At 54.1% G+C, this 51,332-nt stretch overlaps 8 protein-coding genes across 9 annotated transcripts; 4 read left to right on the forward strand and 4 right to left on the reverse strand.

Annotated features, from left to right (window-relative positions):
- Positions 1 to 14,053: 14,053 nt before the first annotated feature.
- ACRALDRAFT_1066573 (glycoside hydrolase family 61 protein) lies at positions 14,054 to 14,865 on the forward strand (the record flags this gene model as incomplete). The annotated part of the gene is made up of 2 exons (XM_071017363.1): positions 14,054 to 14,119; positions 14,191 to 14,865. The coding sequence occupies 2 exons, from the start codon at positions 14,054 to 14,056 to the stop codon at positions 14,863 to 14,865; spliced, it is 741 nt and encodes a 246-aa protein (XP_070880065.1).
- Positions 14,866 to 15,051: 186 nt separating this feature from the next.
- On the reverse strand, positions 15,052 to 15,512 carry ACRALDRAFT_2094118 (uncharacterized protein; the record flags this gene model as incomplete). Its single annotated transcript, XM_071022653.1, has 3 exons — positions 15,052 to 15,120; positions 15,193 to 15,281; positions 15,377 to 15,512. The coding sequence occupies 3 exons, from the start codon at positions 15,510 to 15,512 to the stop codon at positions 15,052 to 15,054; spliced, it is 294 nt and encodes a 97-aa protein (XP_070880066.1).
- A 1,644-nt stretch (positions 15,513 to 17,156) lies between these two features.
- On the reverse strand, positions 17,157 to 19,623 carry ACRALDRAFT_1027448 (uncharacterized protein; the record flags this gene model as incomplete). Its single annotated transcript, XM_071014816.1, has 3 exons — positions 17,157 to 18,753; positions 18,941 to 19,093; positions 19,454 to 19,623. 3 exons carry the CDS (start codon positions 19,621 to 19,623, stop codon positions 17,157 to 17,159), a joined length of 1,920 nt encoding a protein of 639 aa, XP_070880067.1.
- Positions 19,624 to 24,995: 5,372 nt separating this feature from the next.
- ACRALDRAFT_1026859 (uncharacterized protein) lies at positions 24,996 to 26,301 on the forward strand (the record flags this gene model as incomplete). Its single annotated transcript, XM_071014804.1, has 2 exons — positions 24,996 to 25,140; positions 25,217 to 26,301. The coding sequence occupies 2 exons, from the start codon at positions 24,996 to 24,998 to the stop codon at positions 26,299 to 26,301; spliced, it is 1,230 nt and encodes a 409-aa protein (XP_070880068.1).
- A 1,176-nt stretch (positions 26,302 to 27,477) lies between these two features.
- On the reverse strand, positions 27,478 to 29,502 carry ACRALDRAFT_1053444 (uncharacterized protein; the record flags this gene model as incomplete). The annotated part of the gene is made up of 3 exons (XM_071015777.1): positions 27,478 to 28,050; positions 28,114 to 29,059; positions 29,135 to 29,502. 3 exons carry the CDS (start codon positions 29,500 to 29,502, stop codon positions 27,478 to 27,480), a joined length of 1,887 nt encoding a protein of 628 aa, XP_070880069.1.
- Positions 29,503 to 30,758: 1,256 nt separating this feature from the next.
- On the forward strand, positions 30,759 to 36,493 carry ACRALDRAFT_1090679 (uncharacterized protein). The gene is made up of 5 exons (XM_071019533.1): positions 30,759 to 31,266; positions 31,655 to 32,066; positions 32,136 to 32,660; positions 32,683 to 35,866; positions 35,951 to 36,493. The coding sequence occupies exons 1-5, from the start codon at positions 31,163 to 31,165 to the stop codon at positions 36,259 to 36,261; spliced, it is 4,536 nt and encodes a 1,511-aa protein (XP_070880070.1). The 5' UTR covers positions 30,759 to 31,162; the 3' UTR covers positions 36,262 to 36,493.
- A 339-nt stretch (positions 36,494 to 36,832) lies between these two features.
- ACRALDRAFT_1045806 (uncharacterized protein) lies at positions 36,833 to 40,210 on the forward strand (the record flags this gene model as incomplete). Its single annotated transcript, XM_071015411.1, has 2 exons — positions 36,833 to 38,749; positions 38,966 to 40,210. The coding sequence occupies exons 1-2, from the start codon at positions 37,061 to 37,063 to the stop codon at positions 40,208 to 40,210; spliced, it is 2,934 nt and encodes a 977-aa protein (XP_070880071.1). The 5' UTR covers positions 36,833 to 37,060.
- Positions 40,211 to 40,366: 156 nt separating this feature from the next.
- On the reverse strand, positions 40,367 to 50,076 carry ACRALDRAFT_1090678 (uncharacterized protein; the record flags this gene model as incomplete). 2 transcript variants are annotated; one of them, XM_071019531.1, is made up of 22 exons in its annotated part: positions 40,367 to 41,247; positions 41,283 to 41,495; positions 41,570 to 41,899; positions 41,966 to 42,225; positions 42,317 to 42,527; positions 42,603 to 44,313; positions 44,358 to 44,474; positions 44,518 to 44,556; positions 44,612 to 45,095; positions 45,132 to 45,842; positions 45,910 to 46,057; positions 46,098 to 46,206; positions 46,306 to 46,463; positions 46,514 to 46,628; positions 46,665 to 46,696; positions 46,768 to 46,784; positions 46,830 to 47,483; positions 47,548 to 47,807; positions 47,869 to 48,122; positions 48,187 to 49,849; positions 49,912 to 50,007; positions 50,059 to 50,076. In XM_071019531.1, 22 exons carry the CDS (start codon positions 50,074 to 50,076, stop codon positions 40,367 to 40,369), a joined length of 8,481 nt encoding a protein of 2,826 aa, XP_070880072.1. The 2 variants fall into 2 exon arrangements, with proteins under 2 accessions (XP_070880072.1, XP_070880073.1); XM_071019532.1 differs by lacking the exons at positions 45,910 to 46,057; positions 46,098 to 46,206; positions 46,306 to 46,463; ... (7 more) ...; positions 49,912 to 50,007; positions 50,059 to 50,076 and having other exon boundaries at positions 41,233 to 41,441; positions 41,570 to 41,884; positions 41,966 to 42,181; ... (2 more) ...; positions 44,654 to 45,047; positions 45,132 to 45,679.
- Positions 50,077 to 51,332: the final 1,256 nt, after the last annotated feature.

The raw sequence follows: 51,332 nt of genomic DNA on the forward strand, positions 1-51,332 counted from the left end.
AGCGTTAACCGCGTGGTCGATCTCCAGGGTGTAGGCCATAGTGCTTAAAAACGGAAAAGTAAGCGAGGTGCAGGTATAAGGGAGTAGGTAATATATAATAGAAGTGGATAGGGGATAAAATGAATATAGGAAAGAGATAAAGGAATTATAACTCGGAACGGTCTTTACGATCAGTGGAAGTTACTGGTATACTGCTATTACCCGGGCTTATAACTATAATAAGAAGCTATGATTAACCGAACCGAGCTATAGAGATACGATAGATTGCCTTGATTCTATACCTTAGGCTCGTAGGAGGCTAAGCTATATATAGGCTATGCCTCGGCTAAATACAACTAATAGGAATCCCCTTCTAGTAGCCTGTTTCATCCATAAGCCACACCAGCTCTAGTGGCTAATAGCCCAGGAGCTCGGAGTCCCAAATCCGCGCTGCGTAGCCGTACCAGTACAACTGTATTTACATAACCCATTTAGTCATATAACAGATAGGAACCTTTATACGGAGGTCCCTGATTTGCCTGTCCAGATCTAATCGAGCTTGCTCTATATTATAAGGCTAATCCGCGGAGTAGCTAGGCTTACGTTTACTAATAGTTTCTGGTTACTGTTACTTATACTATATCGGCGCTTTGTCTATATCCATTTCTTTATTAATAGTCTCCGCTATAAGTAGAGTCGGGACCCGGTAGCCTGGATTAGGGTTTAACTTCTATAGGGGTTATTTAATAACCTAATTAGGGAAACGGACGGCTTTAGGAGTAGCTTTAACGACTCTCCCGCTCCTAGTCGTGTAAAGAGATTATAAGGGGGGCTGCTTTTTCCGAGTATCCTTCGACGCGGTATAGATATCCGCCTACTAATAATTAGATATAATAGATATAAAATTAACGCTAAAGCTCGCTACGGGAGCTTTAGCCTTCGCTTTTTCCTCCTTTAGCCTAGTATAATATTCTAATATTACTCTTATAACGTCTTTTATCTTAATAGGGAGGCTTCCGGAATTAGTGCTAATATAATAGGCTTTAGCTAGGTCTTTATACTTCCCTTAAAGGCGCGTGCTAAGCTAGTAGAGGACGGACCGCCGGTACGGCTAGTCTTACTACTTAAGGTATATATCCTAGGGGCAGGGCTACTACTTATTATTCTAGTCTAAGGCGAGGTAGTCGGGATACCTAAACCTGACTAGGTGCTGGGTTTTATTTAGCTATAGTACCGTATACTGCTTATGGCGGTAACGCTCCTGTTTATAATAAAAGTAACGTAGGGGTAGTTTATTAATAGGGTGGTATTATAACGGGCCGCCGGAATAAGGGTAGGAATTCCTATTCCCGTACTATAGTAGCCCTCGCCTATACTATATATCGTCCTTATATATACCGACGTTAGTCTGATTAAGGGTAATATAATAAGCTACCGGAGCGGCGTCCTGCCTCTCCGAAATAGACTGCTTTAGGGCGGCGTAGAATAGGGTCTTTAGGTAGGGGTTAGTAGCCAGGATCGCGTTAACCTTATCGGCTCCTACTCGGCGCGAGAGGGCCATCACTTAGGGGACCGCGTTCCTAATAATACCCGCACCGTTATAGACTATAAAGATAGCGCACTTCTCTAAAAGTTCCGTTAACTTATCTATATCGCTCCTTATCTATACGGCCGGTTTAGGCACTATAATAGGCCTCCGTAAAATAGTCGGCGCGTATATTATCGGGTTAGCCTAATTAGGCCGAGGCGTAACGGCTAGTATCGGTTTAGTAGTTAGCGTAGGGGTAGGAATATCTATAATACTCGCTACTTCGTTAATAGGCCGCCTATCGGCTACCTAGATATCTTCTACCCACTCTTTTAATATATCCGATAAATCGTAATACCTATATAGTCGGTCCTTTAGGTTAACGAACTTACACTTTATCCGGTTAGCGAGCTATATATTAATATCTTTATATAAGATAGCGAGGAAGATATCGTAAAGCTTATAGTCTTTAATAAAGGTGCCGCCGACCTCGTCTACTCTCGACTTCTAAACCATAACGCTCGTTAATAGCTACTTAACCTATTAGACGGTCTTAACCTTTTCGTGCTTATAAGTAAGTCGTAATTAGCGTACTTAGTCGGATAGGTCGAGCTGCTAATCGGGATCCAGGTAAGAGTATTTGTTAATAAGCCGCTGCTTTAAGTGCTTTTATCGGCCGCCGGATACTTCGACTAGTCGGATTATCTTATTAACCGCCGGACGGATGCTAGGCTCCGTGAATAGGCTAACGTAGGAGATCTTATCGGCCTCGCTAAGGCGGTTAAGCTTAGCATAGTCTTCGTAGTCCCTAAGGAAGTTGGACAGGGCCTTTCTACTAAAGCGAGGGGCTCCCGCGGTAAAGGGGTTTAGGGGCGCGCGAGATATAATAGTAGCTCGAGTCTTCTTATCGTTATACAGGCTAATATACTAATAAATAGCCGCGAGCGTCTTTATAGTGAGGCTCGCCTTAAAGTTCTTTAGGACGTTGTTAGGGGGCGCGACCTTTATACTAGGAGCGTGGGCCTATTAGGGAGCGCTTAGTCCGGGGGAAACAGGGGGAATAGGGGGAGCTAGCCCGTTAATAGGGGTCGGGTTACCCTAACTAGGCGAAGGGGAAGCCGATACGGCTTTATAGCCGGACGCCGGGGCGCCCTGACTATAAGAGATAGTCGTTAACGGGCCGATACCGGGGTTTATATCCCCTTACCTAAGCAAGGCGGTTAGAAGAGGAGGGTTAGCCGTAGGAGCGGCGTTACCCTAATTAGGCGTAACCGTGGTCGCTAGGGTCAGGATAGCCGTATACATGCTATTATCGTTAGGCTTAGAGTCGCTATAGACTATAACTATAAGGGGGGGGTCGCGATAGTCGGTCCACTATAAGGCCGTTATATTATTAAAAGGGGGGGGTTAATCTATTATAGTTACTGGTTTAGGCAGATTAAGGGAATCAGGGTCTTTAAGAAAGAAAGGGTTAAGAAATAAGAAATAGTCGTGTATTAAGTCTATAAGTCTAAGGATAATTCCACTTAGCGATAGGGGGTAGGAGGAGCCCTTTTTTTAGGGGCCCTAAAGGATATAATATAAGCACTCTCCGCTAAGGCTTAGGAGGGAACCTATTATAGTTAGACTAATAGAGATACCTATAAGGAATAGGATAAGGTATCGTTAGCTATTATAGGAGATTAGTTTAAGTTATATCCGGGATCCACTAATAGGTTTACTTAACCGCCGGGTCTATAAAGGCGCGGTATCTCGGGGCTCCTTAATAGGTTCTTCTAACCGTTAGGGCCTTATATAACTAGATTTTCTTAAAATTCTCGGGGTTAGGGACTTACCGCCGTTTATATAGGCCTTTATTACCTTAATTATAGTAAGGTTAACCCTACGCCGTTATCGTTTCGTACTTAGTGGGTTATAGTAAAAGATTTTTTTATATATAGGCTTTATAGCCCCTAATAGTTTATATCCGTAGCTTTTCTTATTCCGGTAAGGGAGCGCGCCCTCCGTGTCTATATCTATACTATATCCGGAATCTATTTTATAGTTAATCCATTCTTTATTCTATTCGTCGTACCTTTTTCTTAGCTATCTCTTACTTTTCTATCCACCTCTACCTTATCGGCGGTAGGGGCCTATCTCTCCGTCTATAGCTCTTATCTTATTTTTAGTAAGGAGGATCCGTCCCCGTTTTCTAGTTATTAGGTTTTATTAAGGCTACTTAGGGGGGCAGGTTTCCTAGGCTATTATCGTAATCTCCGTTCTAATTTTAAATATTAATACTTTATTTTTAATCTCGGCCTCTTAGCCGTATACTTCCCTTTTTATTTCCGTAATTAATATGTAATTCGTTTAGGTAGGCCGGAACTCCCCTTAAATGCTTTTAGTTACCCTAATTAAAGGATCAGGACTCCCTAGGCACCAAATAGATCCGCCTCCGAGCACTAATTAAAGAAAGGCGAAGCCGTTACTATATAGAACGGCTTAGGTAGTGTGATCTCGGATAAGTCTTTGATAACAGGAGTGCTTAAGACCACGAAGTGCATATAACTAAAATAACATATATAATAAGGAGACCTTTAGAAAAGGTTCCTAGGAGTGCGCGCTACTCTGATTAGGGCAACGTAGCTTAAACGAAGTGAATATAATAAACGTGGCAAAACTTAGGGTTAAAAGGATAATGATTGTGTAGGATAATAAGCATCCTCTGTGTCTAGGTGGCGTCGCCACGTATATATAATATATAAGACAAATAAAAAAGATGCGCGCGTCCTATAACGTCACGTGATATCCTAACGACATAGCACTAGGTCTCCGATCCACCCCTTTATATTAGGGCCGTTAGTATATAATTAGACGTGGAATAAGGTATACTTATAAGACGGGCTTAATTAAACCCGCCGGGTCGCGTTTTAGTAGCGTCTAGAATATCCTATAAGACTTTAGTAGCGGCCTTACCCGTTATTAGTAACTAGATAACTATTAGTAAGGAATAGACTATAGAGCGGTTTATAATAGAGGGAGTATAAGCCTATATTAAGGCATAAACGATTACTATTAACTTAGTAGTAATAATATTTCGCCGATTTCTCTAAGAAGGTAAGTAAGTAAGGAGTTAAATATAGGCTAATAACAGGACACGTACTAATACTATATCGGCACGACTTATATAAGATAGTGCCCCCCTCCTTTAAATCTAAGTCGGCTAGGTAGCCGGCGTACCGTAAGTATAAAGCATAAAGGCCCTCGCCTTCGCCTATATTAATAAGTCTAGTGGTAGGCGGCACGTTAGCGTTAGCGGCCGGGGTATTAGCGGCGGCGGACTTCTTCTAACGTTTACTAGGAGTCCTAGCTGCACTATTACTACTAATAGCGGCGCGCTTCTTATTACTCTTAGGAGCTATAATAGTCGGATAATACTAAGATAGCGGTTAGCTCGTATTCTAACTACGCGTTAAACGATAAGGGGGGAACTTATAATAGTGCGAGATAGAGATAGCTATAATAAGAGAATAAGACTAGGATTAAAATAAGATCGGGGTTAGTAATAAGACACGTAGCAGGATAGGCAGAGGAATAAATTATATAAAGCTATCGTTAACTAGTCTTAACTCTATCGCGGGGTAGCGCGGGATTACTTATAAAGCTAATAATCTAATCTAATAAAGTTAATTAGAATAGGGTAAAAAGAGGAAAATAATAAGAATAGGATTATAGGAAAAACAGAATAGGATATCTATAAGGTTAGGTAGGACTAATCTTCTATCCTATTTATATAGAAGGAATAATAAAGGTAACCCTATAAAGGGAAGGAACGATTACCCTGATATTATAATAAAGGTAGTCGTAGGCTAGCCTCGCTAAAGGGACTTAGGATATAATTAGGATAATAAAGCGATCCGCGAAGGACTATATCGTAACTAGAATAGGACCACTATAAAGAACGGATTATTATAAAGAACGATATTCCGGAAAAGGTAATTAGGAGACGCGATAGATAGGCTAGGATCACGGAGGGACTATTAGTTAATCGGAGGACGGAGGAGAATAAAGGAGGATAACGGGATAGTATTAGGCTTCCGGGACGGAAGCCACGGAGAGGGGGCGCCCTGTTAGGTGTCGGATTACCGGTTCCCCCGGTGCCGAGTAGCCACGAGTCACGATACAGGTCTAGGCTAGCGGATAAGTCACGGAAGATATCGGAGCGTCCGGTTAGGAGCCTAACTAGTAGGTGGTCACGTTGCGGGCCGACTTAGGGCACGAGTCGGGTTATTATACGAGTTATAGGACGGCAGTTATTATAGCTAATAGGATCCCGAGCTGGTCCGGACCTGGATAGCGTATATAAAAGAGATAGATAGCCGCCCTTAGAATAAGGAGGCCAGCAATTAATCTAACTCTTTAGCACCCCCCTACTTGACTTACGTGCGATCATATCCTGGCCACTAAGTACTTTTGTCTTAATTATCTCTTTACTCTTCGCGATCACCCACTTAATATATACCGTGACTAGTATCTAGAATTTCGTTAGAGCTATACGTAATAGATCGATTATCGTTAATAGGGGATTTAAGGATAATAAGCGATTATTACGATTAGCCGCAGAGCAAGCTAATTATATAATCAATAATAAGACTAGGCTAGAGATATGATACTAAATAGCTAAGATAATAGAGTAAGCGTAGTAATCTATTAATAGAAAGAGAGGTTATTATATTATAAAGAAAAAGATAGAAAAGAGTAATATATCGATATACTATAATCTAGTAACCACGGCAGAAAGAAACAGATAAGATAGAGCTCTACCCCGCACTATACTCTTTTAGGTAGGTAGTATTAAACCCTAACTAATTAGGAGTGTTAAAATATCGTTAGTCCGAATCCAGATCTACCTAATCGCGCCTGCCTCGCCTTTTATCACTACTATCGCCGCCTTTAATAACGCCGTCTTCTTTAATAAAACCACGTCTCTTTAAAAACCTCCTTTTTGCCCCGGTTCGTAACGTGTTAAATATCGCCGCTAGATTAGGATTTTCGGTAAAGAACTCGCTGACTATAACCAGGCCATTATCACCACCCAATTCAACGTTAAATTCGTTCTAGTAGTCGATAATAGCCTTCTCCTAAATAGGCGTATTCTGGCGCGTTAATAACGTAATCAATCCGGCTATTAGAGGGTTAACCGGTAAGTTAGCCTCCGGCTCCTTTTTACGGTATTAACGCCGCGGGGCGTTATCCAGAAGATCGTTACGAGGGACCGGCGAGCCTGATCCACTAGTATCTGGATCCTATTACTGCCTCCGGCTACGCTTAGTACTAGAGACTGACGATGGCGTTAGCGACGATACCGATTATTAACGCCTGCGTTTATTATCTAGTTCTTAAACGTCTATAATAGTCTAACCCGTCGGAATAGTATTAGGCCAAATATGGATTAAGAGACTCTTAATAAAGAAAGGCGAAGCCGTCACTATGCAGAACGGCTCCGCTAGGGCCAAAACAAACAACCAACCAATATAGCCGAAGGGAGGGTCAGGCTCGTCACGGGTCCGTATCTAGAGCTAAACGGGTCCCGAGGAGACGGTCGCCGGGCCTCTAGAAGGGTCGGCAGTGGTCCGATCAGGGGAACGAATAGCTAGATAGGCAGGCGGGCCTACGGTCGGCTCTTCTGGATCGTCTAGATATCCGAAAAGGGAAGGATAATGTAAATTGTGATTGTGTTGGGTGATAGGTGACGATCGTGAAAGATCGGACGAAAAGCTAGCTAGATATAGTGGGTCTATTCCGAAGAATAGCCGCATATAAGACCAGATCTCTGGGACCGAGTAGTCACGTGATATCCAACGTCCTGACCCGGAACACGGGTCTGCCCCTCTATATTAACCTAACGCACGCCGCCACGCCTACGTATACGCTTACTAAAGTCGCCGTATTTATATTCGAAAGTAGCCTACTACTCGTTACTAGCATCGATTATACCCGTTTTATTGTTATAGTTATTAACGCCGGACTTATTAATAAGCGTTAACGCCGCTTATAGCTCTTTTTCCTTACTATTAAGCTTAGACATTATTACCTTAAGGGTTAGATTAGCTACCGGAAATACCTCTTATATATTAGGTAGGATTATAGTTAGGACTAGTTACTTTACTAACCTCTTATTACTGGTTACGAATAGGGCATTATCACGACGCGTAGTAAGCAATCGCTTAAAGAGTTCACGTTCAGCCAGGTCGTTCTAGCGTACGCGCGACTATTTAGTAGATAAGGAAGTATCGGCCCGAGACGCCTAGGACTGCGATAAGGTGTATTTCGGGGTATTTTCGTCGTTTTCCGATAAACCATTATCGGTAGAAGCGTTAGGATCGACGGTATTCCTCTGTTATATGCCCTATACGGCGGGCGACGGTCGCGGCGGTAGTACGATATCTTAGGTAGGCTCCTAGTCGATATCGTGTACGGATTACGACTCTATATTATCGAATTCCGGGTTAGGTATATCACCGAGGGACCCTTCTATAACCTCTTCCATACTAAAAGAACCTAGGCCCCTTATATCGATGTTTGTGGAAGTCATCACGATGCTCTTTACTAGTAAAAAGTAGTGGTTTTTGTATAATAAATACATTACCCCGTATCACGGATCGGGACGATATTCCACCGATAATATTTATGTATTCATATATAAGAAGGGTATATCGTGAAAAAAGACTGGCGTTAAATTAGCGTCTTGGCTACGATGTACCTTGTATAAAGTTGTTGAAATTCTTTAATAAGTTGTTGAAATTGTCGAACGGGGCCTAATTCTCGTTATATCGGCAGTGGAAGCAGGTTGCTTATCTGCCGTCTGCCAGTGAGCACCGGTCCGGACCCTATCCCTGTTCGGTCCGTACATACCACCTAACCCGATTAGGAAGGTTAGGCGACTATATATATAAGCATAATCTTAGCTTCCGAATATCCACGTACCGATACATCGCGATAAAAAAGACAGTCAATCTTTAGCGTTAAGTTTTGATTAAGATAAGGAATTCTAAAAGTGCCTTAAATTTGCTTATATTCTAACTATTTTCCGAAACATAAGTCTTAAACAGAACTATTACTATTACTGCTATGGTCTATAATAATAAAACTATTAAGATTACGACTATCCGCCTTCCAGCGCCTATTACTAGGCCCAAAACTCGCTCCTAGGCGCCTATTAGTTTAACGGCGGTGCCTCTATAAGAGGCGGTAACTGCTATACATAGAATAGATACGACTAAGTCGGCGGAGGTAACTATTAAGGCGCTGCCCACTATATTTAGCTAGGGGGCACCCTATATAATACCTATGACTACCTACCACGCAGGGCCGCTATTATATCGGCCCTAAACTCGTTTAGTAACGCCCTTATAGTCTCTGCAGTAATTATAGCAGCAGTTTACGCCTAATTAATCCTCCTACGCGGCTACCTCGGAAGATCCTGCTTATACTACGATAATATCCGGCCGCTATAAGCCCTAGGGTTATAAGCCCTAGCCTGACTTAGAGCGTTTAAAGTAGATAGCGGTTACTATAGCGCGCCTCGAATAGCAGGCAGTTCCCTTAATCGATTCCGGGTTAATAGGATAGGCAGAGGATTAAGGATTCGAGTCCTTTTACGTATTTCTTAGATTTCGGGCTAAATAGGTAGGAAAACGATTAGAATATAAGATTAGAGGCGGGAAAAGGGAACGTATAAGACTCTGATTAACCTATTAGTACGGGTCGATATAGGTAGTCCGCTTAAGTACGGCGTTTACCCGTAAGCAGCCTAATATCTTATAACTATAAGGGAGTCTAAATTACGCCCGGAAGGTCTTTATATAAGGAGGCAGAGGCTTACGGCCTCTAAACGCCTCGTACACGGGTAAATACCGCTACTATACCAGCTCTAACGCCTTAAATATAACCTTAAAAACGAGATTAGAAATAACGGGTCGACTTATATATAAATATACGTGTTTAGTACCCGCTATTACCAGGCTAATCCTTAGCCGCTTACTCTTCTTCGCTACTATACGTTAAATCTATATCGATAGTTCGTTAAGATTAGATAAGCGATTTCGTAGATACTTTTTTAGCTTAGCGTGGGCGGACTCTATTCGGCTTATCGCTTTAAGGCCATAATTACGTAGGTTTTTAATAGCGTATTCATAAAACTAATCTCGCTATAGTAGGTAGGTTCGCTTAAGATAACCGATTAGAGCTAAAATAATAAATAGTCGTTAGTATAAAGCAGGATCTAGGCTCGGGAACAGGATAGCTATAACTCACTAGGCTATTCTAGGCCGTACTCCCGCTTTAGAGAGCCCTATCGTAAATTAAATAGATCCTTAGTTAGCGCGTATACGTAAGACTTCTAGGAAGCCAGGAACCTATTAGGAGTCGACTCGTCGGACTCCGTTAATACTAAAGCACGTGGATTTAGCTATGCCTAAGCATTATCCTGGTCCTTAGCCTATAAGGCGACCGAGGCGTTAACTTCCGGGTCCGTAGTATTAGCCCTAATATATCGGGAGGCGACGGCGTTATTACTATCCTCGTTACGCGCGTGGTTATTATATATAACCGAGTTATTATTATATAATTCCTATATAGCTAATATTCGGTTAGTGAAATTTTTTTACTACACTAACTAAAAGCGGAAAGGTTAAATATTTTAGACTAATAAAAGGCTAAGAAAAAAAATTAAGCGAATATATAAATTATATCCGCCTAATTATAATTTCGTATATAGGTACGTATATATATATAAAAATAAAGACACGTAAATAGCTAAACCACTAAAACACTAAAGGAAAAAAGATTATAAACTTACCTGCCGATATAAGGCTACTACCTTTAAGGGGGCCGTTTTATTTCTTCCGTATATTTATAGTAACGTTTTTTATTACGTGCTAGATATAAAGCTACTATAGAATAGAGGGGAAAATAAAGCTTAACGTATTTTTAAGGGCCTTTTTAAAGTCGGTGATAATAGTATATAGAAGCTCGATATCTTCGATTAAAGCTACCTATTCTATCCTCTTATAAAGCTATTCGTATACTATATAGTTTTCCCTTAATACTAGGGCAAAGTAATAGTTATACGAGCTATAATCAGCGGCTATACCCGTGACTTTAAATAGCGGTATATTAAACCGATTTACCTAAGTTAAGGTTAGTTATTTACTAATAATCTAAGGCTAGTTTATACTCTTATACTAACAGAATAGGTATAATCTATTATTAATAGTTCTGGATTCCGTTACCACTACTCGATATAGTCTTAATAGGTCTAAAAGATTATATCGATACGTCCCGTCTTATCGTTATAATAACGAAAAACATAGCAGGCGCCTAACTCCCCTGCCTCTAATTTCTTAAGGAAATACTGCGTTAAAGATAGGGGACCGTACTTCTTACGCTATAGCCGGCGTTAATAGTTCCGGATATCCTATTCGCTAATTATAAGACCGCCAGACAGATCCTCCCTAAGCTTTTACTGCGTTTACTTAGTAATTTCTAAGGCGGTTAGCTTTCCTATCCTAGATAATTATTCGATTATATCCACGATCCGCGATATACCGGCCGCCCTTTAAGAGTCTAGCCTCGCCACTACTAAGGCCGCTATGACTTCACGAGTAAGAGGCGGATAGATATAATAGTCCCTATCGCCGATATAGAACTGCTAGATCGACCTAATTAGTACTATTTCGGCAGTCTAAGGGCACTCGATTTTAGCTGTTTTAGTCTTTCTAAGCAGGGCTCTAGATAGTCTCGGCTAGCCGCTACGGTTATAGGCGAGTATTACACGGAAGACTTTACCGGTTACGCGGGTTCTAGATCGGGACCTAATAACGCTAAATCCATACTAACAGTAATACGCCTTAATAGCGACGAGTAGGTCTTCGTGGGAGGCCGCTATTAGAGTTATTAATAGAGGTGGATAATTAAAGGACATTATATGCTTTCGTGGACTCGGAGACTAATATAAAAAAGGGTAAAATAGCAGCGAATTTATAGTCTAAGGCATAAACTATTAGGTTATAGAGATAGAGGTTTATCTAACCTTCCTACTTTTTTATCGCGATATATCGGTACGTGGATATTCGGAAGCTAAGATTATACTTACATATACAGTCGCCTAACCTTCCTAATCGGGTTAGGTGGTATATACAGACCGAACAGGGATAGGGTCCGGACCGGTGCTCTCTGCCAGTCTGTCGTGGACACTCCGTTCATCCACTAGGGACAAGCCGGCCGTTCTGAAAACCTGATTCCCCATTTTTAGCCAACGAGAGACGAAGGGTAAGATTACTCAGGGTCATGAGCAACGAGACGTGTGACACCAGTCCAATTCGCCGGGTTGGGCCCACAAGGCCAATGTAAGCGCCCGTCTATCTTGGGTATTCCTTTTTATTTCCTTTTCTTCTTTCTGTTTCTTCTCCCCTTTCTTCTTCCATGCCGTGTCTGACACTTCACCGCCGTTACTATTCTCGCTCTTAGACGAGGGGATAGCCGCTCTGAGACCAACTGTCTAAGACATTTTCATTGTCCCGCGGGAGCTAACCGCGCAGATCCTACGCAGTCTTTATTTTATTCTTACTTCTTTCTCTATTAAAGAAAGAAGAAAAAATCTTCCTGTTCCTAAAATAGCCCCAATGGTCAAGGCCTCGGTCAAATGGGCGAGGGAATTACAGGAATCCATCCTGCGTTATTTCATCCTTCCCCGCTACGTCCGTGGATAAGAGGACGAGCCATCAAATTGTGTTCTTGTGAGACCGAGTCATTCTGACACTTGATCCCACACAGCAGATAAGGATTAAGGGACGCAAAGATAACGTTAGCATCACATTAGCGACCTCTTAGGCCGAGTCCGACGTAATGCAGCGAGTGATGTGTGGGATCGACGACAGCGGGTCAAGATGTCTCCTCCGGGAGTGAATGCCTAGGGATAACTAACATCGAGTAGTGGCAGTTGAGGTATTAAAAGCCCCTACTCGTATAATCAGATGCGAAACTGATGCATGAAAGGCGTCGATGAGGCCTGGGACTGACGAGTGCATCTGCTCACTTACAAGTCATACCAACTCTCATGATGAGACTGACAAGCCAAGCCCAGCGTTGAGTTCTCATCTTCCCAGTGCCCCTTATTCGGTTCGCTGTTCTCCGCTCATGTTACTCCATTTACTCTCATCTCCTCCCGACGCTCACATTACACTCTCATCTCATACCGACATCTTACTGTCCTCCTCTCAAAACCTCCATGTCCGCTCAACTCAGTCACATCAAGTCTTACAATACAACCACATGACGACTATGTACTATGCCACACGTCGGGCTGACCACATGCCGTTACAACAGTCGCCCAAGGTACCTGGTGAGCAGCATGCTGCCCTCGATGCGACTCCAGCCATTCATCACCACATACCTGCACCACCATCACACACTCGTTACACCTACTTGTGCTCTCACTCCCTCCCACGTGTCAAGATATCACCATGGTCCATGGATGGCTAGGCCTAGCGATGCCACAGTCATCCTGTCAGTTCGTTCAGTTCCTGTCAAGGTAAGCACAACATCTCCCCGTGATATTCTGTTCGAGGCACGGTGGGGGCAAGGACACCAACTTCGGAATTCGCTGCCCTTTATTCCGCCTGCAATACCACATCGCCATACTTGTTCCGTTCTCAATGTGGAAGTGATCGCCTCTCTCGCCTGACGACTGTAACCCGATGATCCCCCGGGTTCCTGGCATCGGGGACCAGCCACTCGGGGAAATCGATCGCTCACTGCCGCGTTGGATCGTCAAGTTGTCACTCGTCGGCTTTCCCCACAGCCTTGTAAGTATAATCTATCGTCAAACCGGTCCCGGGAGTGGCCATGTGCCCGACGAGATGCCGAACATGTCATGAGGACTGACAGGTATAGATGTGCACATCCGTGCAACATCTCACTCGCTTGTGTGATGCATCCATCATCCTCACTTTGTCCATAACCCTCAACCTACTGGACGACTGGACGTTCCGGTCTCGGCTTTCATGGATTGGACAGACCATAGTTGGGCATGCAAGTCTCCTCAAGAGGGTCCTTGATTCTGGAAGCCAATGACGACAGAAGCAATGACCACAGAACAGGAAGCTCCTCATCAGATAATATAGGAGCACGGTATATAATATCCCGCAATATCTGGGAGCCAAATTTAGATCGACTCCGCCGGCACTGACCTGCCTCTTCATTCGCTGCAAGTCAGCATGCCCCGTGGGGTTGCCGTTTCCAAGGATGCCTTCGCAGTAAAGGGGGGCATTCGTAGTCAAAAAGGGGGGAAGGTTCCATTCGGTACTGTATGGGGGCACAATATCGACGGAAGATCTGCATCAGTGTCCCGAAACTGAGGCCTACGTGACATTCTTCTGGGCTTGTCATGGCGACCCCAGCACCATCGTTGTGTCTGTCGTGACTACTTAAGGGCCGTGCCTCGACCTGGTGCTCTTCTGTTCCTATTCTATCCCCCCTATTCGACCCTCCATCCTCATCTCCACGATGAAGTACGCCGCCGCTTCCGCCCTCGGCCTTGCCGCCCTGGCCCATGGCCATGCCATCTTTCAGGTACCTAACGGCCCTCAGAAAATCCCGTGCCAGTTCAGATCCAACCGTCGGTCCGCCGCTAACACCCTCAGGTCATCTCCGTAAACGGCGACGAAGCCCCCCTCCTCTCGGGCCTCCGCGCCCCCGGGATCAACAACCCCGTCGAGGACGTCACCTCGCCCGCCCTCACCTGCGGCCTCGTCACGCACCAGTCAACCGACGTCATCGAGGTCGAGGCCGGCGACTCCATCGGCGCCTGGTACCAGCACGTCATCGGCGGCGCCCAGTTCCCCGGCGACCCGGACAACCCCATCGCCGCCTCGCACAAGGGGCCCATCACCGCCTGGCTCGCCCGCGTCGACGACGCCGCCACCGCCCCGACCCAGGGCCAGGAGTGGTTCAAGGTCGCCGAGGACAACTTTGACACCTCCACCGGCACCTGGGCCGTCGACACCCTCATCGCCCAGGACGGCTGGTTCTACTTTGACCTCCCCGCCTGCATCGCCCCCGGCGACTACCTCCTCCGCGTCGAGCTGCTCGCCCTCCACTCCGCCTACGCCCGCGGCGGCGCCCAGTTCTACACCTCGTGCGCCAACATCCGCGTCACCAGCGGCGGCGACTTTGAGCCCAGCCAGACCTACGCCATCCCGGGCGTCTACGACGCTTCCGACCCGTCGATTCAGATTATGATCTATGGGTCGTCGGGCAAGCCTGACAACAACCTCCAGCCGTACCAGGCTCCGGGTCCTCGGCCCATCACTTGTTAGGGGGTGTAGGTACGGGGGACTAGTCACAGCATTGATGACAGCATTAGCTTGGGCTTCAACTTGTCTATATTCAGTAGTCCATAGCGTTATGAGTATTGAGTAATGACATGTTCAGAGACGTCAGGCGGTCGGAGTGAACGTGCAAAGTTGTAACGACGGAATAACCAGTGTAAAACTAATTTGCCTCTAGAAGCGTGGCTGCGAAGCTTGAGTGCATAGGTGCAGACTATACCCGGTATTCGGGTTGGTGTAGTTCTGTGAAGCCGGTCAGCCCAGTCCATTCCCTTGCGTGGGATTTGCAACGTAGCGAGATGATGTGCGACTCACCAGAGACTGGCAGCATCCTTCAACGTTCAGAGGAGGGCCATTGTTGCAGTCCCAGTTTGGCTCGCCCCCGATGAGATGAGCGCCGACACCTGCCCATCACTGTCAGTAACCAGGGCCATGAAGGGAGAAAGGATATAGCGGAAGGGATTGAGAAGACGAAATAAGAAAGGAAAAGAAAACATACACCAAACGCCCACTTGTCCGACGATTTGATGGCAGCAGGATGGGTTGAATCCCGTCGCGTTGACAGAAGGGCAGTAGAAATAGGCCGTGGCGAGTGCCGGAAAGGCAGACGCGGCAAGGAAGCTGATGACTTTCATGGCGATAATCGAGAGTTGACTCGTGTGTGTTCTGTTAGTTGAGTCTTCAGGAGTGTGGTTCTGCCGAGGAGAATCAAGACGTCGTGCGACTTGTGTGCTTTGTTCTTTATACCTTCGGGTGCGTTCGTTTTAAGCCTTTCAAGTCCCACGTTAATAGCGAGGAGACGAGGGACTCATATAGGGTCTGGATTGTCGTCATAACCGTCATTCTCGGCCCAAAGTCCGTGCTGGGAGGATCTATACGTGTAAGTCGGCCTTGGGCCACACACGTAGATGGTAGCGATCTTCCCTGCATTTCCTAGTACGGCGCCGAGCGTACCGGTCGGGAATCCCAACGCCGGACTTGGATGTAAGACGGCGTGTGAGGTGGGGTGATACAAAGACCAAAAGGCCAGTGAAGTTGCGGAGAGTGGACGAGTCGGGGGAATAGGGCATGCAAGTCTGACGGCCGCCAGCCCAAGCGTCCCCCATGATACTGCGCCGGCCAAGACAGCGATCGTCGCTGGGCGGCCCAATACGAAGAAATTACGAGGAGGATGGCTCGGGTATCAAAGGTTTGGTATTTCGTTGCTATTTTAAGGAATCTAAAGTGCCGGATCACGCACTTTGCTGGAATTCAGGTCAAGTAAGTGGGATATCCCTTTGTCCTACCGTGTCATTCCATCTTAAACAGACGTAGTCATTACTCAGGGAGACTCGGAATCTCGTCCTTACGTGTGCCATTTGACCATTAGCCATCCCTTCGATTCTGTCTGGCTTGCTAAGCCACTGGATCACCCGAGAGGTCTATTATGGCTTCTCGGGCGCGCCGGTACGCGGCCAAGGGACCTTGTCGAATCGCTTCTCGGTAGACGGAGGATGGCATGTATAAGGAGGGAGAAAATGGGGAACGCCCGGCAGTCCAATGCTCGTATTGCCACTCGGAGACAGAAACTATTTCGGGCAACGCGGTCAAGGCCCGGGGCACCGGCTTGTCACCGGCCTAACACCTCGTCGCATACCGTTGGCATCCAGTGCCGAACCAAGCTCGTCCAGGTCATGCCCGAGGCTCGTCATGTCCTTGTAGACATTCCCTGGGCAATAGCAAAGAAACTGGTTAAACTGTTGTATTCTCGCGTCAGGCATGGCAGACCATACTATTACAGCCGTACACCTGGTGCACGTGCCAGAACCGCAACTCCCAACGCCATACCGAACAGCCCGGCATACTTTGTACTCAACACGTCGTTGCACCGCACCCCCGACCGCCGCCAGACCAGGTCCTTCCATCTGTTCAATAGAACACGATGCGCACGGCAACCAAACAGAAAGACGAGAGTAGAAGACGAAGAGGAAAGAAAAGAAAAGAAAGCAACAAGCATGAAACAAGAATGCCCACGTCGCCACAGATCTTCGACGCCTCATCTCCTTGCCCTCCCAACGCCTCCCAAACAGGGATGGAACCCATGTCCTCATTGATTACAACCAAACCGATCAATGTCAACCACGTCTACTGTAACAAAGCTCCCCAGTAGCGCTTTTGGTACGCAGGTCCTTGTAGCCGACGATACCGCGACAAAAGCTCCCGAATCCAGATGCCGAATCGTAGGAAGATGATAGTACAAGCCGAGAGAAAAGAAGCGAAAGGGGGAGGTACCCTCCTCTCTAGACCCCGCCACCCATAAAGGCAGCGAGGTCATCCAGCTCGAGCAGCTGTCGCTCAAAAGCCACGCAGAGCTCCAACGCCGTCATGTCCTGCGGCGCCGGAGCCGCTGGCTGATTGGCACCCTGGTCGTGTCCGTTGCTCACAGCCGGCGCGGGGCCGTGCGCCGACTCGGGAGAGCGCTTCACCTCGTCGGCCTTGACCGGCGGCGGGCTCGTCGTAGCAGACGGCGTGCCGATACCACCGGATCCGCCGTTGATCGTCGTCACGCCGGGTCGACGGGGTACCGGGACCGGCGGCTCGCTACCCCGTCCGCTCTCGCTGGTGGACCGGTGCTTGTGCATCCCCGTCCCATGGTCGTAGTCCATGGAGTCGGGCTGGTTCGAGTCGGCATTGGACGCGACGTCGTCCTTGACCGACGACGCGTGCACACTGTCGGCTCTCCCCTGGGCCGCATGCGCCGCGCTGTCGCTGTCCAGGACACGGTGCATCACCGTGAGGTGGCGCAGCCACGACGCGATGAGGGGCCACGTGTCGACGCCGTCCTGCATGAAACGGAGCCCGTCGCGGACGAGGTTGCTCGCCGTCTCACAGGCATTCGGCGGCGTGAGGCCCTTCAGGGACAGGTAGGCGACCGTAGCGCCGGCCGTGAAGGCCGAGAAGAGCATCGCGATGGGGTAGCAGGGGATGGTATCCTTGTCGAATCCGGCCTCGAGGGCCGAAAGCAGCGCAATGGTGGCGTGGCACGAGGTGAAAAGACGGTCGACAATCTCGTGGCACTGCGGCGTGAGGCGCCACGTCTCGACGTTGAAGTTGTGCACGTTGACGTACTGCAGCAGGCGGCGCCGGTGGACAAAGATGGACGAGCAATGCAGCATGCAGTGGAGCATGGCGTACGTGAAGCCGGAGCCCATGGTGATGTGCAGGTTGATCTGGCCGGGCTTCTCGACGTACTGCATGGGCAGCGATTGCCGCAACTCGTCAACGGCGGCCACGAGCTGCGCGCAGGTGGACTCGCTGAACGGCTCGGGGGACATGAGCATCTGGAGGACGTCGCGCCAGATGCGCGTGGCCAGCACGATGTGGCCAAACTCACCCACCGCGTCCGCCTGGGCGCCATGCGGCATGTGCGGCGGGTCGGTCATGTTCAGCGTCTTGACGTACACGGCATTCCCAAAGGCAAAGTTCATGTCGGAACAGGGCAAGGAGACGCCCAGCGTATCGGCGACGGAGAGAGCCGGCTGACGACCGGGATGGCTGGTCAGGAGGCAATCGAGGATGTAGAGCAGCCAAAGGACGCGACGGAACGACTCGTCCTCCAGGAACCGCTCGGTATTGCCGTGTTCGCCAACGTGGTGGCTGTGGAGGACCCGGTACATCTGGAGCATCCGGCTGGCCTGGCCGAGGTAGATGTACGCACGAACGGCATTGCGAGAGCCCCACTCATGGATGATGATGAGGCAGATGGCCTGAAGGTCGGCGAGGGAAGGGGCATCCAGGTTGTGGTTGATGATGCTCATGGCCTTGCTGGCGAAGTGCTCGGCGGCCCCCGTGGCGCCTGATTGACCACCGTAACGGCGGATGAGCGCTGGCGAACTCCTGCATCCGATTCGAGGTTAGTTTGGGATTCGGAATAAGCAGATGTGGGTCGGCGAAAAGGGTACCCGTCGGAAGGGTACCTAAGTTGCCGAACCGAGCCGAGTCGGACGGGCAGGAAGACGGAGGGAATTTTTTTTTCTTTTTCTTTTTTTTTTTTTTTTTAAAAAAAAAAAAAGGCATTGCTTACCTTGCCGCACATGTCAGGAGCGCATACACGAGCGCTGGCTCAAGCGAAGAGTTTTTGAGTTGTGTGATGAAAGTGGGCTTGTGTAAAGCCACCGAAGCCGGGTACGTCTTGGAGACGACGCGCTCGCACTCTTGAAGAAGATCGGGGGTAATTCTGTCACGATGGAGGGTTAGCGGGGGTTGGCGGTGGCTAGCGGTGGGTTCGCTCGTGGCACGGGGACGGAGGCTTCGGAGGTCTAGGGCCGCGACCACCAATAGGGCTTGGGCATGTGGGGCGAGGAGCGAAGATGGGGGAACGTGGCCAGGAAGGGCTCGAAAATATTGCGCGTGGAGGCGGCGCCTCGGTCGGGGCCAAGTCTTTTGGCCGGGAATCCGCACGCAGGGATGAGCAAGTGAAGTAGGAGGGTGGGAAAGTCGGCGAGGTGTAGTACGGCCAGCGCCGCACATGGAAGAGCAACAAAAGAAACGAGATGAAGAGGGAAAATAATAGACAAAGACGAAAAACAAAACTCACTTGTCGCTGGCGACAGGTACGCCGTGACGGGAAACGGAAGCCGCACTGGTGGCGCGAGGATCACTCGAAGTGCCTGACGCAGGGAGGCTCTCTCTCGCAGGACGATGCGCAGCATGTCGGGCGGGCGCGGAGCCGGCCATGGACTCGGACGGCAGGTAGCATTCGTGCATGCCTTTGGCGCAATTCTTGCAAGGCGCGCGACCGTTTTCGTACACGCACTTGGTCTTGCCCTTGCGGCAGCGCACACAGGCACCCCCAGCCCTGAGGGCGGTGGATCGGACAACGCCCGACATGATCAAGGGTCGAGGGCGCGTGCGTTTCTTGGGTAACAAGGTGATGATGTTTGTGGGCGTTGGTGACAAGTCGTCAAAGCGACCCAAGTCGAATCCAGGGTCGCGGGGAAGTGAAACCAAAAAGGCGATGTGTTTGCGTAAATGGAGGGGGAATCAAAGCGGAGGGCAGGAAAAGGGAGAAGAAGTAAGTGAAACGGGAGGGGAGGGAGAAAAGTAGTAGAGAAGACGGGCGTGCTGCGGGGTCGTGGATGCCGGAGCGAACTGGGGAGCGGAGGTGATGAATGGTGGTCGGCCCCGTTCCGTTGGTCAGTTTCGAGGGAAATTAGAGGGAAAAAGAATTTCGTGGGCGGGTGGCGGCGAATAGTCGAGTGGCTGAACGAGGGCACGTCTTGTGCTGGGTCCGATTATTTCGTTGGCTGCGGTCGCAAGAGATACGGTCGGTCGGTCGTCAGGCGACAAAAAGCAGACAATGAAAACGCGACCGGTTGAAGAGGAGACGAAGATGTGGTGCTGGCGTCACCCTCTCACCAACTCTGTCGAACGCACGATTGAAGGCGACGACGATGAGACGCAAACGCGGATGGAAACGCAGACGACCCGGAAGATGGAGGTCCGGGGGATGGAAGCCGTCCACAGATGCCGGAAGGGATTCGGAAAATGGGAACCAGACTTCAAAAGGCGGGTGACGATGTACGCCGATTGATACAAAGTAGGCTCGGTGGCCTTTCGGTCGGATGATGTGGGGATTCGACGATATGACGATGATGATGAGTTTGAAGGTGCCGGTCGGAAGCCGATGGGGAAAAGGAAAAAGAGAAATTGAGAAAGGAGAAGGAGAAGGGGGAAGGACGGAGGGTAGGGTTCGGAGGGGACGGGCAAAGGTAAAAGAAAGGAAAAAAGTTTTGTGGGGAGGGCGGCGGAGTCCTGGGGGGTTCAACGCAGGACGGCGAGGGCCCGAAGGCCTGAGGGGCAACACGGTCGGGCGGACCTTCTGGGCATGTTAAAAAGGGGGAAGGCGAAGGGGAGAAGGGGGGGGGAAAGAGTGTGGCGGGTGGGGACCCTGGTCCAACATTAGGGGGGGAAAGGGCTTCCTGGGCCCTTCCTTCCTCGGAGCAACGAGATGGACACACAACTGGGGATTTGAAAAGGCCGCCTGGACGGGGGTGCAGGGCACGGGCAGGTCGGGTGACGGTGCCGGGAGCTGGAGCTCCAGGACGGGGTCTACCATTCCCCAAAAGTGGACTTTGTGCCGTAACGGAGCTGGCACATGGCGTTTTGCTGTACCGTATATTACGTCAATTGCTACTAATGGTATGAATCGGGACGGTACTAGTACGAATACGATAATTACCTACCGTACCACAGGCTGGAAATAGAAACGAAAAGGAAAAAGGTGGCGCCCCCATCCGTTCCGTCACGACGACCCGAACAGGACCCGTCGCTGTCGGTCATGATTCTATTCTCGGCCGCCTTGTTGTGAAGCGCGTCCGATTGCTTGTCAATATAAGTTTTGCTCTCCCAGCGCTTTATGTATTGCCAGTTTCCTGCCTGGGTTCTTTTTTCGATTTTCTCCCCTCACGTCCTCCCTTGCCTTCTTTCGGATCGCACACTGTTTCATCCCAGCCACGCACTGTCTCCACCTGTTCTCCCTGCGGCGTACCGGGAAAAAAACAAAAAACAAAAAAAAACTTCAAGAACTCAAAGAGCGACCAGACAGGCACAGGGGATGATGTAGGCAGAGGCAAGATGAGAATATTGCCGAGAATTTTGATTCCTTTTGTTTTCTCAATAATCTTGTGTTTCTTTGCGCGTTTGTAACTGATGCGCCTGTCCAAATCCTGCCAAACGAAATCCATCGTCATTTGTGGCAGCCTCCTAGTTTAGCCTCTCCGTCGGCCGGACGTCGGCGGAAGTATCCTCGTTCGGCTCGGAGTCGTAGGGGTGTCGATCATCGACTGTCAATCGCATCGTAGAGAAATGAAAACACGACAAAGGATAAAGGGCGACGAAGAAAAAGGACCACAGACTCACTCCAGACTATGTGTCGATAGCGAAGCAGTAATACATCCTGCGATTCAAACTCGGTCCTGATGCTGGCTGAGGATAATCACGGGAAGCATTTCGTAGGTACAAAGTAATTACTGTTTGACAAGGTGCCGCTCTACTTCGCGCGTCCCGGTACTCGTGACCGCACGAGTGGAGGACAAATTCGGCGCCTTTGTACCTCCTGAATACTGTCAAATACAAACCAAACGCGTCTCTCGGCTCGTTTGTATCCACCGAGATGGATTGGAATAGTTCTATGCCCGGTAGAGGTAGGTACCTACGCAGGTACTCCTTCAGACGAGGAATTGGGTACCAAAGATACGATACACCCGTGCCGAGGACGAGAGGGCGAAGCACAAAGGAAGCTCCCGTCGCCATAGCTACTTCCAATTGAATGAGCAACGGCAATGGCGGCCACATCACGACGTCATCTGCGTTATCGCACGTTTCACATCCTCGCCATCTGATGATCGACGCTATCCCGAGACTTGCAGGGCAATCCCGATGCGTAGAGGCTACCTGAGACGTTGGCATTCGCGGGATCTACGAGCAATCCCATCGCCAGTCCGTCACCGACCACTGTACCGACCGTACCGTACCGTACCTTACCGTGGCATCCGTACTGTACCCCAGACTGCCAAGCGTGACCAGCTCAAACCGTAATCGTGACGGTTTCCCGTCCAGGCCGTCTGTTACGGTATGTACACTAATACAAGTAAATATCTCTCGTGCCTCAAAGTCCCTGGCCTTCTTTACTCGTTCATTCTCTTTCTCTCCTTTTTCGTCCCTCCCACCCACTCGACTACAATAAGCATATGGCCTCAATTGATCATTCCTGAAATGCGGTACCGCGCTGTACGTCTCAGTGTATCGACACTTGACCGAGAATGCCCAAGTGTCAGACGGTCTGTTGCCCGGTGCTTCCGGCTTGTTCGTGGCACGATCGGCGCCGTCTTGCCCGGCTCATCTTCCTCCCAATCACTTCGCGGTGCCCAGTTAAATTGGCTTCGCCGATTGCGGCACCCACCCGGACAATTGGCCGTCCGTTGCCCAGGTAGCTCCACTGCCTTTGTCGACGGTTTCACGTAATGATTTGGTGGTGGGTGTGTGCCGCCGAGATGATGTCTTGCTCGTCCCGTTCGCTTCGCGCCAAGGGAGTCGCTCTCGCGCGCCCCGCGGGAACAACAAGCCAAGCAACAAAACTCGGGGTGGCAAATGAACCGACGCCTTAAGCTCGTTTCGGCCTGTTGCGCATCTTGGGCGCATCCATTTTATTACGCACCCCTGGGCCTTCTGGCCAATCAACCTCGCGGCCTTTCCCGGGTCGTCTCAGCCCAGCCCAGCGCCGTCGGCACAACTGGCACTGCAGCGTGGCCTCCCGGGATGCAAATTCCCCAATACTTTCGTCTCCGGCATGCTTGTGTGCTCTCGGCGCCGTGTCACCCAGAGGTGGTACTGAAAGGACCGACTGGTATGGGCGTGAGGAAGGAGGAATTAATACAAGACATTTGTCGACTAGAAGCCACGAGTACGAAGTAACTTGGCATCTGGTCGGCTGGTCCATCTCACAAGCCACCAGTGTCGCCTCGAGCTTCGCAAAGGAATACATACGACGTACGATCGTGGGCGATATCTTTACGCGACAAGAAAAGATTGACCAACCAACGTGCAACTAACGAGTATTTGGCGTGGTCCTCGTCGCTACCGAACCACGCCACACGACCGACCTGACCTCGGCATCGTTGACCCGGAGGTCAGTCCACGTAATCGGATGTGTGACGACTCGCGCTACCGGGTCAGCGTCTTTCAATTGCGCCTGCTCCGTACTAATCATTAACCCAGCGGCAGTGCACAAGTTCACGATTTTTAATCCCCATTGTCGTCTTCTCTGACATGACCCTGATTTTATCGACGCGCGACATCCCCATCAGCGATGAACGCGTTGCTTGTCACGGGAAGATGTCGCGCGACGCGGCCCATGGGACTTTTTGCGCCTGTCGCATGCGCGTCGCGATCGGGTTGTCCTTGGTCGAGGCGAAACCACCGTCAAGAGAATGGGTCGCGGGGATCACATCTTTGATGCCATCTGGCTGGCCATCCTCGATTCATCAAAATGGCCGTGGCATCCTTTTTATGGCGCTCGATTTTTTTCTTTTTTTTTGATTTTTTTTGATTTTTTTTTTCCCCCTTTAAACCCGGGCAACCAGATGTTTCGACTCTTTCCAGGTGCCACCAACTGCCACGCCGTCAATCAAGCACGCGATCCAACGAACGGCAAACGGCGGTCATATCAATTGACTACGATGGTTGAAGCTCTCGCAGCAGTCGCTCAATAGCTTTATATCTGCACCAGACCAACCGTGTGTTCCTCGGACCGTTTTGTATAAAAACACCGATGTGGAACTCCTCTGCTACCTCTCTAACATCCTCGTCCTCGTTTAACACGTGACCCCTGGACGACTCCGGCCTACTCCTTTTGCGTCCGTGATGGCTACGAAGTATTGTGCTGGTTATTACGAGAGAGAACGTACTCTGTCAGGTTGGCTGTTGGGCGGTTGGCTGGCAGCTCACAGGACCCAGTCGGAGTATTCCCACCCCTTACATCTCCAAATCGCCAACCATCAACACCGTCTCGTCCCACGACCCCAATCGATAAGGAGTCTAGACGGCCACGCAAAGGATAAAGAATTGAATTTGTGATTTAGCTCAAGGTAATTCAGTCAAGCCTATTACCTTTTGGGCGGCAATATCATGCCACGAGCCGCATAATAGGCGCGCGATTACGACCTAAAATCAAGAAATAATCAGGACAATAAATAGAAGCATAAGAACAACAAGGGCAACAATGCAATAACAACACAGTAATACCATTATATATATGCCCATGGCTCTGAATTACATCATATTCAACGTCCTCGACACCGTCCACGTTCCTTGCGCGCAGGCCGTCATTGGCCATGTGGGCTCCAGTGGACCACCCGCTCCTGTTTCCATGATCCATCCAGGGGATATGGCAACAAACATTTGCCGCAGGTCACAGCCGCGGGGCACGACACCGGATAACACGTGGGCAATGTGCATCCTTCATATAATGTCAAGCCCTAGGGCATGAGAGAAGTAGGCATATAAGCTCCTCCTGATCCTCGCTTCTCAAGAGATGCACTGCAGCGGTCATAGCCATCTCCCGTGAAAAGTCGAACCTCATGCTGTCCAAGGTCCTCCCTGCTCTGGCCATCCCGGCTGTCGCCCTCGCCCTCGAGGGCGCCAATGGCCCGGGCCAAGCATTGACGTTCCGCTGTGACGGCACCTTCCAGATCTCCATCCTCGATGATCTTCACTACGGAGAAGGTAAGCTCCCGCGCCAGTGGCATTCCACCCTATCCATGCGGTCCTTCGCACGCTGACACACGACATATCCATCTAGCGCCGGACTCGGTCGGACCCATTCAAGACGCCCTCACGACCAAGACGGTGGCCAAGCTCCTGGACTACGAGCCCGAGACCGACTTTGTGGTCATCAACGGCGACATCATCTCGCGCGACAACGTCTTCTCCCACAACACGACCGAGTACATCGACCAAGCCGTCCAGCCCCTCGCCGACCGCGGCCTGACCTGGGCCACCCTCCACGGCAACCACGATCCGGGCTACAACCGGTCCGTCGAGGACATGTTCGCCCGCGAGAAGCGCTTCCCCAACTCGCGCACCCGCTCCATGGTGCCCGACCCGCAGCGCCTCGGCGTGACAAACTACTACCTCCCCGTCTTCGCCGCCGACTGCCCCACGGGCTGCGGCTGCACCCCGGAGCTCCTCCTCTGGTTCTTCGACTCCCGGAGCGGCTTCGAGTACCAACGGCTCGACGACCAGGGGCAGCGCATCGACCGGCCCAACTGGGTCGACCCCGACGTCGTGGACTGGTTCGTGGCCGAGAACGACCGCATCACCGCAAAGTTCAACAGGACCATCCCCTCCCTCGCCTTCGTCCACATCCCCTTCGACGCCTTCCGCGCCATCCAGGTCGGCCCCGGCCTCGACCCCAACCGCAACCCCGGCCTCAACCACATGGACGTGACCGCCCAGGCCCAGCACTACTGCCCCGACGGCGTCCGGAACGGCACCTGCTCCTACGGCGGCCAGGACGTTCCCTTTATGCGCGCCGTCACGTCCACCCCCGGCATGCTGGGCCTCTTCACCGCTCACATCCACGGAGCCTCGTGGTGCTACAAGTGGACCGCCGACTCGCTCCCCGGCTACCCGGTTCAGCCCGAGGGTGACGGCTTGAACATCTGCTTCGGCCAGCGCACGGGCTACGGCGGCGCAGGCGACTTTGAGCGCGGCGCGAGGCAGCTGCTCCTTCGCCAGGATAAGGTGGCCCGGGGCGAGCTCGACACGTGGATCCGCCTTGAGTCCGGCGAGGCTGTCGGCGCCGTCTCTTTGAATGAGACGTTCGGTCAGGACGTTTACCCTGCGTCGCCCAACCGGGAGACGTTTTGCGAGGAGTGTGAGTGATGAGGTGTTCTTTTCGACCAGCTCCCACCGACCGATATGTACTAACGAGTCACATAGGCCTCGAATGGGAGTCCTAGAAGCAGCGACCGCGAGATCATCAGACCAGATTCATTGAACTGGTGGCCAACTACCCCAGCCGTATCCTGCAGGAGTATCGTCTCCTTGTTATTCATTTTCGAAATCGAGTTCTCCGTCCCGGTGTTCCCGATCGCCTGGCAGCAAACCCGACTCGTTGTAGATGGGGTTCTCCAAATCAAAGATGAGACCAGGGAGGCTGCTCGGGTCTGTAGTGTCGATGGCGAGTCGCGACGCGCCATGCCCATGCCCGCGATATCATCCGTGGTAGCATGGAGGTTGAGACCTGGTGCCAGCCGCGGCCCTACAGGTGCAGTTTCATACTTTTTTCTCCGTCCTTCGAGAGTAACCAGAATCCGCTCCCTTGGAAACGGCATATTTCTTTGGCCCGGGTATGGGCACTACGCCGAGAGCCTCTGGGTTCAGATGCGGCGTCAACCTTAGATACTGTAAAATACCATGATCCTCGTCGTTCTGGCGCAATGAGTCCGGGGTGCTTTTTCCAAGGAAGAGTGGTTCTTGTGTGGCAGCCAAGAACCTGGAACCGGCTCCATTTCAGTGCTGTCACTGTAGTCTCCAATATAACTTCTCGCGTCGTGCTGAGAGAGATTGAGGTCCATTAGGGGACGTCGGCTGGCGTCTCCTCCCGGTCTCTCCCTGTCCACGCCCGTGTCAACACCAATGCGCCATATAAAATGTTTGTTTGGTTAATTTGAACGGAAAAGATAGGGGATATGGGAAGGAAGATGCAGATGACGGGAATCGGTCTCAACCAGGCGTAAACCTCTTTCTGCTCATTCACCCCTGTTGGCAGGGAAAACAAATCAGTGGCTTCCACCCCTCACATTGCTCCAGTGGGACGCGAGACGAATCGGATAGACGGAGGTGTCATATTTGGCCGTACCAATGGTTCGCCTGCCGTCTTGAAGAGATGCAGTAAAGACTGTAGACATCCAAGAATATCCCTAGTCGAAGAGAAAAAGAAGATAGTCGCAACGCCGTCGCTCAATATCATGTCCAACATCGCGTACCCAAACGCATGCTCCCCCGTCGTAAAAACTGCAAGGCCAGGGAGTTCTCCTGCAGTAGTGTCCCCTGAAGTTACTTGCTTTCCTCCCCTGCCGCTCCGGCCCCGACAGCCCGCGAGATGTCAGCAAGCATGCGCTTCAGCTCGTCCACCTCAGCGCGCAGCTGGCGCACCTCCTGCACGGCGGGCTCGACCTCGACATCCGACTTGGCCGCCTCGCACAGCTTGGCCCACCCCTCGGCTTCGAGGTCGACCTGCGTCTCGGCGGCGGCGGCCACGCGCTCCCACTCGTGGTCGACGACGTCGTCGTCGTCGTCGCCCGACCCGCCGCGCGCACGGCTCCGCTGGATAATGTGAGCCACCCTCGACTCGTAGGCCGCGGCCACCACCATGACGGGGGCATAGCAGCACGACATGACGACGTCGTTCAGTTGCTCGAAGCGGCCCCGCGGCATCCACCAGCCGAACAGGGCGATGATGATCATCTCGACCAGGTTGAAGGGCGGGATGTAGACGTTCTCGTCCGGGGCGCGCACGAACTGGAGCGTCTTGTGGGCCAGCAGGGCCAGGAACTCGGCGTCGGCATTTTCGTAGATGGCTTCGTAGGCCGAGTTGTACAGTGCGATGAGCACGTTAAGCAGGATGACCTAGGACGTGTGAGTTTTTTTTCTCCTTTTTACCTTTTCCCCCTAATTCCTGTGATCACTTACCATGACAATAAAGGTAAAGAAGTAGTAGAGAAGAGTGCCAAACGGGGGCGAGAACCTCTCAAACGCATCGAACTCGGGGCTCTGCATGACGGCGTTGGCCATGGCCTTGATGATGACTCCATACTCGTCCGCGGCCATGTCGTCGACGACATCCAAGCCGATAAAGGCCTGCAGAAAGCCGATAATGACCACGGCCAGCAGGGCGAAGAAGATGAGGGATTCCTTCATCATGACCTTGAGCACGACTAGCATGGCGCCGAAGAAGCGAAAGGTGTCGAGGTACAGCAGAAGCCGGGACCAGAACAGCGGGGCGCTGAAGGCGATGAAATTATAACTCAGGGTGCTGTAAAAGTCTCGGCGGTGCATGGGGTCCTCGTGGCCGTGGTCCAGGGGATGCGCCAGCCCGACCATGCGCAGCACAAAGGAAACGGTGATGAGGGAGTAGAGGACGCCGTTGAATGCGTTCCAGAAGCCCAGGATGTGGTAACCGGCCTTGTAGAACTTGGTAATCTCATCACAGACGAAACCGAGGGTAAAGACGTAGAGCAGCACCTCGGCGACGTCGAGCTGGCCGGACGGGTTGGGGGTGTTGACGACGATGGTGAAGAGGACGAGGAAGGCGATGGAGACCAGGAGCTGGGTGGCGTTCTGGTAGCGGGGGACACGGATCCGGTCGGGATCTAGGTGGGTGAAGAAGCCGACTTTGTCCCGGTTGGCGTAGTCGACAAAGGTGGTGGGATCGTCCTCGTCCTGCACGAGCCATCCGCGCCATAGGTGGTGAACGCATTTTTGGTAGCCGGAGGAGGTGATGACGTCGATGGCGTGGAGGTCGACGGCCCTCTCGATAACGTTGGCGGGAGAGGTGGGTTGGCCATCGACGATGATGGAGTAGCGTCGAAGCAAGATGTTGTGGAGGAGGAAGGACGTGTCGTCCTCGGTCTCGATTCTGTCGGCTCTTTGTTAGTCAGAGGCCTCGAGGTGATGGGTCTAAAGAAATAGGGCAAAGAGAGGAGGATCGCACAGCTTCTTTGCAATGACCTCGCAGGCAATGGCTCTTCCGCGGTGCAAATCGGCATCCCACAACTCGACGGTGGACTGGTGATTGAACCAAGCCTTGCATACGAGGAGACAGAAGACGACGCATGCGCGATGCTCCGACCCCCCAGCCTCTCTGGCGGCCTGCACGACCTTGATGGTGATGACGTTGCTGTGCGGCTTGGTGATCTCGGATTCTTCCAGGTCGCAGGGAACGGCCGACTCGACGAGGTGGCGCAGCTTCAGAGCAATCTTGGTCACCTCGGCCGGAGGGACGATGGGCGAGAGGTGACGGTCGCCTTGGGAATGGGTAGGAAGAACTAGAAACGACGACGGCGAAGACAACGACGACATGTTAGTTGTTTCGGTTACCAGGAGCTTCTTTTCGATCATGCAAAGCGATTGAAAGGCACGGGGGCTTTACGGCGCTGGCGGTCTCCATGCAACCAAGCCGGTTGCGCACGATGGGGACGATCCCAGCCCACGAGGCGGGATATCCAGTTGGACCTGGGCATGGCTACAGTTTTGTTACGGCTGGAATTGGCCCCTTTGCTTTGGCTGAGATGGTAAACGGTCGAGCGAGGATGGGAGGATAGGGTCAGGGCATTGGGGAAAGGAGGTAGGGCGGTAATTATAGGGAGGGAGGCGGGGGGCTGGAAAAGAAAGGACGTTCCGTTCACTATGACCCTTGGAGAGCTGAGGCTGCCGAGCTGCTGAAATTGAGCTAGGAAGCTTCAGGGGGTGCATAACCTAATTACGGTACTCCATAGGTCACGGTGTGTCTGTACTCTCACTATTATCCAATCACAAGACGGAACATGTCCATTTGGGAGCTGGACAATCATGACGTAAATGGTCTGATTATAGGTTTTGCATTTGACGGATAACGAGGAGGAGCATAGGGGATGTACCTGCCTTACTTGTAGGTACATGAGTACCTGCAGTGTAGGCGGTCAATGGTTGCTTGAGTGAGGCGAGACCTGTTTGTTTTCGGTCTCGACGAATCGATAAATCAACGTGTTTATTAACACGGTGCGGGTATAAACAAGCCAGCAGGAAACAAGAAACAACCGGATGCGTACGAAGTATATCAAAGAGGACGTCCAAGTTGACGATGATATCAAAGCTCAAGATATGTCTTTTTGCGTATCAATACTAGTGAATATCGTGACTATGCTCTTCTTCGCAGCTTCCTCCTTATGTATCTCTCGAGGATCCCAGTATCATCAACAGAACCCCACAGGTCATCTGATAACACACGTGATATATTTCCCCAGGTTGACGATAACAAACAACAACCCCAGTCTTATATCCGAATTAGGGTTAGCGCTTGATCTCTCATCGTGACTTGCTTCCCACACATTTGCTTAGTATTCGGTACTTCGGCTGTGCACGACTGAATGTATCGTGGCCACGGAGTACTCACCCAGATCCTGACACAGTGTACTCACCCAGTCGTACTGTTTCGAAAGTTGGGAAGGAGAAGCGACAGTGGGTCCTTCCGAGCCAAACAGCACCAGTCAATTTTTCCCAACCTAACCCTTTTGAATTTTTCCCCTTCTCGAAAAGCTTCCCTTTTTTCTCTTTTTGACGACTTCACCACCACGTCACTTTGTCGCCGTCACACCCACAAAATTCTCGTCAGCCTACAAGAAAAACAAAAAAAAGCCTCCCATCAAACGAAGACACGTCTACGCAATTCCAGCCAGCAGGCCAGACAAACAGCGATTATCTTTGTCCCTTTTTTCCACTCGCCAAGCCGACTACAGCTTTCCTCGCCTCTTCGGGATACCAACCGGAGGAGTTGCCTTTTCGTGCCCGCCGCCTTTCTCGCGAACCCAAAACCTGAACCTTAGTTCTATCCAAGGTCCCTTCTTTCGACGTTCCTGCCCGCCGTCGCCCAGGAATTTTTACCCGGTTGTCCCGACGCTGTCGCCCTCGTAACCAACGCAAGCAAACATCACTGCTAATCGTCTAGACGTCGTTTTCGATCGTCCATTCAAACACTCCGAATATGCCTACCCATCTTCCGTCGAGCTTTGCCTCGGCCGCTGCCGGCCAAAATGCCAACCGTGATGCGAGAGGGACTCGTGGAGATTCGCGTGGAGGTGGAGATTGGTACGTGTTGTCGTTCTTTTCTTTCGTCCGTTTCGTTTCCGTTTGTTTTCATGTCGATTTTCTTGTCGGCTTTAGTCGTCTGTCATATCACGTCCATCGTCGTCTTTTGTTCCCTCGAGCTTGGCCTTTCGTGCTTTCACCTCTCATATCCAACGCGGGGTTGACACATCAGTCGTCTCTGATTCCTTTGTTCTTACCTCCACACCTTTCCCCTCAGCCTTGCCATCATCTCCCTCAATATTTCCCTGCATGGAATTCGCCTTGCCCATTTACCTACCACCTGTCAATCGGTAGTCGATTCTTCTCGTTCCTTCCCTCTCGCCCCCCTTTGATTGCCTCATTCTACGTTTCATGACAGTTTACCTAACCTCGAATCCAATCTATACAGGACTCGTCGAGAAGGAAGACCCAACGGTACCCTGACTTTCCGCCGAACCTCTACTACCCCCGGTCAATCATCCCAGTCTGCCCCTCCGCCTGAGCAGCCCTTGTCGCAATCCAACGCCGAGCCGACTCCTTCTGCTGGCGGCTCCGGCGTAGCAAACGAAGACTATGCACCACAGTCCACGTCCTACGGAAAGCAAGCCATTCTAGACCTCTTCCGCGACATGCCCGCTCAGACCGACTCTTCCGATATCCTCGAACCCGGCTGGGTCCCTGGACAGGTGAACGGGAATGCGTCTCGGGGATGGGGCAAATCCGCTCATGTGCAGCCCAATCAAGACCCCAATAGCTGCTGGATTGCCGCTGCCACCAACTCCCCTGTTAGTTCCCGCGCTCTCACCGCCGAAGAGAAGGAGGTATGCGCCACCACGTGACCAGGAGAGAGAGATACGTGTTCCCGGTTGCTAATACTTCTCCCTCCATAGGCCTTCGCGTCCGACGTGAACTCGCCGCTGAAACCGCCGAATCAAAAGGACGGGAACGCCCAAGGTGGTGCCGTGAATGGCCGCAAGGCTTCGTTATCTCACGGCGCAGGCTCAGCCTTTGGCCTGGGCTCGCCCACGTCCGCCTCGAGGCCCGGTACCCGACGCCGAGAAACAACCGACTCGAATCCTTTCGCTACCGGTGGCCTATCCTCCCCGGCCGGTACAGGCCGCTTCGCTCGAGACGACCCTGGTTTCTTGCTGGGCCGCAGAGGTCCCGACCAGAAGGAGCAGGAAGGGGACGAAGAGGGCGGCGCCCCGACCCGAGAGACGCCTTCTTCTCAATCTCGCCCCGGCTTTGGCAGCTTATCCCGTCTCAATACTACCGGTGCCATGGGAAGCTCCAATATCAGCTCCCTCTGGGGCCAGGCTGCGTCCGCTCAGCCGTCCTCGGCAGTGGGCAGTTTTGGTCAGTTTGCCCTGGCCACGCCCACCAGTTTGGGCAGCGCCACGCGGGGTGGGAAGCAGGTTCGCGAACCTCATCCCCAAGGAGGGCTCCGAGGGCTTGGCCGGCAAGTCGGGCGAACCTGGCACCGCCGCCACCACCAACCCGGACCTCAGTCGACCCTGGCGATCGCGTCCCCGAACCGATACGGATCCCTTCGGGGATGATGGCCCCTCGGGGAGCGCAGCCCTCGGCGGCGCCAAAGATACGAGCCCGCCCAATTCCGGTGCTAGCATTGGTATCCTCGAGACTCCCGTCAAGGGCTCGGCCGGCGACTTTGGCATGTCGGGTCTCAACCTCGGCGGCCACGGTGCGCACCAGGGGGATCATCACGAACACGGCCCTGTGAGCCCGTCCGAGACGAATCCTTACCGCAGCCCCCCCTGCACAGCCGCCGACCGCGGGGACGAGGAGCATGACGATCCCGCCGAGAAGCGCCAGGGAAGCGCTGGCGGCTCCGAGCAAGCTTCCACTTTCAGCACCTTGTCGCGTGGCTTCCCCACCCACGCCTCCCACGCTCAAGCCGCCTTTGACGGGAGCGATCGCAGCCAGACGTCGAGCGCCGGACCAAAGGGATACCCGTCGCTCTCGGGCTTGAGTGGCTGGCCTGCCCCCGGGCCTTCGGCGACGCCCGATCGAGAACGCCAGGGCTTCGCGTCCGCCTTTGGCACCTCTCTGTTCAGCCCCATGGGAGGGGGTGACATGCAGTCCCCCGGCCTGTCTACCATGGGTGGCGGGGTCGGCCTTTTCGGTCCGCCCAGCGCCGGTGCCATCGGCGGGACCGGTTCCATTGGACGGAGCAAGCTCGGGTCGCTCTTCCCGGCTGCCATGCAGGCCCAGATGCCCGGCCACGACCAGCAGCAGCCACAGCAGAACGACCACTTGAGCGATTCGCTGCCTGATGTGCGGCAGGGCCAGAGCCACAATCACGTGGCCCCGATCGGCAGGAACACCTTCACGCCGCAGCACCGCGATACGGGGAGTCCTATGCGCGCGGGACGCGGCGCCTTCGAGGACTTGTTCTCGCCGTCGGCCGATCACCGGGCCCTGAACATGTTTGGCAGCGCGGCCCAGGATGCATCCCACCACGGCAACACGCCCGGCTCGCAGACCCCGTCCTACCCGGGCACCTCCTCCAGTGCCGACCTTCCCACCTCCCAAGTGCGTCAGATGGTGATGCCAGATCGCATGAGATGGGTGTATCTCGATCCACAAGGTCAGATCCAGGGACCCTTTACGGGTCTCGAAATGAACGATTGGTACAAGGCCAACTTCTTCACGGCCGATCTCCGTGTCAAGAAGGTGGAGGATCCCGAGTTCGAACCCCTGGGCCAGTTGATTCGACGTATAGGAAATTCGCGCGAACCCTTTCTCGTCCCTCAGATCGGCGTTGCCCACGGTCCGGCCCCCAACCAGGCTGGCCCCTTCTCGACGGGGACACCGGGCGGCGTGATCCCACCGCTCAGCGGCGTATTCCCCAGCTACGGCAGGACGCTCACGGCGGAAGAGCAGAACAACCTCGAGCGGCGCAAGCAAGAGGAACAGTTCGCCATGGCACAGCAGCGTGAGTTGATGATGCGCCAGCAGGCCCTCGGGAGGATGCAGCCGGGCGCCGCTCTCCAGACGTCGCTGCACCACCATTCCAGCGCTCACAGCCTCCAGAGCCAACCCAGTTTTGGGGGCATCTCGTCGCCCATCGGCGGTCCTCTCCAGCAAGTCCCGGTCAGCGCCACCGGCATGACGGCGCCGGGGGCTCCTTTCTTTGACGGGGCCGTGGCGCCGCCGAACGGATCGCGGGGCCCTTTAGGGCCGAGCCTGGATGCGTTTCGCGAAGACGACCTGGCGACGCTGAACCCTACCGAGAGGCAAATGCTGGCCAACGTCCAGGGCAACGCCTCTGCTGGTAGCTTCTTTCCCCCGCAACCCATCGGGCCGGCGGGAAACGAGGGCCAGCTGCGTTCCAACCTCCCTGGGACGGAGCAACTGGCCGGAGATGAGGAGGGATTTCGCGAACGTTTGCAAGAGTTTGAGAAGCTCCGGGCCGAGCACGACGCAGAACAGGAGGCTCAGGCCGACAAGGCCGCCTCTTCCCATCTGAGCGGCAGAGAGAATCATGACGACAAGGCGACCACAACAGGTGGCACGCACACGCAGTCGGGGATGGACGATGCGCAGCCCCGCCAGTCTGAACAAGAAGACGGCAACGACAGCGGGGTGCGACGATCGGATAGCGGGCAGGAGGCGCAAGTGCTCTCGTTGACGCAACAGGTCCAGCAGACGCAAGCTGCGGCTTTGGCAGCGGCTGCTAAGAATGCGGCGGCGGCCGGGCTCCCGATGCCCTTCCCTCCCCCTCCCCAGTCGGGCACGCCGCTCCCGGCACCGACGGCACAGAGGGTTCGGTCCAACCTTCCCGAGCAGTACAGCCGCTCTCAGTCGGGCACGCCAGATGCGTCCTCGGTCAGCGAACCTCCCCCGCTGGCGCCATGGGCCAAAGATTCCGGCTCGGGGTCGTCGCGCAAGGGGCCGAGCCTTAAGGAGATCCAGGAGATCGAGGCTCGCAATGCGGCCAAGGCCGAAGAGGCGGCGGCGGCGGCTCGCCGGGCCCAGCTGGAACAGGAAGCGGCTTATCTCCGGGAACGCGAGAAGGCGGCCGCTTCGACGCCGGGCCTGCCGACCACTAGCACGTGGGGCAGCGCGTCTCCCGCCCCGACGGGCAGTCCCTGGGCAAAGCCTACGGCGGTGAAGGCGGCACCGGGAGCGACCAGCGGAACTAAGCATAAGACGCTCGCGGATATCCAGCGCGAGGAGGAAGCACGCAAGGAGAAGGCTAGGGCACTGGCGGCGGCGCAGAGCGGAGCGGTTCCCAGCAGTGCGGTGGGTGGAAAGCGGTACGCCGACATGGCGCCGCGATCTAGCGGCACCGGCAACACCAACCCGCCCGGATTCACGCAGGCAGCGTCTGGGGCTACGTCGGCAGCGACGGCGGCCAGCGGCTGGGCCACGGTCGGGGCGGGCGGCAAGGTGAAGGCGCCGCCGACAGGACCTGCGGCGGCCCAGACGCCCAGCCGATCGGTCAGCATCAACAACGGCAAAGCGGCGACTCCGGCCAAGTCGATCAACAAGGCGACCAACTCGACGTCGGCGACAGGACCCAAGACGGATGCGGCCATGGACGAGTTTAACAAGTGGCTGCACCGGGAGCTATCCCGAGGTATTACGGGAGTTGACAGTACGTGGCCTTTTTTTTTTTTTTTTTTTTTTTTCCTTTTCCGTTCCCTCTCAAGTCAAGTTCACGTATGCTAACTGAGTACAGTCGACACCTTTGCGTCAACGCTTCTCATCCTCCCCCTGGACCCGGCGCTCATTGCCGACGCGGTGTACGCCAACAGCAAGACGATGAACGGACAGCACTTTGCAGAGGAGTTTGTGCGACGCAAGAAGCGGGCGGAGCAGGGCATCGTGGAGAAGCAGCCGGGCGGCAGCGAGAGCAACGGCGGGTCGGGCGGATGGAACGAAGTGGCCAAGAAGGGATCCCACCGGGAGTCGTCGACGTCCGAGTCGGCGATGCAGGGGGCGGGGTTCAAGGTGGTGCCTGGGCGGAAGAAGGGTAGCAAGAAGAACTAGCAGTCTCGGCGGCAGTCTCGTCGACAGCGGTGATGGCTCTCGGTGATGGCTCTCGGGGATGGCTCTCGGTGATGGCTCTCGGCGATGACGGGCTCCAGTCGCGTGGACAGCGTCGTGTCTCTTCTGTGTGGCCTGGTACTATTCAGCGTTACGGACAAGTAGCTTACGTGTATTCCTACGACAGCGTTGACCAATGAGCATTCACAGGATCAATGATCCGATCTCTTCTCTGGTTGAGTGTCAGTTGTTGTGAAGATGGTGACTGAGTGTGTGATGTCTGGACTGAGGATGTTGTCGGTGAAGTCTGTGGAGCTGGCAAAGACTGACGGGTATGCCTCGGTGAACACGGAGAGTCGGTCGGTGACTCGGTGACTCGGTGACTCGGTGAAGTAGGTGACTCGACTCGGTGAGTTGCAGTGACCGAATTAGTCATCCGGTGACAAATACGAAATTACCCCGCCCCCACCATGATTTTGCAATCGCGACTTTGAGCTTCTCTCTTCTCTTTTTTTTCTTTTTTTTTCTTGTTCTTTTCTTTCTTTCACATCTCCATCGCACATCTATCTTCTGTCTTTCAGAACCAGCCAGGCGCCTATAAACGGACATTTTATCGCCTGTGCCCGTCTATTCCCATCTTCTATACCCTCCATCCTCTCTCTTTCCACCTTCGAGCCCCATCATCGCCACAATCAAGACCTTCCGCGAGCCTTTACGCAGACGTGACTCGAGTTTGCCGTTGGCAGCATTGAATCCTTGCCACCAAGGACTCTATAGTCGGACTACTCGAGGCTCAGATCCCATGACCAGTTCATCAGATTCCCTACTCGAAAGGGTAGAAGCCGGCGCCTACCTAGAAACCCTCCTTGACCCATCAGCGAGAAACCTCATCCAGTCTTTTACCACGACACTTCTCAGCTCCAATGACTCTCCACAAAGCGATACGGAGGCAGAAGGAAGCGCCGTCTCGGCCGAAGACCAGCTCGCCATAGGCCTCGCCGCCTTCAACGCCTTCCTGCAAGTCAACGTCACCGGCCCGGCCCTCGACACCGCCGCCGAAGCAAAAGTGACATCCCACTTCGCCTCGAACCCGGACGAAACGAGCCGTCTCCGCGCGTCATGCATCGCTTCCCTGGAAGTCGACGGCGTCTCTCCCTACCAATACATCCCGCACATCGAACTCTTCGCCTTTGCGCGCCACGTCTTCCGCCACTCGACCGCTCGCGTGTCCGGGCCCGTCGGCGGCACGCGCGTCTTCCTCCCGTGGCTGCGGCTCCGCGTCCTTGTGTGGCACTTCCGCCTGCTGGCCCACCCTTCGCTTTCGGGCACCCATTTCTCCAAGGCGGCGCAGTGGATCGACGTGCCTTCGCTTGCCGAGGACATTGTTGCCGCGCTGGCCGGCGTGCGGGCGCAGCTCTTCGGCGAAGATGTCTGGGATATGACCGGCGATGCGGCCGTGTGGTCCCGCGAGGACAAGGTTCGCTTTCTGCTGGAGGCGGCTCATGTGCATGTCATGCTGAGCCGGGATGATCGTGCCCGCGAGGCGCTTGCCGAGGCTGCGAAGCTGAATGGCTTCGTCTATGCCATGTCGGGTGCCTTGGGGAAACGAACGAGGTGGCAGGAGAAGAGTACCAGCCAGTTGGTGGTGTTGGCTAAGAGTCGAGCTGGGGAGACGGCGGCGCCGGATGCAGGGGCTGAGGAGACGAAGCATGAGGAAGAAGGAGACGAGGGGGATGAAGCAAAGGCGGAGGCTAGACCCGATGCGCTGCTTCTGAACGACGATACTCTACTCGAGAACATCGAGTTTAGCAAGAAGGAAGCCAACGGGACCAACGGGGATGGCACAGAGACCTCGGAGACTCTGCCGCCTGTTCTGGCAGACTTGACGCCCGACGAGCAACCGCAGTTATCGGCCCTGGATCAGATCATCCTCTTGACCGAAGCGACGATAAAGGACTCGTTCTCGCCCGTCGATTCACTGACGTCGGAAGAGGTGCTACCGTACGCCGTGCGCGTCATCACCGACAAGTCGACCAACTGGCAGGTCTATACCCAGGCCTTACTGGTGAGGTCGCGCATCGAGGTGCATCGCAGCCGCACCCTCGAGAGGGGTGTGCTACAGATGCAGGCGGTCGTGGACCAGGTTATTGTAGACACCCAGTCGCCGTCATCCGAGCCTGCAGCCACAAAAGATTCCGACGAAACCACAGAGACCGACGTGCCAACCATTGCCGTCACCGGGCCAGAGGACCAGCCGCCATCCAAGCCGGAAGCTGGCTCTTCTTCCACCGACACCGACAAACCGACGTCCTTCTTCCCCGCGGCGAAACCGACCGAGTCTGCCCCCGCTCACGTCCGGCTCGAGTACATTCACGCCCTCGCCGCCCCTCCCCGCTGGCATCTCGAGTCCGAGCTCGCATACTCTTGGGTCGGCGTGGGCTCTCTCGTCTCCGCCCTCGAGATCTTCAAGCGCCTTCGCCTATGGGCCGAAGTCGCCCTCTGTCTCGCCAGCGCCGCCGCCGCCGCCGAGGCCGACGGTTCCGGTCGCGGCAGCGGCGGGGAGGAAAAGGCCAAGGGCATCGTACGCTGGCGCCTCTTCCACCGTACCGGCACCCAGCCAGACGAAAACACGCCTGCCGACCCGGATGCCGAAGTCCTTCCCGACGACCCCACCCGCCTCGACCCGTCCCTCTTCTCCGGTCCGGAGCGTAACCCCCCTCCGCCCAACGCGCCGCGTCTCTTCTGCATCCTCGGCGACCTCGAATCCGACCCTTCCCACTACGAACGCGCCTGGTCCATTTCCAACCAGCGCTACGCCCGCGCCCAGAAATCCCTGGGCGAGTACTACCTCGCCCAGAAGACCCCAGAGGGCCTGGAAAAGGCCCGCGAGGCCTACGCCGCCGCTGTAAAGTGCAACCGTCTGAGCCCGGAGCTCTGGTCCCGCCTGGGTGACATCTCGCTCCGCTCGGGTTTTTTCGACGACGCCGCCGACGCCTACAGCCGCGCCATCACCTCGACCGGCGACCCCATCGCCGGCGAGGATGCCAGGACCTGGAGCAACCTCGGCAGCGCTCTCTGGAGCCTCCACCTCGAAACCGTCAAGCTGGGCCAGGCCGAGCCGGCGTCCGAGTCCGAACCGCCCCACGCCACCCAGGACGACGAGGGAGCACCGAAGAAACCGAAACGCGACCCGGCCAAACTCCTCACCCAGTCCCTCTCGGCCTACAAACGCGGCGCCACCCTCGCCGCCAACAACTGGCGCATCTGGGACAACGTCCTCACCCTGTCCTCGCGCACCCGCCCGCCCGCCTACACCGACATGATCCAGGCCCTGCGCAGCATCCTCCGCATCCGCGCCTCCGAGACCGCCATCGACATTGACCTCGTCCGCGCCCTCGTCCAGGACACCATCCTCTCGCGCGCCAAGGAGCAGCCGCCGCCCAGCGACGAGAACGCACAGGGACAGCATCGAGCGCCGTACGACCCGCCGCGCGGCAGCATTGAGCGCGCCGTGCTCCTCCTGCTCGAAGACGTCGTCGTGCCGCTCATCACCGTGCGCTCGGACCTGTGGGCTCTGGTCTCCCGCGTGCGCGTGTGGAGGGACGATTTCAAGGGCGGCATCGACGCCGCGGAGAAGGCGTGGCGCGCGGCCATGGGGACTGCGTCTTCCGCTTCGTCGGGGCTGTTGGCTGGTTCTGGCACGACCGAGGCGGCCGCCGCGAGGAAGAATTGGCTGGAGGATGCCGAGGCGTGGGAGGAGGTGGTCGACCGTACGGCGGAGCTGGTGGGCGTGTTGGAGAATTTCGGGGAGCTTGCCGATGGGGTTGGGAACCGGTGGAAGAGCAAGGCCCGGAGCGCGGTGCGGAGCGTCATGGGGAAGGCGAGGGATCCGTGGGAGGGCAGCGACGGGTGGAAGGTCTTGGAGGGGTTGATGGAGGGGCTGGAGAAGTGAGGTGACGGGGCTGAGGAAATAGGCTTCACTTGGACTATAGACGAGGAGGAAAACAAAGACGAAAAGGAAAACAAGCATGAACGACTTCTATCTGCTGTCTACTCGCCTGTGAAGACACCTTGCCAGACATCGCATAAGCGCTCCGATCTTTGGCCCCTATATCAGCGGTTGGTTCTCTCCATGGCTGTCCCGCCGTCCAGCATTCCGACGAGGCCCCGATGGCGCACTTTTACGATGCGACGAGACACGAGCCTTCTTCCGCCTGTGCCATGCATCCCCTACGGCCTCCTCTTCCCCCGATGCGACGTGCCGTCTCTTGGCCCGACCCACCATCGCAGACGCTCGCCTCGCCTCGTCCCGAACCCCGTTGACCAGAGCCATGTGAGCAACCGCAGATTCCTCTTCACTGTTCATATCCCCACCCCCTTGACTCTGTTGCGACGACGACCCAACTTCAGGCCCAGCCGTAGCTTTGGACTTACCCTTCCTTTTCTCCGCGGCTGCCGCCTGTTCCGCCGCCTTCTGCGCCAGGGCGTTCATCGTGCGGAAATGCGGGAACTGGCGCGCCTTCTCCAGATCAGCCCGCAATTCCTGTTGATGTTCCTCTATCCTATTCAGCGTCATCTCAATCACCTGGCTGTGAGGTCCCCATGGTTCCGGCGGCGTTGGGTCTTCCGGTAGTTTCCCGCCCGCGCCCTGGTACCGAGCAAAGAAGGCATCCAAGTCTTGGCGCGCCGTGCGTCTCGGCTCGGGAGGGATCCGGTGAGGTCGGTTCGGAGGGGGGGATGGCTCGGAGATGTCCCAGCCGTGGATGCCTCGTGCGAGTTCTTCCATTGTCTCGTCGACGAACAACAACCTCTCTTGGCTCTCGCCTTCCTCAACGAACCCCTTTTGGAACGGGTCTTCGGCGTTGTTTTCGGGATGTTTGGGCGGTGTGTTCAGCGGATGCGGCTCCAGGGGGTCCGGGAGCCCGTGGGTTACAGCGTAAGGCTGGGGTACTTCAATGGCCGCTATATCGTCGTCTACGGTTTGGTCAGCTTGCGTTTGGATGGCTGAACAAAGGACAACCTACCTGTCAACACGCGGATGGGGTTCCAGTCTATCTTTGTCGCCTTCTTCTTCCCCTTCTTCCCCTTCCCCTTGCCCTTGCTTTCGACCAGCCGGGCAACGGTATAAACGTCAAACGTCTTCTTGACCCAGGCGCCCGTCTGGCCATCCTCGACGATGCCCCCTAACCATGGCATCAATCGGGTTTGTTCGTATTCAGAGCCAAACCGCATGGCATCTACCAACTGTCAGTGCTTCGCCCGAGGCCAGGAAGATTGAGCCGACGTTTGTGCAACGCAAAACCTTACTCACCCGTGACATCGTAGACAAGCCATTCGTTCTTCTCGTTGCCAACTGCCACAAAGGCTTGCCTGTACATCTTTTGCACAACGTCCAACTCAAAGTAATACTCGGCTAGTTCATCCACGGTGATATCTGGAATCACACGCTCTGCAAACATGGACGCTTTGCCCACAATGGCATCTCGTCTCTGGACGAGCATCGTGGCAAGCTGATGCTCTACGTCTCCTCGTACGTGCGTTCGTTTCGGTTCGGGGTTCAGAGTCTTGCCGTCGTATGGCAGTAGTCTCTCACCTAGGCCACGGGTCGCCTCGTCCTTCAGGAGGGCTACCACATCGTAAACTCGTCAGCCAGGGGATTGAGAAGGGGGCACCAGCCGCAAGAGACAGGCAAAGACATAGGACTCACAGCGAATGCTATAGGTGTAGTTGTGCAACCTCACGCAACCACTGGGGACAGGCTCGCTGGGGTCGTATTCCTCAACTATGCGGCCAATCCGCAGATAGTCCATGCGCTCCAGGAGACCTTCGGGGTCTTGGTGCATTTCTTCAAAAGGCTTCGTGGCATCCCGTCCCCCGAAATCCTGTAGATGGTCGATGCCTCCGGGGTGGAACTTGCAATAATCTGTTTGTCCAGTGTAAGTAGCAGGCCGCAGGGGGAATCCTGGGCTGTTAAGCCCTGTTCTCACCTTTGATATCGTACACTTTGTTCCGTATAATGATATACATGCCGGTATTCGCCCTTCTATACCTGTGGCACCTGACCTCGTTCTTGGTGAACACTTGATCGTTCCGCACTGGAGTCACCCTCTGCTGTACAGCCGCGACCCTGGACGGCTGAAGCATTTCGATGACATCGGCCACATCAATGTTCGCCTTCCGAAGATCTTCCTGGGGGTTGCCGCCGGCGTTTTTCCGCATGATTCTACTCAAGTTCCTTTCCAATTGCGTACTCTCGCCAAACCTGAAGCCTGTACCCAAGCCACGTCAGTCTCCAGCGTGATGGATACCGAAAGAGGCAAAGCCGCGGCTCGGGAGGGACTCACCTGTGATGTTGTATACGTATCCGAGCATCGTGACGAACGAGTATTTGGTTGTTTGCGTCCACAGCGTCGGGTCCTCCTCCCGCACCACCCGAATCAGCCGGCCGACGGGCTTCGGGCGCAATGCCGCGTCCATGGCCAGGAACTTGTGCGTATCGGCAAGCCTGAGGTACCGGCCCTCTTGCGTCCGGGTGGTGAGAGCCCAGGGCACCGTGGCGTCAAGGCCCAGACACCGGGCGACCTGCTGCCAGTCGTACACCCCAACCCAGTTAATCCTGTCAATGAGGACCATGGGACGACCGGCCGACTGCCCGTAGTCGTAGACGTCGGCGATAGACAATTGGCGCATCGACAGCAGATCCAGTGGCTCATCCTGCGGGCTGCCGCTACTACTCACCGTTCCCGCGAGAGCCCAGGCCGGTAAATCTCCGACGTTGTCCGGCTCGAGTATAACCTGGCCATACATGTCCGTCTCGGCCTCGGCCTCCAACTCGCTCGCCTCGTCGATGCCGAATACTCTGTCACCCCCTAGGTCGCCATACGGTGGGAAGCGGAAGTTAAAGTCCAGCCACGAATCCGTCGCCAGGTTGTTCGCGGCGTCGACCACTGCGTAGAGATTGATCTGTTGTTGAAGGTGCTCGCAGGTGTTGAAGAAGGCCGTTTTGAGGCCCCGGGGGACCACCGTCATATGCACCTCGTAGATTCGCCAGTAAGACTTTGCAATTTGGACCAGGCGAGACCGGTACTCCTTGAGCCCCATGGGCAGGTATTGCTCGAAGCCATACGAGGGATGATAGAGCTCAATTTCGTCGCCGGCACTCCCGCGCATATTCATGCAGTCGATCACGGCCGATTGGCGAGCTTGCAGCTCGTCCAGCGAAAAGAAATGCGGCCCCGTTCTCATAGTCCAGGGGATCCCGTCTGGGTAGTTCGGCGCGATGAAGGCTTTGAACGGCTCGGGGTGCGTGGGGAGGGCGGCACCCAGAAGCATTGCCAGGGCCCGGTAGAACCAGTCTGTCCGCCTGTAGTCCTCGACCGCCCTGTCCTTGCCCGTATTGCGCAGTAGCCGGCAACTCGGCCAGTGGTACGGTTGCATCCAGTCGTTGCATATGGTGACGATCAGCCGCTCATCCATGCGGGTGCGCCCCGTCATGAGAGTGTTGATGATAAAGTCGAGCTGTATCCGCTTGCGTCCGTCGCTGTAGGGCGTCAACTGCCACCTCGCTAGTGTGTCTTTGTACCACGGGTCGCGCCATTCATGCCACTGCAGTCTCGTCTTGTGCAACATCCTGGCCAACCGCTTCAGTGGCGGTGCCAGAGGCGATGCGCCTACCCCTGGATCCTGGTCCCAACCAGCGACTGAGTAACCCTCGTCGTACGTGGAGTGGAGCATCCGAGGAATGCGCAGAGCTTCCAGTCCGTACTTGGCCACCACGTTGTGCCAAAACGGCATGGACATGAGCCAGAAGTGGTAGATGGCCGGTACTGGTGCGCGTTCCGCTTCGGCCAGCTGGTGCTGATGTATGCCGTACGACCTTTCAAAGAGATCACGGGTTGGCCAGTTCATGGCTCCTAACAGAAACAGGACTCGGTTGCGGTAACGTGGTCCAACCCAGGAAGAAGAGTGCGGTCGACCAGCCTCGTTGAAGCGATGACCAAAGAGTATCTTCTCAAAAGACTCGCCTAGCTCATGAACATTCTCGTTGTAGTCAAACTACCCGGGCCGGGGAAGGATCAAGTCAGTTTCTTTGGACGCACGCCGCACAGGAAGGTAGGGGAACGCAGCCTCACAGTCTCATAGTACCAAGACGGCACCGGATAGGGCTGAAATTGGAGCCTTTTATGGCGCCTCAGTTGCTCCAAGAAAACGGCATGCTGTGTACGAGTTTCTATTAGCGTTATTATTTGGCGGCAGGACGTTGGCGATGGGATGACGAACCATGAGCTCGTGTGCTAGCTATGTAGGCATGCAATGTCAGCAGATGAAATCCCCGGCTCTTGTGAGCTGCGACGGGGGAACAAAAGAAAAGAAGGGAACAAAACGGGGGTGCTACCGTGATGCCCAACACAACTTGCGTCGTGCGCCGGATATGCGCAGGAAGACTATCGTCGATGAGTGGTTGGATCAGCTCGACGCTGACTATGATTTGGCTCTGCCTCGCCTCCACCTGGAGGGACGCATCGGAGGTCAGCGGGTATGGGGTCGGAAAAGTGTAGGCATCGACGACATGGGTTGGCTCTTGGGTGTTATATTGGTCGTAAAATCCAAAGCGCGTGGTCTCGAGCAGCTGGTTAAGCATATTGAAGGTGTCTGCCGGCGACAGCACACATCTCGGGTCCATATCCAGCATCTTCCAGATGGTCCCTCTATTTCCTTGGGCATTCCCCAGCGGCAGCTCAACATTCTCCAGGGCGGAGACGTGGCTTGGGTTGACGAAAGTTGCCATCCTGAAACAGCGCAGGTTAGATCGGAGACGAAAACATGGCAAAGGTGCACTTTCACCAGCAGCCAGTCAGAAGAGGAAGGTTTACCATTTGTGGTGACAAGCGGCCCTGACGATGCGATTTGCCAAGTCGATGGATGGTCGCATGGCATGCCAGATGTGAGGTTCGTCTACCGACCACCGAACGCCCACTTCTGGGTTCCTGAAATCGAGGTTCCAGCGGTCTTTCTGGAAAACGCCCATCCATTCGGACTCGTCGATAATTGTACAAGACCGCTTCGGCTCCAGGTCGAGGTCTCGTCCCAAGGTGTGCTCGTTGGTAGGCTCCATGTAAGGGTTCATGGAGGTCAGGACGGCGGCTTCCCAAGTTCGGAGGGCGTACGTGCTGCTTTGGAGCTGCTCGGACAGGAACAAGGAGTCCAGATCTTGAGGATCCGGGCATGGGAACTTCTCACCGGGGCCAGGCGCATTGGTCGGCTGAAGGGTGTCGACGTCGAGGGACGGATACTGCGGATCCATCCAACACAGGCCACGGCCCACGGAGGGCACTTGAGTCGGGATGTTGAAACGGCGAGACCATTGCGACTCTGGCAATGGGGAGGGGAATCCCTGGCTGTCATTCGGAGGGCCGTTCATCTTGAGTCGTCGTCGAGAGTGAGATGAGAGAGTGAGATGAGAGAGTGAGGGAAGTCGTGGACCGTAGTGACAGGCCTCGTTATGCCTGATCTCAGATGCAGTAATGAGTTGAGGCGAATCGTAGAGTGGCAGGTCGTCGTAGTTGAATGGGAAAGCCTTCGCTCTCAATCAAGACGGATCAAATCGCGTCGATAATCGTGGACAGAGAATCAAGAAGAGAAGATGATCACGGGGAACTTGGGAAGAACGTAGGGAAGCGGACCCCAGAAGTCAATACTTGCTGCACCTTATCCGGACTGTCAATGGTAGAGCTGGGCCGCAGCCCTCGACAGACCACAGCCGGTTGAGAAACAAAGGGGTCGCCATGGATAGATCCAACTTGGGGAACAATGAATCAGGGAACAAAGACTCCGTCAACATGGAATGCTGACACTCCATCCGGAAGCGGCTTTCTTTTGGAGAGCATTGGAGGCTAGACAAACAAAGAAACTGAATCCCTGGGAATGTGCTTCGTAGACAGGCCCTTTCTGGGCATGCAGCCTTGCATCAGTCCATACATAGACGGGACTACTATGTTCGGGGACGAATAGTCATCAAGCCCTAACCACTTGGTCAAATCATCGCACCATGGGTACCTGGACAGACAATTCCAGGTCGTTCGCCGGTTGAGGCCTCATGCTGGACTGGGTGATGGGCGTGTAGAGAGTAGAGCCTGGAGTCCTGATCGGCAGACTGAGGCTGGATAACATTGCAACCCAAGCTGGTGCATCGAGATAGGCTTCATCTATATTTCGTCTCAGTTAGGACGGCTTTCCTAGGGAAGCGAGGGATGACGGCTGATGCCATGACGAACATGGACAAGGTGAATAGAAAGAGAGGAAAGGGAGTCGTGAAACGCGGGGACGTAAAGGCGGACAAAGAAGTGTCGGATCATTGTCGGCCCGCACAACTACCAACATCATGGATTACTAATCCCAATAATTACCCCTGAAGCCTCGACAAATATCCAACTTCGTGCTGAATTTGATGCACGACTTGATGCTTTACAGGCCTACCAGTTTCTCTATAGTAATATAACACCAAAACACCAACGCTCAACTTCACGCTACGTCCTACCCCATCATTCATCCGCCCTTGCCGTACCGCTCACCTACATGACGGTGCCAAAACTTTCCCAAAAAGCCCCGGCTTCGCCTCCCTCAGTCTCTTCAACCCTTCCTCTATCCCCTTCCTCCTACGAGCCGTCTGAGCCTCAATCTCCTCAATCAGATCGAATTCATTTCCCGCCCGTTTCTTCTCCCGCCTCCTCGCTTCGTCCCAAGTGTTAGATTCGACGAGGTCGACTCCCCTGCGCACCACCTCCTCTAACGCTCGCCTGCTCTCCAGCTCCTCTCGGCGGAGTAGTTCTTCCCGGTCTTCTTTCGTAATCGTGGTACTCATCATCTTGACGGGGGCGACGGTGGCGTCCCCTAGCAATATGTCGCCCAAGGTCGGCATCTCACCCATGCCCTGCGTGCCTTGATCTAATGGTGGCGGCGGCTGTGTAAGGCGAGTGATAGGAGCAGGTGTCTTGAACCCGCATTCCGGCATCGGGGCTGCTGGACTTTCATTCCGTTCGCTGAGCACCCGGCCAACGATCAGGTCTTTCCGTCTGGTAAGCTCGAATAGGACATGGCCGGTCTTCAAGTCCAGACTTGCATCGCGCCGGAGCTTTCGGAGCTTCTCGGTAACGTCAGATCCCGTGTAAGCTTCGAGCCCATCCCGGAGCTTCTGCTCAGATTCGTCTCCGCCGAGTCGCCCTACTCTCAAGCCAGCATCAGTATGGAGATGGAAGCAAGAAAGACCGACATTCGGGGATAAAGGGTCACAAATAAAAGGCAAAATACCCACCAATGTCGTACACGTTGTGGGCCATGAGAATCTCCGTGGATCCCAGAGAATCCCCCGTCCGGCTGTCCACGATGCGTCCAACCCGCAAGTGCTGAATTTGCTTCAGCACCTCACCTTCTTCATTTCCGTGGTATTGCATGAATTTGTCAGTGGCATCTCGGCATGCAACCGCCCGGAGAATACTGGCCCCGCCTGGATGGAAGTCTTCATAATCTGTATGAAAGAAAAACGTCAGCCTCTGTGCTCCAGTTCAAGTCCTTGGGGAGAAACCGGACGGACTTACCTCCTAGAGAATACACCTCGCCGTGGATGATGGTGTAGAGTGCCGTTTCGTCTGACCCGATCGCTGCCACCTCTTCGATTGTAAAGACATCGTCGACGACACTATGTGATGGCGTGACCAACTGTAACACTCTATTCCTGCAGGATTCTAGCAGCTCCGCCACTTCAACGCAATCATGACCCTCTGCCTGAAGGGCTAAGACAGGAGTGCCCCCTGCATGATCCAGAAGAAGCTCTCTCAATTCCTGTTCCCCTTCGGTAAAATCGAAATCTTCCATGGTTCCCCCAGTTAGCAACCTCTATTCTTGACAATACAGTGTCAGAGGAAATCTCACCTGTGATATCAAAGACATCCCCTCCGATAATGACCCATGCAGGTCGTCCATCGAGACCATCACGCACGGTCACATCCTCACGACGCGCATACTGCAATGCGCGACCGATGGGCCGAAGTCCCCGGACCATCCCAGCCAGTTCCTCCGAGACGGTCAACAACTCGGAAGCCCCAGCAAGTAATCGCAGTGGCATATGCGGGCCACCCGTCCGCCTCGCGATACTCCGCCTCACCGTCGAATCAGACAGCTGCAACATTCGAACGATCCCCGAAATGTCATAGACGTCAAACTCGTCCCCATTCTCCTTCACCACCCACCAGTCGCCTCCCCTTTTGCCAGGTTGGTGGTCACCCACCTCTCCCCACGTAAAGTAGCGCAATCCCATTCGTCTCTTCCATTCGAAAAGGGGCTCCTGGGCCACCGCCGGTAAAGCACAAAGCGCCGGCGCTTCCCGCATATTGATGTCCATGGGAGACGCAGGCGGAGTCCCGTGCACGCCGCGCCAGTGCACCTTCGCCTCGGCGATTCCGGCCTGGATCTCGCAGGGATCAAAAGGCGGCAGCTGGAACTCAAAGTCCAACCACTCCTCATCGGATCTCTGCACGGCCTGCGCCCGTAGTCTGGTCCACAACGCCCCGATCGCCACCTCACAAGATGGGGGCAGCGGTACTGGACAGCTCGCTTTGTACCACTCGGCCTGCCTAGCCGCCAACTCGAAGCAGTCGTGTCGCGTGATGGAGACCTTGTACAATACCGGCGGGTTCTCCTCTCCTGCCATGTTTTGAAAGAAGGCATAGCTGTCCTCGATCTGCTCCGTCTGGAAACGCCGCTCTTCCTTATCTGAATGGGTGGACTTCCAGACATTCGGGTAGCTGGGGACCGGGTATTGAAATGACAATTGATGCTCGTAATGGGGGATGGCCGCCATCATTAAGAAGCCGAGGGCGCGCCAGAAAGACAGGGGCCACGCATTCTCGTCCTCGCTGAGCGTGGGATAGGGGTATGGCCGTATAAGACCTAACGCCTTGGAGAGTATCTTGGTTGCAGCCGGGAGGTCACGGGCCTGAAAGTGGGCCACGACGCCGTTCTGGAACATCTCCCGGTAGCCGACTACGCTATGTGGGCTGAACTTCCACTTGGCGTAGGCCTCGTCGTACCACGGGGATCGCCACTGGTCCCAGAGCCGCCGCCGCGCCTCGAGGCTGGTGAGGACTCTTTCCAGGCCCAGCTCGATGTCATGCGGGACCATGTTACGAAGACGCGCGGCGGCTGGCTTGGCGGGATCGACAACATGATACCATGCCTCTCCTCCCGGGATGCCTGGGATGGAGTAGTGAAAGATCCGCGAGACCAAGAGCCCCGGAACCCGTAGGCCTCGGGCACCATATTGGAGGATGCGAGACGTCCAGAAAGCTTCTGACAGGTGTGCGTTGCTCCATAAAGTCGGCTGCGGACTGCAGGAGTCCTGGACTTGTCGAGGCCACAGGCGGGGTCCGTCGACGCCGTACGTGAGCAAGTTCTGGTTCATATAGTTGGTCGGGAAGGGCTGGCCCGTTAAGATGAGCAGCCAGCCGTGCAGATCAAGGCTTGCGTCGGGGGCCTTTCCAAACATGTGATGGCAGTACGAGGCGCCAACTTCACATATCCATTCCTTGTCGAAAAACTAGATAAGGGTTCCCTGTTAACATAAGAGGCCCAAAAAAAAAAAAAGAGTCATATACCCACAGGTTCCCTCATATTATATCGATACCGCTCGGTCAATTCTGACGGGATGGGTCCTTTGAGGATGGCGGCTCGGGCGAGAGGAGTGGCCACAGCATGCTATGAGAAAGGTGCACAGGTCAACAATGATAAAAGGGCCCTAATAATAACGAAAAGAAAATTGGTCATTGGGGCAGTAATCCATACTATAAACTCGTGGACGAGCTAAAAGAGAAGAGAGACGTCAGTCCTTGATGTTTCCCAGAGGCGCCGAAGCGGCAGCCAAAATACCCCAGAGACCTCTGGAACGTACCACCAGTGCGGCATGGTAGCCCGCCATGGCTCGCTTGATTCGCCGGCGTTCCGGGGGAAGCCCCTCGTTCATGGACTTGTCGAATATCTCCCGGAGCAGCCTCACGTCAAGGCTCCCCCAAGCGGTATAGCAGTCCACATGAAAGCAGTACGCCACCGCTCTGCCGACAGCAATGGAATGGTGTTCGTCGTGCAAAGCCCATAGGAGTCGGTCGTCGAGCGCGTCGTCGATGATCCTCATGCCCTCGTGTCTCGTCACCCTGTTTTCTCGTGCCATGACTCTGACCCGCTGCATGTCAAACTTCTTACCACTGTAGATGAAGATGTCCTGGATATACTCGATGCTCTCCGGGTGGAGGAGCGAGCCAAGCCAGTACTGGTCGATAGTAGTGATGATGATGCGGTTGGCGAGTTCCAGTATTGGACGAAGCAAGGCCCATACGTCGTCGTCCGAGGTACGCCAGAACTTGCCCGGCCAGCCGGAGATGGGCCTCTCGAAATCGGTCCATCGGTCGCGACGCAGGGACTTTAGCCACGTGTCCTCGTTCACGGCGATCGAGTCCAGATCAAACCAAGACAAGGGCGAGGCGTCAACGCCATCCGTCCAGGCGGGAGTGTAGGCCTCGGGTTGGCTGAGGACCTTGGCCTCCCACGTCCGTAGCCCGGAAAAGAGTTTCGTTAGCTGCAGTTTCTCGCTGGCAAAGAGCCTGTCGAGCAACGGTCCGTCCGGGATCCATCCGCTGCCCGGATGGTCCTGGATGTGCTCACTTCCGGTAACTGGGTCGAATAGGATTGCGGGTAGTAAGGGCTGTATCCATTCGTGGGTTCCATTTTTGAGGTCGCGAGCCGACGGATCGAACTGAGAGAGATCGAACATCGACTCGCCAGTGGCCTTGGTCGCCATGATGTCAATTGTAGGACTGGATCAGGCATTTCCTCGCAGGGGTGGGTTGCCGACGGTTGGGCGAGGTTTGTAGGAAATGCAGCGAGCTAGCCTCTAGGTATGGCGGATTAATAGCATGGTCCGAAGGGGGAGTGGAAACAAATAAAGAAGTCCCGTCGAGAGACTGGTAGAAAGCGAATCTTTACACGACGCGTTGGGAGAACAACCCTGAGGCGTGGCGGGTGGAAGT

The sequence above is a fragment of the Sodiomyces alcalophilus genome, assembly GCF_042370955.1.
Source record: "Sodiomyces alcalophilus JCM 7366 unplaced genomic scaffold ACRALscaffold_1, whole genome shotgun sequence".
NCBI classification, from domain to species: domain Eukaryota; kingdom Fungi; phylum Ascomycota; class Sordariomycetes; order Glomerellales; family Plectosphaerellaceae; genus Sodiomyces; species Sodiomyces alcalophilus.

What these genes read in the sequence shown, in the direction of transcription:
- ACRALDRAFT_1090679 (XM_071019533.1), top strand. Translation starts at nt 31,163, where the DNA reads ATGCCTACCCATCTTCCGTCGAGCTTTGCCTCGGCCGCTGCCGGCCAA. An exon ending in TCGCGTGGAGGTGGAGATTG is followed by an intron (nt 31,267 to 31,654) that starts GTACGTGTTGTC and finishes CAATCTATACAG; the next exon opens with GACTCGTCGAGAAGGAAGAC. An exon ending in AGGTATTACGGGAGTTGACA is followed by an intron (nt 35,867 to 35,950) that starts GTACGTGGCCTT and finishes AACTGAGTACAG; the next exon opens with TCGACACCTTTGCGTCAACG.